The 71,218-nt window shown below is 51.7% G+C and overlaps 1 protein-coding gene across 1 annotated transcript; it reads right to left on the bottom strand.

Annotated features, from left to right (window-relative positions):
- Positions 1–35,848: 35,848 nt before the first annotated feature.
- LOC142596503 (AP-4 complex accessory subunit RUSC2-like) lies at positions 35,849–58,837 on the bottom strand. Its single transcript, XM_075725630.1, has 11 exons — positions 56,866–58,837; positions 48,454–49,242; positions 47,732–47,932; positions 46,351–46,494; positions 43,996–44,072; positions 41,800–41,974; positions 40,727–40,832; positions 39,639–39,685; positions 37,120–38,083; positions 36,324–36,485; positions 35,849–36,029 (listed from the first exon to the last, which is right to left on the bottom strand). Exons 1-11 carry the CDS (start codon positions 58,835–58,837, stop codon positions 35,849–35,851), a joined length of 4,818 nt encoding a protein of 1,605 aa, XP_075581745.1.
- Between the last annotated feature and the right edge of the window lie 12,381 nt (positions 58,838–71,218).

Raw genomic sequence — 71,218 nt, 5'->3', positions numbered from 1 at the left:
GGCAGGTCCTGCTTGACCAACCTGATCTCCTTCTATGACCTGGTGACCTGCCTGGTGGATGAGGGAAAGGCTGTGGATGTCATCTACCTGGACTTCAGTAAAGCCTTTGACATTGTCGCCCACAGCATTCTCCTAGGGAAGCTGGCGGCTCATGGCTTGGATGGGCGTAGTCTTCGCTGGGTAAAAAACTGGCTGGATGGCTGAGCCCAGAGAGTAGTGGTGAATGGAGTTAAGTCCAGTTGGCGGCCGGTCACGAGTGGTGTTCCCCAGGGCTCTGTTTTGGGGCCAGCCTTGTTCAATATCTTTATCGATGATCTGGATGAGGGGATTGAGTGCACCCTCAGTAAGTTTGCAGACGACACCAAACTGGGTGGGAGTGTCGATCTGCTGGAGGGTAGGATGGCCCTGCAGAGGGACCTGGACAGGCTGGACCGATGGGCCGAGGCCACCTGTATGAGGTTTAACAAGGCCAAGTGCCGGGTCCTGCACTTCGGGCACAACAACCCCATGCAGCGCTACAGGCTTGGGGAAGAGTGGCTGGAAAGTTGCCTGGCCAAAAAGGACCTGGGGGTGTTGGTAGACAGCCAGCTGAACATGAGCCAGCAGTGTGCCCAGGTGGCCAAGAAGGCCAACAGCATCCTGGCTTGTATCAGGAACAGTGTGGCCAGCAGGAGCAGGGAGGTGATTGTTCCCCTGTACTCGGCGCTGGTGAGGCTGCACCTGGAATACTATGTCCAGTTTTGGGCCCCTCAATACAAGAAAGACATTGAGGTGCTGGAGCGTGTTCAGAGCAGGGCAACGAAGCTGGTGAAGGGTCTGGAGCACAGGCCTTATGAGGAGCGGCTGAGGGAACTGGGGTTGTTTAGTTTGGAGAAGAGGAGGCTGAGGGGAGACCTTATCGCTCTCTACAACTACCTGAAAGGTTGTAGTGAGGTGGGTGTTGGTCTCTTCTCCCAAGTAGTTAGTGATAAGACGAGAGGAAATGGGCTCAAGCTGCGCCAGGGGAGGTTTAGGTTGGAAATTAGGAAAAATTTGTTACAGAAAGGGTGGTCAAGAATTGGAACAGGCTGCCCAGAGAGGTGGTGGAGTCACCATCCCTGGAAGTGTTCAAAAAACGGGTAGATGTGGCACTTGGGTACATGGTTTAGTCTAGTCTACCCTTAATTGGTTTAGTGTGGGCTTGGTAGTGTAGGTTAATGGTTGGACTGGATGATCTTAAAGGTCTTTTCCAACCTAAACGATTCTATGATTCTATGATTCTATGATTCTATAAAACAGCAGGGCCAACACGATGATTTTGGAAAATCCCTTTGGGTTTCAGTGGCCACAGGGGATGAGATGAGGATCTCAACATTGCTGAATAGCTGGAGGGATACCTACACCAGCCCAGCACCCTGCACTGCCCAACCACCTCCAAGTGCCTGTGCCAACCCCTGGAGGTCTCTGCTTACATGGGATAATGCTCTTTTAGCGGTTCTTGCTCTGATTACACAGCTCCTTCCTGGCATCGCAGGGATGCAACAAAGTGGAGCCCAGTTTCTGCAGAGGAAGAAGACAGGCGCATTCTGCATTAGCACATGTTCTGGGGCTGGCAAGGCCAACTGCATCGCACACCCAAGGAAGGGGTCAGGGCTGGGTGGACAGTGCAGCCAGACAGGAAAACAAAGCTAAAGCAGACCTCATACTCTCTCAGATGCCCAGCACCATGCCTGTTGACTGATTCATCCTCTGTCTATTCTGCCTCTATTTCTGCCCTCTTAAACCTCTTCAGAGCCTCCAGCAGTTCCTCCACCAGGATCTGTGTGTTCAGCTTGCACACACCTACAGGGATCACAAGGCCAGGAGTTTAGCATGCACTTGACGGCTGGCCCTGGAGCACTGCAGATGGGACTGAGCTGGCATTTCGGTGGGCAGGACCCCACCAAAGCCTAGATTGCCCCTCCCCATGCAGGTCCCTCTGTCCTGAGAGGTGTCCCTTTCCCCATGCCAGCCAGCTCTGATCCCCCTGTTCCTTTAAGGACCTTACGGAACCTGTAAGCAACCTGCCTGTGCTTTTAACAGACAGCTCGTCCAGACAAGGCATGCAAGACTTTTTTCATACTGCATCTCCTCGACATCTTCGCAGAGGGATAATGCTGTTGCTCTGCAATGTTTTTTTAACTGTTGTACTTTCGCTTGCAAAACAGCAAGTCAGGCCCATAGACCAGCAGAAGAGAGAGAGGAGAGGGTGTTGCCCATGTAACAGCCCTGCCTCCCACCTTGCTTTATCTCAGGGTCCACTTGGACACTCCCTGGCAGTGCAAGGAGCTGAATGCCCCATGGCAGCATAGAGAGCAGGAGAGGTGAGGCACATACTGACCCGAAGAGCAGGAAGAGCAGGAAAATCCCCAGTGCCAGGAGAGCCACGACCAGTGTTAGAGCCATAACCACAGACATCCTGCCCAGCAGAGGCACTGGCCCCTGCCCTGCAACCAGCACAACCCAGACTCAGGCTCTCGCACAGCCTGAGCCAGGCGGCAGGAAATCCCATAGGGGTGTGGGGTGAAAAGCAGCTTCCTTCATCTCCCACCACAGGCTTTGCATTGGAGAATAGCTAAGCTGGTGCAGAAAGAGTAGGTGCTTGCTTGGCGTGATACCCTTTAGCATGGGCCCTGTCTCCCTGACTGTCTCCATGCATGGCCAGAGCCTGGTGAGGTGTTTGCATTTCTGGGGTTGCACATGCACCAGGGGAGCACTAGGACTAAGATGCAATATGTGATGATGGCAGGGATGCTGAACAGTGTCCAGTTGCCAGCTGTGCCACACCTGCCCAAGTGGCCTGAGATTGCCCAAAGCTCATCTGCCATAGATAGCCTCAAGATCCGGAGAACTTCCAAGAAGATGGAAGTAGGAGTTGATTATAGCAGCACCCCCATGTATGGGAAACAAAAGGTTTCCTCTGCCCCCCCCCCAACAAGACCCTGCCACTCCTGTGCTCCGCCAGCTCCTCTCCGTGGGAAGCAGCCAGGCTGGGAAAAGGGAGGATGTGGGAGAGAGCCTCAGGCACAGGGAGTGAGCAGCCCACTTACCAACAGAGAAGCTGTAGCACACACAGGTGAACTTCTCTGCCTGTTGGAGGAGATGGGAGGGAGAGCTCAGGCCACTCCTGCCCTGCTGCCCACCCTGGGGGCAAAGGCCTCGCACCACAGCCACCAAATGCCCCATCTGTGGACAAGGACCCTGGGGACACTGTCCTGCCAAGGCACCCAGGCTCTCAGTACAGGGCGCTGGGAGCAGACCCCGTGCAGCACTGCCGCTTGCCTTTGGCCACTGGCCCAGACCCAGCCAAGGGGCCCAGCCCTGGCCCTGGCTGGCAGCATCCCCGGGGAGCAGGAGCCCCCTGTGATGGGTACCTGCTATGAGTAGTGGACAAGGCAGAGAAAGGGCCATGTAGTCCCAGACCAGCTGGAGGGCAACGTTGTGGTAACCCTGCTCGTGGATCCCATCGCCCAGCACAAAGTCCGTGGGGGTGGTGAAGTTGAGCACGGTGGCCATGTAGGCACTGGGCTGGCATTGAAGGGCTGCAGGTCCCCCGAGCAGGCGTCTTCCACCGCCATGCCATTGTGCGTTGCGGCCACAATGAGCTGGTCCTCCCTGCAAGGCAGGGCAGTGAGAGGGCTGGGGGAGATGGGGACCGGGAGAGCGGGACAGAGGCAGCTGCGGGCAAGTGCTGCCAGTGGGGAAACCCATCTTGGGGCTGTGGAGAGCAGAGCTGCCAGGGGCTGCACTCACCTCGCTGCCTTGGGCAGCCGGGCGATGGGGAGATGTCATGGACGCCGTGGCAGCCTGAGGCCAGGTCACTGGTATGGTAATGCAACACAGCAGGCACTGTGGTGACATCGCCCGCAAGAGGAGCCCTGAACTTCTCTTTCCTCCCACAACTCATCACAGCCTTCTCTTCCCCACTCTACCTAGACTGCCTGCACACAGCTCTAGGCAGAGAGGCACCTGGCAAGGTGAGGGGGATCGCAGGGAGTCCATGGTTCCCTGGTACTGGTATCCAATGATCTTCCCTTTGCAGGAGGGCAGTGCCTTCCACCTGAGGGACCCCATGAGGGCATCCAGCCACAGCTTCTCCAGTTTGTCCAGCACTGGAAGCACAGGAGGATGGGGTCATGCACAGAGCCAGCGAGGAGGGGCTGAGCCCAGAGCAGGGTACAGGCAGCTTCTGGCCCAGGAGACAGGCTGCAAAGGAACCCCCCAAGCAGGGTTTGTCCCCCACAAAAGGTGCATGTGCCACAGCAGCAGGAGCAGCAACAGTGTGGTGAGGAGGGTGAGGTGGGGATGTGGTGTGCTCCAGGCCCTTGCATAGCCCCTTCCCCAGAGCCCCACAGGACCATCACTGCAGGGAGCGGATGCTCGGTCTGAGCTGCCAGGCGAAGGGTACCTTTATATTTCATGTAGGTGGGCACATACCTATTTCCTTTGTCCTGAGCCCAGCCTCCCTGTCCTCACTGTCACAGAGTGCACCCACTACTTTCAGCATGCACAGTCTGCCTTCCCCTGCTCAGGAAGGGCAGAGCGGGGCAGCCAGGAGAGCTCCTGATACCTCCCTTACCAATGCACTCCATGCTGGACTGAATGCGGATGCAGCCACCTCTGCTGTCCCTTCCCAGACATGGGTCTGTGTATACAGGTTTCTCATGTGTAGTGAGAGACTAATTTGTGCCAGAGCTTAGCACTAGTGACTAAAGTAAATGAAGCCTTAGGCCGCATGAATTGTACTTTGACCTTTGTTTTTATCTATGGAAATGTAACCGTTAGGTAAGGAAGTATAAGTAAAACTTTAAGTATGGGATATTCTGTAACAAAAGATAAAGAAATGTCTCAAGACACAGACAAAAAGGGTGCCTGGAGGCTGCGAGAGAAAATCAGAAGAAAAGAAGACCCCAGACTCTGCAAACAGGATTGGATGAGCAGAAGTGCCATCAGGAAATCAAGCGACCTATAGAGATTATAAAATCTGGTAACAATCGACAGGCAGGGTCCCTCTTGAAAGGCACCCAGCTCGAGCTGTAGCTTGCATGCATTATGAATAAATATATACAAAAGAGTTGATCTGATCTGTTAAAAAGCGGAACCTAGGGGCAAGCCCTGTTGAGGTGGCTTCTGCATAATTCCTATCATGGTCTAGGTAGTGGCTGCATAATTCCTACCGTGGTCTAGGTGGTGGCTGTATAATTCCTATAGCACTGTGACTGACGGGCTGGACTTCGCTCACACATTTGACATAGGTGACGGATGGCTGGAAAACCTCAGGACAGCTCAGCATCACTTCTTTGTTCTTGTAATTCTCCTGGCTTGGTGCCAGCTGGTGTCTTGAGTCCCACCATGGTTTTTGGCATGTTTCTGGCAGAGGTTAAAGTGGGTGTTAGTTGGGGTGGTAGGTGACAAGGTTGGGCAGGAGTAGATGGTGGCATGTGAGCAATCATTCAGTTTGGGGTAGAGCAGGGCAGCCAGGAGAGCTCCTGATGCCTCCCTTACTGATGCACTCCATGCTGGACCAAATGCGGATCCAGTCACCTCCGCTGTCCCTTCCCAGCCCAAAACTCAGCTCCTGTGGTGGTGGCAGGGTAGACCAGCACATGAGGAGGAGGCCAGGCCTTTGCACTGTCTGCACAAGCAGAGTCCTGCGAAGCTCTTGCCTAAACCGTGATGCCATGCAGACCCCAAGCTCCACCACACATAGCTGCGCCATGCCCAGCACTTGAGCTTCTCTCCTTTGTGCACATGCTCTTGCCAGAAGCCCTCACGGAGCCCCATGTCACCCATACACCTCCACCAGGAACCTCCTACCCACCCATGAACTGCTGGGCACTCTGCCCTGGCCTGGCATGGGCAGCTCTGACCTCTGCCCCCCCACCCTGATCCCACAGCCCCTTCCTGCCAGGACCCTCAGGGACTGAGGCTGGCACCAGTCCCCTGCCCACCGAGGCTCCCCTGGAGCCCTAGGGGAAAGCACAGGGCAGGCTCAGGAGCTGCCTCAGCACTGTCTTCAGCAGCACTTACTGTTTCCCCAGGCAGGCAGAGAGCCTGAAATCTCCTGTGCACGCATAGCTTTCCTTCCCCTGTTCAGGAAGGGCAGAACAGGGCACCCAGGAGAAGTCCTGATGCCTCCCTTACCGACGCACTCCACGCAGGACTGAGTGTGGCTCCAGTCACCTCTGCTATTCCTTCCCAGCCATGGGTATGTGTATACAGGTTTCCCATTGCTGAATGGCTGGACTTCCCCTGAACGTTTCACGTGGGTGAAGGATGGCTGGAAAACCTCAGGACAGGTGAGCATCACTTATTAAATCTTCTTGTAATTCTCCTGGTCTGGTGCCAGCTGGAGTCTTGTGTCCCACTGGGGCCTTTGGCACGTTTCTGGCAGAGGAGAAACTGGGTGGTAGTTGGAGTGTGTCATGGTTTAACGCCAGCCAGCAACTAAGCACCATGCAGCAGCTCACTCCCCCTACCCTGGTGGGATGGGGAAGAGAATCGGAAGAGTGAGAAACACTCCTGGGTTGAGATAAGAACAGTTTAATAATTGAAATAAAATAAAATAAAATAGTAGTAGTAATAATAACAATATAATAATAATAGTAATAATAACATACAAAGCAAGTGATGCACAATGCAGTTGCTCACCACCTGCCGAACGATACCCAGACAGTTCCCAAGCAGCGATCGCTGCCCCCTGGCCAACTCCCCCCCAGTTTATATACTGAGCATGATGTCATATGGTATGGAATAGCCCTTTGGTCAGTTTGGATCAACTATTCTGGCTGTGCCCCCTCCCAGCTTCTTGTGCACCTGGCAGAGCATGGGAAGCTGAAAAGTCCTTGACTAGCATAAGCAGTACTCAGCAACAACTAAAACATCAGTGTGTTATCAACATTCTTCTCATCCTAAATCCAAAACAGAACTATGCCTGCTACTAGGAAGAAAATTAACTCTATCCCAGCCGAAACCAGGACAGTATCCACCCCTTATTCTATACCATCTACGTCATGCACAGGTCCTACCCCTTTCCAATGTGTTCTAATTAATCACCACCACTTTCCCTGTCTTGATATATACACACAGATATCATTCCCTTCATCTATGGGCCATCCCTCTAAAATGTCCACTGAGTTCATTTAGTCCATGACTTTGGGTTCCATCTGTCATCACAGTCTTTCAGAGCAGGACAGGTGGTGTGTGGTGTTGGATTGTTGCATGCTGAAGCCAGTTCTCGTTCCAACACTGCTGCACTTTGCTCAGTTTAATCAAAGTTCATTCTTCATTAAGCTGGGCAATTCTTAATGTAATACCATTGGTGTGGCATATAGCAACCATAGAAGAGATGACATACAGTATTATACAGCAATTAACATCATACCATTCAGTTCATTGACTATTTTCACCCAAAATCAAATCCCCTTGAGGTACACATTGGACTTCCCCATCCTTCCGCATCACACACCAAGTGCACCCAGGTCCTTGAGCAAAAGCAATCCCACGAATGGGTTTCCTTTGCCCAAGGGGGAAGTGACCCAGACTGTCTTCCCCAGCATATTTTTTATGTGCACTACAGGGACTTTATCTCCTTCTACAGTACGTAAAAGTTTTGATTAGGCAGGGCCAGCTCGATTGGCAGATCCCCTACTGTTGACTAACCAGGTGGCTTTTGCTAAATGTGTATCCCAATGTTTGAATGTCCTACCACCCATTGCTCTCAGGGTAGTCTTTAACAGTCCATTGTATCGCTCAATTTTCCCAGAGGCTGGTGCATGGTAAGGGATGTGATATACCCACTCAATGCCGTGCTCTTTGGCCCAGGTGTCTATGAGGTTGTTTCGGAAATGAGTCCCATTGTCTGACTCAATTCTTTCTGGGGTGCCATGTCGCCACAGGACTTGCTTTTCAAGGCCCAGGATGGTGTTCCAGTCGGTGGCATGGGGCACGGGATATGTTTCCAGCCATCCGGTGGTTGCTTCCACCATGGTGAGCACATAGCACTTGCCTTGGCGGGTTTGTGGGAGTGTGATATAATCAATCTGCCAGGCCTCCCCATATTTATATTTCAGCCATCGCCCACCATACCAGAGGGGCTTGAACTGCTTGGCTTGCTTGATTGCAGCGCATGTTTCACATTCATGGATAACCTGTGCAATACTGTCCATAGTTAAGTCCACCCCTCGGTCACGAGCCCATCTATATGTTGCATCTCTTCCTTGATGGCCTGAGGTGTCATGGGCCCACAGAGCTATAAATAATTCACCCTTATGTTGCCAGTCCAGATCCACCTGAGCCACTTCAATCTTAGCAGCCTGATCCACCTGCTGGTTGTTTGGATGTTCTTCAGTGGCCTGACTCTTGGGTACGTGAGCATCTACATGACATACTTTTACAACCAGGTTCTCTACCTGGGCAGCAATATCTTGCCACAATGCAGCAGCCCAGATGGGTTTGCCTCTGTGCTGCCAGTTGCTCTGCTTCCATTGCTGCAACCATCCCCACAGGGCACTTGCCACCATCCATGAGTCAGTATACAGATAAAGGAATGGCCACTTTTTTCGTTCAGCAATATCTAAAGCCAGATGGATGGCTTTCACTTCTGCAAACTGACTCGACTCCCCTTCTCCTTCAGCAGTTTCTGCAACTTGTCGTGTAGGACTCCAAACAGCAGCTTTCCACCTCCCATGTTTTCCAGCAAGACGACAGGACCCATCAGTGAACAGGGCATATTGCTTCTCATTTTCTGGCAATTGACTATACAGTGGGGCCTCCTCAGCACGTGTCACCTCCTCCTCTGGCGATATTCCAGAATTTTTGCCTTCTGGCCAGTCCATGATCGCTTCTAAGATTCCTGGGCGACTGGGGTTTCCTATTCAAGCCCGTTGTGTGATTAGTGCAACCCACTTACTCCACGTAGCATCAGTTGCATGATGTGTAGAGGGGACCTTCCCTTTGAACATCCAGCCCAGCACCGGCAGTCGGGGTGCCAGCAGGAGCTGTGCTTCAGTACCTATCACTTCTGAAGCAGCTCAAACCCTTTCATATCCTGCCAGTACCTCTTTCTCAGTTGGAGTATAGCGGGCTTCGGATCCTCTGTATCCCTGACTCCAAAAACCTAGGGGTCTACCTCGAGTTTCCCCTGGTGCTTTCTGGTAGAGGATCCAGGTAGGGCCATTCTTCCCGGCTGCAGTGTAGAGCACATTTTTAATATCCTGCCCTGCCCGGACTGGCCCAAGGGCTACTGCATGAACGATCTCCCGTTTAATTTGTCCAAAGGCTTGTTGTTGCTCAGGGCCCCATTTGAAATCGTTCTTCTTCCAGGTCACCTGGTAAAGAGGGCTTACGATCAGACTGTAATTTGGAATATGCATTCTCCAAAAACCCACAACGCCTAAGAAAGCTTGTGTTTCCTGTTTGCTAGTTGGTGGGGACATAGCTGTTATTTTGTTGATCACATCCATTGGGATCTGACGACGTCCATCTTGCCATTTTATTCCTAAAAACTGGATCTCCTGTGCAGGTCCCTTGACCTTACTCTGTTTTATGGCAAAACCAGCCTTCAGAAGGATTTGGACTATTTTCTTTCCCTTCTCAAAAACGTCTTCTGCTGTATTGCCCCACACAATGATGTCACCAATGTACTGCAGATGTTCTGGAGCTTCACCCTGTTCCAGTGCTGTCTGGATCAGTCCATGGCAAAAGGTGGGGCTGTGCTTCCACCCCTGGGGCAGTCGGTTCCAGGTGTACTGAACACCCCTCCAAGGGAAAGCAAACTGGGGCCTGTACTCTGCTGCCAAAGGGATTGAGAAAAAAGCATTAGCGATGTCACTTGTGGCATACCACTTGGCTGCCTTTGACTCCAGTTCATATTGAAGTTCTAGCATGTCTAGCACAGCAGCAGTGAGTGGCGGCGTGACTTTGTTCAGGCCACAATAATCTACTGTTAGTCTCCACTCCCCATTACACTTTTGCACTGGCCATATGGGACTGTTAAAGGGTGAGCGAGTCTTGCTGATCACTCCTTGGCTCTCCAGGCGACGGATCAGGTTATGGATGGGAATCAGGGAGTCTCGGTTGGTGCGATATTGCCGCCTGTGCACTGTTGTGGTAGCGATCGGCACCTGTTGTTCTTTGACCCTCAGCAACCCCACAACAGAAGGGTCCTCCGAGAGACCAGGCAAGGTGGACAGCTGTTTAATTTCCTGCGTCTCCAAGGCAGCTATACCAAAAGCCCACCAGTACCCTTTTGGGTCCTTGAAATACCCTCTCCTGAGGTAGTCTATGCCAAGGATGCACAGAGCGTCTGGGCCAGTCACAACGGGGTGCTTCTGCCACTCATTCCCGGTTAGGCTCACTTTGGCCTCCAATACAGTGAGCTGTTGGGATCCCCCTGTCACTCCAGAAATACAGATGGGTTCTGCCCCTCCATAGCTTGATGGCATTAGGGTACGCTGTGCACCAGTATCCACTAGAGCCTTGTACTCCTGTGGGTCTGATGTGCCAGGCCATCAAATCCCCACAGTCCAATAAACCCGGTTGTCCCTTTCCTCCACCTGGCTGGAGGCAGGGCCCCTCTAACACTGGTCATAGTATTCGTTGTTCACTCCTTGTAATTGTGAATCAAGAGTCCCTTGATTAATATTGGAAGTAAAATTAGCCCTCTTATTCTGTCTGAAAGTGTGAGAGTCCTCGGGGACAAAGGATGCTGAGGCAGGAGGGGGGACTCAGGCTTTGCCATGACTGACTGTGGTGTCAGCATGCAATACCATGAGGAAATGTAAGGGTGCACATCTGATCACAGGAAGGGGAGGAGTGTCCCATGTAAGGCAGCTCAGTGTCAGTTCTTCATCGAGCCTGTAAAACCTCTGCTTTGGTACAAATTTGAGCCTTGAGTCCCACTGGGTCTGCTGGCATCTCTCTGCACAGAGGAGAAGGAATGGGTGTAAGGTGGATGGGAAGGGGCCTGCTGTGGAGTCTATTGCCCTGATTTTGACACTGTCCAGCTCCTTTGGTTACCACAGTCATCTCTAAATCCCTCTCTTGCAGCCTAGAGCAGAGTTAAGGGTGGCAGCAGGCCACTCCAAGAGCAGTCCCATCCTTTCCTACAGATTCGTAGGCTTCCTCACTCAGGCTCAATTTGGGTAAGGCTGACCAGGGACTGGGCTCTTCCCCAGCCTTCACACAGAGGTCCTTCCACTCCTCCTACCTCAGACATATGCCCAGGAACTGTTTGAAGGCGCAGGGCTTACAGTAGCCCCCCGTGACAGGACCCTTGTTCCTGCTTTTGAACCCCTCCCCAGGAGCACAGACCCCTGGCAGCTGCCCACAGCAAAATGCTGAGACAAAATGTGCCCCGTCACTGCCAGGACAGGAGGAAAAGCCAAGGCATCCAGGTCCCCCATTCCTGGCCTGTCACCCAGGAGGGGCTGAGGCACAACCATGTAACAGAGGGTCTGGTGCCAGCTCAGGACCCCAGGGTCAGGGTGATGCGGGGCTGTGCTTACCCTTGCAGGTGGCAGTCCTGTTCCACAAGGTGTGGGTCCCCCTGTAAATGTATCTGGTCCGGGGGACCGATGGCAGATACTCCCCAGCACAGCTCAGCTGCACCAAATCATTCAAGGCATAGCTGTTCTGGTTCGGAGTAAACTGCAAATTGGGGTCCCAGTTGGAGGGAGCTTTACATCTTCCTGTGTGCAAAGGACATGAGGGAAAGCCCTGAGGATCGCTGGGCTCTGGCAGTGTCCTCAGGGGTGAGGAGGCCCTGTCCAGAGGGGTGCTGGTCCCCCTCACATCAGAGGGGTGGCAGAGATGAGCACCTCCCAGGATGAGGCCCCAGACCCCAGGTGCATTAACCCTCCTTGCACTGTCAGGTGCAGTGCCAGAGGGTTTCCTGCAGGCCCTCCTGCCCACCCACTCCCTGCAGAGGGATCCCAGCCAGGGGGATCCAGCAGCCCATTGGATCTGCGCTCTCTCCCCCAAAGACAGGGGCTGTGGGAGGGCACCAACCTCAGTGAGTCTCTGCCAGCACCACTCACCTGCATTCACGTCATCCTGCTGGGCAGCTCCTGCACTACCTGCTCACACCCACGTTCACACTTATTTGCAGCAAAAGCCCACTCAAGATGCCAATTTGCTTTTGCTCTGCAGGTTGCACTTGTTATTTTCTCATTTCCAACTCTTGCCCAAAATACCCACTGGCTCCTAGGACTGGGTACGTCCTGTCCCATTTCCCTCCCATCCTCACCCAGGAGGGGCAACACTCCCACATCTGGGTTGGCAGAAAGGACTCGACAGGGGCTGCAGGTACGTATTTAACCAGCTGCATGTTTAGTTGCATTTTGCAACATGTAGATTGGGCAACTGATGGAAGTAAATCTTCATATTCATTTTCCATTAGTTTCTAGACAGGAGTGCTGCTGTGTCTCTGCATGGCACTAATTTGGGTCTCTACCCTCTGACCAGATACCAATTTTCATGTAATAAGAAATGTACCTCTCTGTGAGCTCTCTTTATCCAACAAATTCAGCTGTAAGTACCCAAACGTCCAAAGTTACCGGGGTGCTGCCGGCAGGCACAGTGAGTTTGCACTGCCTCCCAGCACACCCAAATGGCATTAGGACTCACCATTAAACCATGCTCTGCACTCCTTGTGCAGCAGGCCAACAGACCACAACAGCTGTATCATCTCAACCAGTATAAAGCCCCTGCCAAATAAATGGAATAAAATCCCACCAGACTGGCAAACTGAGCAGCATTTTTTTCAGGCAGGTGACAGCTAATTGTGAAGGCATTTCCAATGTTTCATTTTGCATTTCAGGGCCCAAGATTGTGCCTGTACAAAGTTTATTCATTGATGGGGATCCTTCCAGCTTAGAGTCACAGCAGAAATGTGAACAATCTTTGCTTGAAAAGAGGTTTGCGGGGCCTGACCTCAAGCAAGAAGCAGTTTGAGGAAATGAAACCCCTCCATTGGAGACAGCCCCAGTTCAGCTCCAGGAGCCGAGGGGGCTGCAAGTGCTCATGGCATGGCTGGTGGTCTCCCAGACTGCCCCAGTCTTGACCTTCAGTTCAAATGGGGCTCGTTGCTTTTCCTTTTGTAAGTGCTTCCATACCTCCTGGTAGCTGTTACAGTCCCCGCAGTGATGCAAAACCCACCAGCAGCACAGGACATGTTAACCTTCTGGGCAGGAAACGAGGAGGGAAAGAGAAATTCTCCTTTGCGTGCAACCTGCTGACACAGGTGCAAATTTTGAGAGATATCTCAGACAGTGTCTTCCTACAAACACCGATGCTCTGCCAGCGGTTGCAACTGTATGCCAGAGCTCTGCCTTGCTCCCAGCCCTCCCTGAGCCTCACACCAAAGCTTTTAGTGCCCTTCATGTAGCAACCATGAATGAACCTCTCTAGAGCTTTTTGGCCTTGTATGGTGCTTCCTTATAGAAGCATGGGGTAACACTATGTTTAAAAAGGCCACATTTCATGGTTGCTGTTTTAGAGGTGTAATGCAGTGCAGACTTACTGTAGCACAAAGGAGAATGTCTTTGTTTAAAGCTTATGATTTTTTTTAATTAAAAGGTAAAGCTTCTGCACGCTGAAATTAGGCATATTCAGCATTATACTAATTATTGTTGACAGACACTTAGGATTGATTCAGCCTTTCCCTTAGTTATGGATGGTTCACTGAAGAACAAGTAAATAGATACTGTGTAAGGCTCCCTGGCTGGAAGCATGTGTGAAGGGATCCCTTGGACTGACCTGGCACAACCACCACACATTTCTGACTTGGCTGGCCACTTTCATCAGGAGACCAGTGAATCACTTCTCTTAAACCTGGGCATTTATCAGCCCTAATCCTTTGCCAGAGATGTCAGTATCTTTTCCCTTTTCTTTTTTTCACGTGAAAAGGGCCTGGCAGAGGTGCAGTTTTGCTCCAGAGCTTCCTCAGTCCTCCTGTCAGTGTCTGGTAGGTGGGGGGTGGCGGGATGCTGCTGCGATCTGGTGTGATTTCCAGTGCAGCATGAGGCAAGGGCAGAAGGCTGAAACATGCTTCTGCAAAGACTGCACGTGTGCCAGTGGTGTGTCAGTGGCCACGTCTGCCATTTGGGCACAAGGACTACACGGATGAGCAGTCCCGCAGGCAAACCCTCTTGCTCCTCCTTGGACCCAGCTGTGCCCACAGAGCCCCTTGCAAGCACCTGCGGGATGCCTGTCCTCTGCAACTTGTCCCTTCTTTTCCAAGCCCTCTAAGGTGTGGGGGTGAGCATTCAGCCCCTTTTTTTCTTCCCAGCAGGCTCCCCTGTGCACTTTGGCCTGCCAGATGTGGCCCTGTCATGCTCACATGTGGGGCAGACAGGGGTTGATGCAGCACCCAGGCTGGGCATGGATCACACTGGGCAAAGCCCGAGGGCTAGGTGGAGAGAGATTAGAAAAGACAGGCAGAGCCCACAGCTCATCCCCATCCTCAGAGGAGCCAGAGCCTGGAGAGCACTGCTGTGGGGGAGTGCACCAGCCTCAGAAATTAGCCTGGGAATTAACACTGTCTGACAGAGGGATGAGTATGACAAAATGAGCTTACTTGCCTTACAAAGGAATAGTGTACACCAGCAAGACAGCCTGGGAGGCTGCCCAAGCCTATTTACCTCCTGTATGCAAAACATCCTGCTAGCAGCACCTGTGCTGGCACAGCCCCTCCAGGGCTTGCCTCCTACCTGTGCCCCTGGTGCTGCAGAGGAACTGAAGACACGCAGGGTGTCACAGCACTGATACCATCTGTATTCAGGCATCTGCAGGTGCTCAGAGCCCTTCCTGGTGTCGTTTCTTATGACTGCTTGAGGGTTGAACCTGGAAGTCTCTGCTTCCCCACAGAAGGGGGAAGAGAAGACACTGTCAGACCATGTCTGTTTTTGTCTCAAGAACATCGCTGAATACAATCCAATTCAATCTCAGTTCTCCAATAAACCCAAGCCTGGCAGGCATGTGATTACCACTTGGGACTCACTGTGAGAAGCTAATCCATGACTGCTGGGTGCAGTCAGGATGCACAGGTTGGGGGGAGACACCTCTATCCTCATCCTCTTTCTTATGTTCCCTCCCCAACCACTCCTTAACATCTGCCGTTGATACAGAATGTAAGATCTATACATTCTTTGAAAGGTTCGGCCTGCGGCTTATAGCTGACATTTGTTATTTTTTTTAACTCACGGTGAAGAGAAAAATACTGACTTGTTTAGAGACTTTTTGAAATGATATCTCTTTGTTACAAGATTACAAACCTTGAACAAGTTCTTTAAATCACAGCCTGAAACCGGCAGACACCAAGGTCAGAAGAACTAGGAGCATCATCACCCAAGATAAGTGCAGAGAAACCAGTTAGGACTAGCACATATTGTAGCAAGCTGTGACAAGCTGCTCAGTGAGCCAACTCAAGTCTATACATGGGAAAAGGATCCAGAGTTCATGGAAAGGACACTGAAAGACCCCTCTACAAAGACCACTAGGGACCCCCAAGGACCACTGACCCAAATCACCGAGCATGCGCACTGGGGGAGAGAATATGTAAATAAGTTCCAGAGATTCATTATCCTAAGACCACCTTTTCCAATGAATATGATGAATATGTATATTTCTGTCCTACATAAATTGTATGTCTTTGGTTGTGCAGCATGCACGTTAGGTGGAAGTATCCCCCGTGCATCCAGCGCTGTAAATAAAGAATGCCTGCTTTCTAATGCTCCAAAATGAGTCTTAGAGAGTTTCTGTAAGCCGCAATTTTCGGTATCACCGTGGGAAAAGAGCTCCTTGGAGCAAAGGAGCCTTTGCTCTAACCTAGAGTGGCTGTTTGTGTGCTTTGGTGGTGGCCGTATGTTATGGTTTAGCCCCTGTCAGCAACCAAGCACCACACAGCCGCTCGCTCACCACCACCCCCCCCCGTCAGGGACTGAAAGAGTTAATGCCTCAAACATTGTGGTGAGGCAAGTTAAGGTCTGCAAAGAGACAAGTTAAGGTCTCCATAGTGATAAATTGGGGTCTGCATAGCACCACAGGTGAGAAGCCGATTGGTGCAGAGTTGGCACGGAGCCGGGAAGCCGGTAGGAGGACTCGCAGTTCCGCCCTCTGATAGCCAAAGGTCATGCAGAGTTCATTTGAGAAAGGGGCTCATGACCACCTGAAAGACCCCTCGTGACCACCACCCCCCCTCCAGTGGTGCCTGCGCAGAAGAGGGAGAACATTCTGGAATAAGCCTCAAGGAGGGCGATACTAGAGGCGGGGACTGGCCTATAAAAGACACAACTTCGAGGAGCTATGAGACGTACCCCCACCATCAGCGGACCCTAGGCTGCTGCCCCTGTCCCGGACCGGACCGGCCTCCCCCACCTGCTGCTGTCGGAGGCCCTGTGCTCCGGGAGCAGTGCGCTCACCGCTGGAGGACTGCCGTGTTTATCATCAACATCGCGGGATCCAAGGGTGGTGATATGTCTCTCTCTCCTCTTTCTTCCTTTTCCTTTCTTTTTATAAGTATTGGGATTAGAACCCACGTTGCTTATTGTGGTGTTTTCCTGGTTCGGGTTGCCTCCTTATTAACATAAACTGTTGACCAAGTCTAGGATTAGACCTAGCTGCACCTAGACTCCTTTAAGGAAAAGAGTTTAGAAAGCAAGGGGGTCTGTTCTGAACCTTGTGACTCAACGGGAGGGTCCCCCTTATCCCCCTTATCCCCTGCATATCGTGGTGCTTTCCAAGTTCAGGCTAGTGTTTGCTGTTAATAAAGGGTTTAATTTGTCGTTTGGTGTTGTTTCACCTTAATTTAGCCCAAGGGAATCGCAGAACCCCTATGATCCTCTCTGGACACTCCAATTCGGGTTGTGACACCCCCCTGGTGGGATGGGGGAGAGAATCGGAAGGGCAAAAGTAAGAAAACTCCTGGGTTCAGATAAGAACAGTTTAATAATTGAAATATAATAGCAGTAATAAAAATTATAATGAAAAGGAGAACAATGAGAGAGAAACAAAACCCAGGAAAAAAAAAAAGTGATGCAACCACTCACTACCTGCTGACTTATACCCAGCCAGTCCCCAAGCAGTGATTCCTGCCCCCAGCTGACTACCCCCCAGTTTATATACTGAGCACGATGTCATATGGTATGGAATAGCCCTTTGGTCAGTTTGGATCAACTATTCTGGCTGTGCCCCCTCCCAGTTTCTTGTGCACCTGGCAGAGCATGGGAAGCTGAAAAGTCCTTGACTAGCATAAGCAGTACTTAGCAACAACTAAAACATCAGTGTGTTATCAACATTCTTCTCCTACTAAATCCAAAACACAGCACTATGGCTGCTACTAGGAAGAAAACTAATTATCCTAGCCGAAACCAGGACACCATGGGAAGCTGCATGGCACATGTGAGTCAGAGGGTATTGGATCTACTCCAGTTTCACCAGGTTGGAGCTTACTACTTGTGCAAAGGAGATGGATGCACACAGCTGTGCATGGGGGGATAGGGCCCTGCTGGAGAAGGGAGGGTGCTCAGAGAGAAAGGGGAAAGAAATGCTCAGCTTCTAGCCTTGTAGGGACTAATAGCATCTGGGAGAGTAAAGAAACAGTCATCAGACACTGATTTTTAACCCTGTACTGTGGTATGCAGACAGCTGCCCACAGGCCCTCCAACCCCGAACTACAGGAAAGAGGCTAAGACAAATAAACTTTCAGCATGAAAAATATGGTGTAGATGTGACCAAACAGGCTTGTGTAATGTGTGCTCAGTGCAAAATGGAGAATGCTGAATGCCTAGGCAGGAGTGGTAACAAAAAGATAGTCTATTTGCCTCATATGGTCAGAGATTAACTGTTATGCTTTTTTTCATTTCCTGCTATTAAATTAATACTCTCCTTGTTAATATTGTTTAATATCCATGAATATAGTAAATATTTTACAGAAGTATCTGGACTGCCTGTCCCTATTGTAAAGGAGTTATGAGTCTGGCAGGCAAAATAAAGCCCCAGCGTGTCCCAGAAGCAGATGTTGGGAAGGATCAGGAGAAATAGCTGTGCTGGTAATTTGGGTCAGGCTCCTGGGTTCAGCCCTTGGCTTACCAGCAAAAGATGTACTTTCTTACATTGTATTATCCCATACATGAAGAATAAAAGACAAGGTGAAATCTAAGGAGCAGCAAGTAAAGTTTGTGCTGGTGCATTCCCCCCCCACCTTTTCTCAGGAATTCCTGCTAGACTGTGACCTTGTGTAGTGAGGTTGGTAGGTTAGGTGCCCCTTAATTGTACCAGAATCTCCTACATGGCTGAAACAGAGCAGCCTTGTCCTTATCAGAAGCTCCTACATGATTGACACAGGGAGTGAGAACAATCAGTTACCTGGCAGCCTTGAAACAGAGCAGTAATTACCAACCTGGACTGTGGCTCGGATGGATAACTAAAGCCAGTCATCTCACGATCCTATAAAACAGCAGTCCTACGTGAGGCCCTTTAAGCTCTCCTGGACTGCAGTGGGCTGCACCAGCATCTCCCTCTGAGCGGGATGCCTCTCAGAGCTAGCAAACTCTTTTAAAGTTTGCTAAAATCTGAGGTCCATTGCTGAAGACTGACAGTGGAGCCTGGGCTGAAACCCTTCACTCCTCGAGGCTCAACCCTTGCCCATTGAGAAATGCAAAGACTTTTGACGTGAATATTTCACTGAAATCAAGGGGAATTTTTAACAGGTATACCTTATATATATATATATGTATTCATGTCTGTGTGTATGTATGTGTAAATCAATTTAAGTAGTCTGTAGATGTATGATTTAATTTCAAAGTGAGTCTTATACTGCTGCATTATCCTTATTCCTATAAACTGTTGACCAAGTCTGAGACTAAGATTGGACCTAGCCGCACCTAGACTCCTCTCTGAAAAGGAGTTTAGAAAGCAAGGGGGTCTATTCTGAACCTCATGGCTCAACGGGAGGGTCCTCCTTATCCCCTGCATACACAGTCTCTCTGTGAATCATTCCAGCTCAGTGTAACTTAATTTCCTTTTTATGCACTTCCATGTAGTAATAGAGTGAACCTTTCCATCTTCGAATCTGTAACTAAGTCGCTGTTTTGATTGATTTTGTCTAATCACTTTGTTAATCACTGATGACTGAGTGCTATTAAAATTTCACAATCAAATCCTGCAATGTGCCACAAGTAACTTCTAAACTGCTACTAAATCAAACTCTGTCAAGTCACTCATTCATGATAAATTAACATAATCAGCAGGATTCACAAACCTGCATTTGTGACAAAGTTCAAGCCTTTTCCCGTGGCAGCTCAGCAGCTAACAGAGGTGACAGCAAAGTGTGCTGGAGTCTTGCTGCATTTGATGCCATGTGCTTTCTGAGAGGAGCTAAGAAAAGCAACCACCGTTTTCACTAGTGGATAGTGGTATTGCAAGCCACTGAGAAGACATGCATGGGTCTTCAAGCATCTCTGTACTCGTTGCTAGCAACCAAAGCTGCCAAGTGCGTCTTTAAGAACGATGGGCAGAGTGAGCGTGGGGAGGGGGCAGAGACCTTGGGGCTGCTCTGCTTGTGAGCGGTGCTAGGGAAAGGAGGCAGTGAAGCAGGTCACTGAACAAGGCATTGCAGGGAAATGGCAGCGCTTTAACTTGTATTGCTCTGCCATGCAAAAGGGCATCTGACAGAGTTTTAAGAACAGGAGGTGAAATACTTGTTTCCTGAATCTGTACTATGGTAATGGGAAGTGGAAGCATGGTAGAACACACAGCCCAAAGTGTGTCCAGCCCCAAGATGCTCCTCCATAGCATCTCTTAGTGTTTGCGTTCCCCACAGGATTTACTCTAGGCACTGTTTGAAATTAGAGTCCCACTAACATAAAACCTTTTGGTTTGAGGGTGGCCTTATTTTACCTAGCACCTGATATGGTCCTAGTTAAGGCTCCTTGTCAGCTGCTACTAAATGACTGCATAATGTTAAACAAGGCTGATGAGAAAGAGGCCAGGGCCAGCCTGGATCACAGACCCTGCCTCTGCAGGGAAAACATCCCCTAGAAGCTTCTCCACCTGTCTCCTAGGCGCACTGGGGCTGTAAAGGAATGAGGCTTTCGTATGCGTGGGGCATCTCAGGGGAGAGAAAAACCCTATGAGAAGAGCACAATAAGGGGACAATAGGACAATGAGACAATGCACCTTGCTCAGTGCGCAGTGCCCCCGTGACAAGGTGAGCAGAGCAGCAGTGCTGCACTGGCTCACCTTGTATCACACACACCGACCACATCCTCTGCCTGCAGCTGCTCTCCTCTTCCCCACTCTCCCAGTGGCACTGCCATGTGTGCTTACCTCCTACCCAGTGCTGGGACACAGCTCTGTCATCTGGCCTCATTTCCTTGGCAAGTGCCAGGCCCCGTGGCCTATGGCACTTCCCCAGAATTATTACCATGCCTGTGGCTTTTCAGGAACTGGTGCTGCTAGCGCTCAGAGCTGGGGGATGGGGTGACAGGGGGAAGCTGGCCCAGCAGATTTGGCATGCAGGACCCCTGCTGAATGAGGACAGCCCCATACTGCCCAGCACCCTGGTCCCCCCAGCGGGGGGGGGGGGACGGACGGACTTTGTGGGTGCTTGGAAGGAGACAGCAATATGCAGGGGGAGCAGCTTGTCCACTGTCCCTCCTGGGCTGTTCCCCCCTTCCCAATTGTACCCTACATCTGCCAGGGTCATGGGAGATGCTCAGGGAGCCCTGGAAAGGGGGACCCTTGGGTTGTGTCTGGTCCCCATGTCCCCCATCTCTGCCTAACAGCTTTACCCTGCCCCACTGACACTGTCTGCCCCACAGAGGCCCATTCCACCCTAATGGGGATGGGAAGGATCCTCCCGCCCCATTCTGGTCATCCCCCTTGTCCTGTCCCTCAGCGAGACCTCGGCACAGGTCCCAGGATGGGATGAGCCCATGTGCTGAGGACACAGGCAGTGCTGCCCACACTGCTGGGTGCGGCTGCCAAATGGTTTTGGTCCTCTTTTCACAAACACCAAGGTGAAAACTCGGTAATACCATCTCTGCCGCAGGCAGCCCCAGGGATGGCTGGGTGACCGAGATGTGCAGAGTGCACCAAGGTCTGCTGGCCACCAGGTCCCCACTGCATCCCACTGCACACGGCATGACCAGGTACTGGCCTTATTGTGCACCATGCAAACAAGCTGGAGAGCCACACAATGCTTGGGCGTGGTTGCACATGCTGGCCCCGGCAGGACAGCTTCAGTAGAGGATCTGGGCAAGGGGAAGCTACTGTGGGCAGGAGGATATCCTCTGTCGCAGGCTTAGCCCTTGGTTTTTGAGTGACAGTGTGCTGTGCTCACACTCCCTGCAACCACAGGGACACGTTTCCCCTAGGAATGGGCTCCTATGGCCCATATCACACAGCACAGATCCTGCCATCACTTCACATAAGCAACTAAAGATCCCAGTACCATTCCCGGGCCTCTATCATAGCCAGGGTCCTTAATCAGCGGGTTTCTCTAGCCCAGACACATCCCTGCAGTGGGTCGGGACAACATGAGTAGATGCTAGTTTAATGATTTTTATCACCTAGCTCTGGCAAGATTAGTTTAGAAAAATGCTCCAATTCAGACAGATGCAGAACAATGCAAGGTCACAGCCTCTGGACCCCAGCTCAAACCCCAGACAGTGCCGCATTAGAGTGATTCACTGGCCTCCTGGGAGGTCAGATAACATTTGAGCCTGCAGATGCCCATTAGGTGACTCTTCTGGGATGAAAGTGTGCAGACTGCGTAGGAAGAGCCCAGCAGAGCCCTTGGGGGGTGCCCTGGCCCTCCAGCACCAAGGAAGCCTGTTAAAGAACAGTCCCAGCACACTGTAACTCCTGCCCTCCCAGGGTCTCCTGGAGGCACAGGGGCTCAGCTCATGGCTCCCCAGGTCTTTGCTGGGCACCAGAACCCTCACTGTGGTGAGGACATGGCATCTGCACACCATGCAAAGACAGACGGCTACCTCCTGCTCCCAGGGACACTGCCCACTCCATGGAGGAATGTTACGGCCCCTGCGGAGGCTTTCCCAGCACACCGAGGTTTGCTGCCCTCCATCCCCAAACAGTGCTTCACCCCACCACAACCTGACTGATGCCCGAGTGTCTTGGGCCCTGGTATGGACATCAGCTCCAGTCCTCTCCGATACAGCTTCTGCATCCTGCATGCAGTAAAGATGCACAGCAAACATGCAGCAGGAGAACAGCGAAACCAAATCTTCTCTTGGGGGGAGAAGAGTGACCATGCAGGGAGAGGAGCGAGCACTTCTTACTTGTTTCCTGGGGTTCTCTGTGGACGCTGGGGTCCAGCTGCCCCTGTGCTGCCAGCAGAGGTGTGAGGACCAGGAGAAATGCCCATCACAGGGCCACGTTTGCTTATGCTCCCAGAGCAAGGCTGAGGTCTCACAGCACACCAGTCTGATTACAAAATGTGCAAGCGCAGAAAGGAAACAGCCACACAGAGAAATTGCATATGGTGCAAAAGGCTTCCTCATTGGAGAGGGAACCTCCGTCAGCGTCAACGCCGCTTTTCTCTTCTGTGCACCAGGGCAGCTTCGTGCCCCTTTTGCAATCTTGCTGCTCTCTGAGCGGTTTTCAGGCTTTCTGGCAGGAGCAGCTACTAACCACTTCACCTGGGTTGCCTCCTCTCCCAGCACAGATCTCAGCGGAGCTGTGAGCAGTGCTGGTTCATGGTCCTCTGGGACTGGGGTTTTGCAGGAAGATGTAGCTTCCATACGCAGTAGTCAAGCAGAGCCTACATCAGGACAACCCTCACCTTGTTACTGCCTGATAACTTAGGAAGGACTGTGATAAAAAGGACTTCTGAAGTGCACTGATGATCTTAATTACCTGGCAGTGCATGCCATGGGCAGGAAAGACAAGGTTTTGGCAGAAGTGGCTGGGTGCTCAAGACTGGGCTGAGAGCAGCTGCTCGGGAATAAGCTGGTGAGAGCCCTGGTGACCTGGAGCCCAAGCACTGTGGCTGGTTGTGCTGCCGACACGTGCTGGAAGCAGGAATGACCATGAAGGGGTGGGAAGGCGGCACAGGCACAGCACAGCACAGCAGCAGGCAGGGAAGGGGCTGCCGGTGAGTCTGTCTCTGCAGCTGGAGGCTGGTGGCACTGGCCACAGCAGCAGACCTGACCTGACTGTCAGATGAGTCTATGAATTTGTACTCCAGCTCTGGGGCCTTCTTTTACTTAACTAGGTAAAAGTTCAGCATATCTGGGTGCAAGTTCATAGCTTGTGGCCTAAGGCTTCAGCAAATTTAGCTACTAATGCTAAGCAAGTTATGCTAAGCAAGTTCTGTGTAAGTTATATACCAAATCGTACAACACACTCCCACACAACTCAGTGTCGTCTGCAAACTTACTGAGGGCACACTCAATCCCCTCATCCAGATCATGAATAAAGATATTAAACAAAACTGGCCCCAAAACAGAGCCCTGGGGAACACCGCTTGTGACTGGCTGCCAACTGGATTTAACTCCATTCATCACAACTCTTTGGGCCCAGCCATCCAGCCAGTTTTTTACCCAGCAAAGAGTACGCCCATCCAAGCCATGAGCAGCCAGTTTCTCCAGGAGAATGCTGTGGAAAACAGTGTCAAAGGCTTTATTAATTGTTTAAGATAACTTACTGCCGTGGTTTAACCCCAGACAAAAACTAAGCACCACACAGCTGCTCGCTCACCCTCCCCCCCTCAGTGGGATGGGGGAGAGAATCAGAAGGGCAAAAGTAAGAAAACACGTGGGTTGAGGTAAGAACAGTTTAATTATTGAAATAAGATATAATAATAATGATGATGAAAAAATGGTGAAAAGGTAAACAAAAAAAAAAGAGGAACAAAACCCAGGAAAAACAAGTGATGCAACCACTCACCACCCACCGACTGACACCCAGCCAGTCCCTGAGCAGCAATCACTGCCCCCTGGCCAGCTCCCCCCAGTTTATATACTGAGCATGACATCATATGGTATGGAATTTTCCTGTGGTGGGTTGACCCTGGCTGGATGCCAAGTGCCCACCAAAGCTGCTCTATCACTCCCCTTCTCAACTGGACAGGGGAGAGATAATATAACGAAAAAGCTCATGGGTCGAGATAAGGACAGGGAGATCACTCAGCAATTACTGTCACGGGCAAAACAGACTCGACTTGGGGAAAATCAGTTTAATTTATTACCAATCAAAACCGAGTAGGGTAATGAGAAATTAAAACCAAATCTTAAAACAACTTCCCCCCACCCCTCCCTTCTGCCCAGGCTCAACTTCAGTCCCAATTTTCTCTACCTCCCCCCCCCAAGCGGCGCAGGGGTACAGGGAATGGGGGTTGTGGTCAGTTCATCACATGTTGTCTCTGCTGCTCCTCAAGGGGAGGACTCCTCACACTCTTCCCCTGCTCCAGCATGGGGTTCATCCCAGAGGAGACAGTCCTCCATGAACTTCTCCAATGTGGGTCCTTCCTACGGGCTACAATTCTTCACAAACTGCTCCAGCGTGGGACCCTTCCATGGGTTGCAGTCCTTCAGAAGCAGACTGCTCCAGTGTAGGTCCCCCACGGGATCACAAGTGCTGCCAGCAAACCTGCTCCAGCGTGGGCTCCTCTCTCTCTCTCTCCATGGGTCCACAGGTCCTGCCAGGAGCCTGCTCCAGTACAGGTTTCCCACGGGTCACAGCCTTCTTCAGGCATATCCACCTGCTCTGGTGTGGGGTCCTCCACGGGCTGCAGGTGGATATCTGCTCCACCGTGGACCTCCATGGGCTGCAGGGGGACAGCCTGCCTCACCATGGTCTTCACCACACACTGCAGGGGAATCTCTGCTCTGGTGCCTGGAGCACCTCTTCCCCCTCCTTCTTCACTGACCTTGGTGTCTGCATAGTGGTTCCTCTCACATATTCTCACTCCTCACTCCAGCTGCAGTTTGTGTTCCGTTGGGTTTTTTTCCCCCCTTCTTAAATATGTTATCACAGAGGCGCTACTGCTAGCCACGATTGGCTCGGCCTTGGCTAGCAGCAGGTCTGTCTTGGAGCCGGCTGGCATTGGCTCTATCAGCCATAGGGGAAGCTTCTAGCATCTTCTCACAGAAGCCTCCCCTGTATCCCCCCCACTACCAAAACCTTGCCACACAAACCCAACACAGTCCCTTTGGCCAGTTTGGATCAAATGTCCTGGCTGTGCCCCCTCCCAGCTTCTTGTGCACCTGGCAGAGCATGGGACACTGAAAAGTCCTTGACTAGCATAAGCAGTACTTAGCTACAGCTAAAACATCAGTGTGTTATTAGCACTATTCTCATCCTAAATCCAAAACACAGCACTATGCCAGCTACTAGGAAGAAAATTAACTAGGACCAGTGTTGTCCCAAATAGGGCTCGTTTACCCGGTGTGCAATAAGCCAATCTTCACACACTGAGACCAGATATTGTTTATTCACAAAGTTGCACAAGTTTGGGTGCTAGGTGGCTTTCCACAAAGCTAGCACACCAAATCATAAACTCAGCCTCTATTTATACACATTCATGAGCAAAATGTGGTAGAAGTTTTGTTTTTGTTTTGGGGGGGGGGGGTTGGTGGTTTTTTTTTTTTCTTGCAATGATGGTGTTTGCGGACAGATACTCCAGCAGTCTTTCACGTCTCAGGAACAGAGCTGGAGTCTGCCCGGCCACCTTCCTTGTGCCCTCCTGTGCTCAGAAAGGCAGTCTCAGCCTCTTCTCCCTCATCTGTATTTCATCTCTTCCTGCAACAGAGCTGGCAGGGCCAGTTCCCCCAGGAACCTGCTTTTCCATTTCCTTCACTCAGATACGGATCTCACCCATAGAGAGTTTGCCATACCCAAATACACTTGCCCTGGCAGAAGTGCCCTGCAGCTGCAAGTGCATAGTCAGGACCCCGCATCACAGCAGGGCACAGCCTGGGAGGTAGCTGGGAAATAGCTGCGCTCCACCACCTTGGGTGGGAGGTTTGGGGGGGGGCAACTGCTGCTCTGTCTCCAGCAACAGCAGCAACTCAGACATCACCTCTCCCTGCTTGGTGGTGCTTCTGGGTCTTTCAAAAAAATAATTAAAGGGCTGCAAAAGCAAACCATATCAGTAGGAATAGGTTCCCCACTTGGAGGATCTTTGGAAAATGAGTAGGGAAATTCCATAAATTAAAAGAGACTGAAAAAAACCCCACATCCTCATTCCCTCTGTGTACCACTCCCAGCACAATGGTTGTCAGCTCCTGTGTTAACAGTATATGGCATCTCCAAAAGCCCTTCATTACCCCATCTGAAACCTCAAATGCCATGGAGGAAGTGTGGCCCAAGCAGTTGTCAGGAAGCCCTGTGCACTTCCTTGCTCGCTCGCTCTTCACACTTCCTCTTGTTCTGCATCAGAAAAAGTCCATCCTCGAGCATAACCCAGCATCTGCACAGAAGACAGAGGGGTGTTACAAGCTGGCACCACCTTCCCAAGCGTGGCCTGAATGCTCGGCCAGCAGCTACATGCTCTGGTCACACAAGGCAAAGCCAAAGCCACAAAGACAGCTTTGGTTTGTTTGCAACAAGACAGGATGCAGGTGTCCCCAGGCTTCTTGGTTTGGCAGGTTCCACTGCCTCCCCGGTGTCACCATGTTGCAGAGCGCACCCAGCAGATCTGGCACAGCTGGGAGGATGGGCAGGGTGTATTTCGGCAGGGTGTATTTCAGCAGGGTGTATTTCAGCAGGGTGTATCTCATCTTTCCCCCTTCCCTTGGTGGGGAGCGGTGTCCTGCTGCAATACCAGGGTCCAGGCACACTGCCACGCATGTGTCCCATTTTGCCATAAACCTCACAGTGCGCTGGCATTTGAGCCACGTTTCGCAGCAATCTTGCCACCCTGGAGGATGTCACTCCTCTGCTGTGAGGACATGCACTCCTATCGACCCTACAGACTTTGTGGTGGATTTGAAGCTCTTGTGCTTGCAAAAAGGACTGCTGGCTGCTTCTGCAGGCTGTTCTTCGCTCTCTTTTTTGTTTGTCTTATTGAGCTTTTACATCTTACCTGCCTGATACTATTTTTTGTCATCTAGACATGACTTCAGCTCTTTGAAGGGTGCCTCTCTGTTTTGAATAACCTCTGGCCCTGGCGGTTAGCCCTGCTGGTTCCCTTCTGCCTTTTGACACCAGGAGCCCTGAAAGGCTGCCTTAAATCTTTGCAGGCTTGCTGGACACTGTGTGACCATGCTGCTTCTTTTAGCTTCATTTTATCCAAATTTCCTCATTTCGTGCATTTCACCTTTCTGAAGCTGAACAAGATGCCACTGGACTTCTCAGTCTTTGGTGATTACGCAGGGTCATGGAAACAAAGCATGTTGTGGCTGTCACCAGCAGGCAGCCCTTTGCTGAGAATGTTCTCAGTTCAGTCCTGCACAGAGCTCAGTTTCCCATCTTACTCCCTGGACTTGTGGCACACATGGAGGAGCCACACACCGATGCCTTGCCTCTGCCTGGTTTTGCAAACCAGCCATCGGGGTGCTTGAAGACCAACAGCAGTAGTACTACACCCTGCCTCTTCCTTTTGTTTGGGATCCCTGTTCTGAAAAGTGTATCTGTGGTACAAAGGGGTCTGCATCCATCTTCTAAAGCAGGGACCCCATTGCTGGGGTCACACCTTGGAGAAAGGGGTTCTGCCCTCCTTCCTGTGGCTGGAAGTTGGTGCTTGCAACCACACTTGCTACTCCCCTGCACAATGCTCTCCAGGAATAGCACCTGGCTTACCAGTCCTCACCTAAAACTCCCCTGCGCTGTCATCCATGGACTGCATGCAGCTGCTGGTGCACAGAGACTGGCTCTTGCCCTGCAGCGAAGCATGTCCCCATGAGCACCACATCAAGGGGAAACAGGGGCTCTGGGCTGTGAAAGCCACTCGTAGGCAATGCTGCTACTAAAGTTTGTTCAGAGGAAACCTCCTGGGTTTTATTGTACAGATGGGGGCACTGAGGCAAGAGAGGGAGTCAGCGAAGGTGCCGAGGAAGGGAGTTTGCATGGCAGACACCGATTTCAGTGCTGAGTTCCAGGACGGTGCCGCAACCGCAGCGCTGTCCTTCCTCCGGCTGAAAGGGAACTGGGCTGTGCCACAGCATCTGGTCCTGCCTCAGCACTCCTGGGCTACTGCCACAAGCGGGGGTCACACCGACCAGGGTCCTGGGAAGCAGCTCCTGTGACCCCAGGCTGGGACAGCCACTGTGCAGGGAGCTGGCATGTCCCTGGGCTATGCTCCATCTGGGCTAGCCTGAAAGCTGGATGTTCAGCTCTATTCAGCATGCACAACGCTCTCAGGGGTTAATATGAGCTCATACACGGCTTGATGTTCCCAAAGCAGTGGTTGAAGAAGTTAGTCACCTGCATGCCCATTCCCAGCCTGGCAGCCCCTGCCCTGTATGGCATGGCTGCTGCATGGAGCCTCGTGGGATTTGGGGATGTGTCTCTGGATGCTGGCAGGATGAGCACTGGGTCTGGCTTCCAGGAGGGGCACAAGAGGGAAAGGCATCCCCCCCAACATGTGGGCCTTTCCTGCGGACACACATGTGCCTGCCTGAGCCCCATGCTCCCTTGAGCAGACATCCACCCCTCTGCTGCCCTCGAGCTTGGTGCTGTCTGCAGCCCTTGCAAGAGAAGGGTTGATCCCAGCAGAGCATGAGCCTGTGTTTCCCACCACACTGACACTTCCCCACTTGCTCAGGTTTTAGTGCCTTTAGTGCCTTGAAAAGCTGCCATGCTAATGGGGTACCTTCTTTGTTCTCCATCAGATGCCTCCCAGTCACGGTGAAGTGACAGTCACACTCCTTTGCCAGGCCTGATACTGGCTGCTACCAGCCCTGATGATGAGCCAGGTCCTGACAACCTGGGCAGAGAAGATCCAAGGGGACCTGCCAGGACCCCCTAGCACTTGGCACCAGCAGGTCTCTGCCTCTCAGCTGGTGCATGTCCTTCAGGTTGTCATGTGCATTTGGACTCCCACTGCACCCTTAATCCCCCCCAGCTACACTGTCACCCCATGCCTTTACCTCCCCCACTGCTGGGCTCCACAGACCCCCCCATCACCCCAGAGAAGACCCACCCACCCACCCCCCCCCATACCATGAAGCTGGGCTCCTCTTTGCTTCCTGCATGCCGGATGATCTTCTCTCAGGATTCATCTCCAGAGCCCAGCACTTCTTTGCTAAGACCTACTCCAAGATCTGCAAGGGGGCCAGGAGCAACTTCTCCGAGCAGCGTCTGAGAGCTGCCTGCAAGGAGTAGGAGTGGAGGACATGGCCACTGCTCCAGGACCCTGCACAGGAGAGTGATGGGGGATGGGCAGGACCAAGTGTGCATCTCACTGCTGGTCCAGAGCTGCCCCTGGCCTTGCTCTGTGCCTCAGGGCATGTGAGGTGGGCACTGGTGCTAGGGCTGGCAACTGCTCTGCCCTGTGCCCACAGAGGGCAGGGGGATGTGGGGCTGGCTCTGGCAGGCAGCCTGCCACTGGGAGGTTGGGAACGGACTTCGGCTGGTGCAGTAATGAGGCCAAGGACCTGTACTGTTTGCTAGAGTGAAAGGTTGCTGGGTCTGGGTTCAGGGAAGCGCCAAGGAGGGGTCGTGCACACAGCATGACCATCTTACCTGCTCCCATCTGCTCTGGAGGTGCTCACAAGGCTGTGGACCAGCACCCATCCCTCTCTCCATTGCCATCCACACCCCACAGCACCCACTTTTCTGCTGCCATGTCCCAGCCAAAGGGGTGTTGAGGGATGCTGAGCTCCCTGTGCTGGGGCCTGGCTGAGCTGCCCTCCCCAGACCAGGGTCAGTTCCAGGGCACAGCAGCACCTGGCAGCTCTTCTTCCTGCTCAGCTGGCCCCTGGCTGTACTCACAGCCCCATGCCCCCATCAGGATTCCACAGCTGACCCTCCGGAACCAGGCCACCACCAGGGCCACCCAAGCCACAGCAGCAGCTCTGGCAGCCACTGCCCCATAAACATTGCCACATGCCTTCCAGCCATGCAGGCTTCACGGGCTTCGTGCCCCATGCCCAGTTCCTGATTGGGACAGGCTATTTGATAACCACCAACTGGACCCTGCTTAAGTTTAGCCAGATGACCCTGAAGAAGCTCTTATAAGAACTGTTCTTATCTCAACCCAGGAGTTTTTCTCACTCTTACTCCTCTGATTCTCTCCCCCATCCCATCGGGGTAGGGGAATGAGCGAGCGGCTGCGTGGTGCTTAGTTGCTGGCTGGGGCTAAACCACAACAGAATTAGAACCCATGTTGCTTATCATTGTGCTTTCCTGGTTCAGGTTGCCTATTGTGCTTTCCAAGTTCAGGTTGGTGTTTACTGTCAATAAAGTGTTTAATTGATCGTTTGGTGTTGTTTCACCTTAATTTAGCCCAAGGGAATCACAGAACCTCCACAGTCCTCTCTGGACAGCCCAGTTCGGGTCGTGACAGGTGCTTTGCCTACCCCAATGAAAACTAGCAGCTTCTAGCACTGTACTGGGGCTTGGCCTGTGCCTACTGAGCCACAATTCAGTACTATCTGACGACTGTGGTTAAGGCAGGGACCCAAAACACCTTTGAGAATGCCATACAAACTGCATCTGAGGACATGATAGTAGAGACAAGGACCCAAACTGCATCTGAGGACACCATGGTTGAGATAGGCACCCAAACAATAACTACAGTAATTGCCCCAGTAGTGAAAAAGAAACAGTGGACAAGGAGAAAAATGGGTCCATATCACTGATTAGTAAGGGAGGAGGAAGAAGAGGAAGGGTTTGATCAGGAAGCCAGTCCTTCAGCAAAGAAACAGGAGGAAGAAGTGAGAGAAATCAGGCAAGAGGCAGAAACTATCTGCTCCCTGACCTCAGAAAAACTTCAAGACGTACGGAAAGATTACAGCCATCAGCCAGGTGAGCAGATTGCTGCCTGGCTTCTCCGATGCTGGGATAGCAGGGCCAACAGTCAGCAATTGGAAGGTAAGGAAGCCCAACAGCTGGGATCCCTTGCTAGAAACTAGGGAATTGAGAGAGGAATTGGAAAAGAGGCAGCAATTTGCAGTCTCTGGAGATGGCCCCTCTCAAGTGTGAGGGCAAGATATCCATTCAAAGAAGATCTTGTGAACTTCCCAGGAAAGTGGACTACTGCTGAGGAAGGCATCCAGTACCTGAGAGAATTAGTGGTGCTGGAAGTCATCTACAGTGATCTAGACAATGACAAGGTCTCCAAAGATCCAGAGGATGTCCTGTGCACACGGGCCATGTGGAGGAAGGTGATTCAAAGTGCCCCAGCATCATATTCTAACAGCTTGGCAACAATGTATTGCCTGGATAGGGATACGCCAGCTGTGGAGAGAGTGTCTTCTTGGCTCCAAAACTTTGAAGAAAATCTCTGTACCTCCTCATCCCCACAGGCTAGCACCTTGGCTGTCTGGGGCGCCCCAAGGAGTCAGTCCCCTCCTGTCCTGGTCAGGGGGGAAGGGAGACCCAGGTGCATGCTGCGTGGCACGCTCTGGTTCTTCCTGTGTGACCAGGGGGAGGACATGAGGAAATGGGATGGTGAACCCACCTTTAAGCTGGAAGCCTGTGTATGCAAACTGAGAGGGAAGACAGCTACAAAGCAAGGACCACCCAAGAAGGCTGTCAGCTTACTTGCTGTAGAGACATAAGAAGGCAATCAGCAATCTCCCAGACATAGAAGAAGGACTGAGATCACCTCCCTTGATCCTGGTGAGGGGACTTCTGGTCTGGCACGGCAAGGGTCAGACAGTGAATACTCCAACCAGGAACAGGAATGGAGGGTCCCTGCCTTCGGCCAGGAGAAGGAAAGGGATGACTGGATACACTGGACTGTGTGGATTTGATGGCCTGGCACATCAGACCCACAGAAGTATAAGGCTTTGGTAGATACTGGTGCACAGCGTACGCTGGAGCCATCAGGGTACAGGGGGCACAGAACCCATCTGGATCTCTGGAGTGACAGGGGGATGCCAACAGTGGTCTGTATTGGAGGCTGAGGTGAGCTTAACAGGGGACAAGTGGGAAAAGCACCCCATTGTGATTGGCCTTGAGGCCCCTTGTATCCTTGGCATAGACTACCTCAGGAGAGGATACTTCAAGGACCCAAAGGGGTACTGATGGGCTTTTGGTGTAGCCACCGTGAACACAGAGAAGATCAAACAGCTATCTATCTACCCTGCCTGGCCTCTCAGAAGATCCCTTCATTGTGGGATTGCTGCGAGTTGAAGAACAGCAGGTGACGATTGTTACCAGGGCAGTGCACTGGTGGCAATATTGCACAAACTGAGACTCCCTGGCTCCCATCCATGAGCCGATTCATCAACCGGAGAGCCAAGGAGTCATCAGCAAGACTCGCTCACCTTTTAATAGTCCCATATGGCCAGTGCAAAAGTCTGATGGAGGGTGGAGGTTAACAGTAGACTATTATGGCCTGAACGAAGTGATGCCACCACTGAGAGCTACCATACCAGACATGTTAGAGCTCCAAGATGAACTGGAGTCAAAGGCAGCCAAGTGGTATGCTACAGTTGACATTGCCAATGCATTTTTTTCCAATCCCTTTGGCAGCAGAATGCAGGCCACAGTTTGCTTTCACATGGAGGGGTGTCCAATACACCTGGAATCGACCACCCCAGGGGTGGAAGCACAGTCCTACTATTTGTCATGGACTGATCCAAACTGCACTGGAACAGGTGATGTCCCTGAACATCTACAATACATTGACAACATCATCATGTGGGGAACGAAGCAGAAGTGTTTGAGAAGGGAAAAAGAGTAATTCAGATTCTTCTGAAAGCTGGTTTCGCCATAAAAAGAAGCAAGGACAAGGGACCTGCACAGAAGATTCAGTTCTTGGGAATAAAATGGCAGGACAGATGTCATCATGTCCCTATGGATGCAATTAACAAGATAGCAACTATGTCTCCACCAGCTAACAAGAAAGAAACACAAACTTCCCTAGGCCTTGTGGGATTCTGGAGAATGCATATTCCAGGTTACATTCAGCTTGTGAGCCCTCTCTATCGAGTAACCCGAAAGAAGAACTATTTTGAGTGGGGCCCTGAGCAACAACAAGCCTTTGAGCATATCAAAAAGGAGATAGCTCGTGTAGTAGCTCTTGGGCCTGTCTGGACAGGACCAGCTGTGCAATATGTGCTCTACACTGCAGCTGGGGAGCATGGTCTCACCTGGAGCCTCTGGCAGAAAACATCAGGAGAAACCTGAGGTCAACCACCAGGGTTTTGGAGCTGGGGGTATCAAGGATCAGAAGCCCACTACATCCTGACTGAAAAATTGATACTAGCAGCATATGAGGGGGTTTGAGATGCTTCAGAAGTTGTTGGTACAGAAGTGTTGTCTCCTCTTGGCACTGCGATTGCCTGTGCTACACTGGATGTTCAAAGGAAACATTGCCTCTACGCATCATGCAACCAACGCTACATGGAGTAAGTGTGTAGCATTGATCATGCAACAGGCTCGACTGGGGAAACCCAACCACCCGGGAATCCTGGAAGAGATCATGGAGTGGACAGAAGGCAGAGATTTTGGAGCATCACCTGAGGAGGTGGCTCGTGCCCAAGAGGCACCACCATATAATGAGTTATCAGAAGATGAAAGGTGTTATGTTTTGTTTCCTGATGGATCCTGTCGCACCTATGGACACCTTACAACATGCTGAGCACCCTGGAGAAGCAGATGCCAGACTGAAATGGTGTGAACTTCTGTCTGAAACATGCTTTGGCCCTCACGAGCATGCACAAGGAATGAAGACAAGGAACCCCGAACAATGCTGCCTTCCTGAGACATACCATCATCTGATGATGTGATGTAGCCCCCCCCAATCTGAACTGACAGGTCAAAGCAACCCATTTTCAGCAAGAACAAAAGATGGGACAGGTTTATGAGATGCTCGGGAGTGGTACCCCTAATGGCCAGCTCCTTCTTCCCTGCCCCAAGTCTTGGCAGAGCCTCTGAGCCTGTGTGGCACCACTGGCCAAGTACTGCTAGAGCTGGAAAGGGTCAAAACAACATGGGCTCACACAGGACAGCAGAGAAAAGAAATACCCAGGCAGGGGCAGCCACATCCAGCCTGGGTCTGGGAATACACCAGAGGGGTGAGGAAAGGACCTCTGGTCCTGCACTTTGACTGGACAATACAGGGACTGAATCAACTACTCTTGGCCAGGTAGGGTCTTTCTCCTGCCATGAGCCAAGGATAGTTAGGGACAACCTATCTCCTTCTGAAGGTCTGGTGTTGGCTGTGGCCGGAGGCAGGACAAAGCCTGCAGTGCAGTGTCCCAGCACAGATACCCCTCAGGCCCTTCCCAGGGATGGGCTGAAATCACAAGGCTGTGTAGCAGGGAGCTCAATCAGCACCTTTTTTATTAATATGCATCATAAATAAAGAAATAAATAAAGGTAAGACACCTTGTTCTAATGGGGAAATACAAATTAAATATGGTGCAACGTCTGCTAAGTGATGTACAAGCAGAAGGTAACCTTGCAAGACCAGGGCCCCTTGCCATGGGGAAGCCAGCCGAGGCACAATGCTGCGAGCAGTGTCAACCTGTCCAAGGCACCAAATACTGGCATGGCCTTTCATTAACACTGTTCCCCACCTGATGCGCAGAGGGCAGCATAAACATGGCAAGGAAGGGGTTGACTGGCATTGCCTCTACCGAGGACCCCAGGACCCCCAGCAGCCTCTTGTGCTCATACACAACACTTGCCACCTCCCCACCCCACAACACTGCTCAGCAAGACCAGAAACCCTATGCCAAGAGGGGCACCATCCCTCCTTCCCCATCTCCCTGGCTTCCTCTGGGAGCACCCCCCTGCTCTACCTGGCCAGGAGCACTGCCCCCAACTCCAAAGAGCATCCCTAGCTCAGTCAGGGACTCTGCCCTCACCGCCTCCCCTCCTACCCCCTCTCCACTGAGCATCCCAGGGCATCCTAGGCACTGGCTCCCTGCTCAGTGTGGAGGGCATGGGGCCACCCCCCAAAGCACCCATCTCCACACAGGGTGGCTCTACACATCCTGGACCTATGTAACACTGAACATCCACACTCCTTCCTCATGATTCCATGCACCCCTTTGCTCCGCGCGCACACATGTACCCTGTCCCCCTCCCCTGGCTGTGGCCAGGCACAGCCCTAGGCCCTGCAGCGTGGCAGTGCCAGGCCACTTGGCCCGGTACAACCCACCAGGCACCGCTATTACACGTTAGGACAGGGCTGCTCCATTGTGGGGGAGCCTACCTTGCAGTCTCCCTTCAAGATGCAATGCAACCCATCAGCCCAGCCTTGCAGAGACCTTGCCAACACACAGTGCTCCCACCCCTGTGGCTGATGATGCCAGGGATGTTGAAGGCTGCAGACTGCACTGCCACCCCTGGGGAGGGGACAGCCAGCATCCTGCACCCTCCAGTGTGAAACTGAGCCATGCAGCGGGGCAGCACTGCCCTGGCAGGGACTGCTTGGGTTCCTGCTATGTACGAGTCCATGGACTATGGGTGCTGGAGATGGCATGGGGTGCAGGGGGCTCAGATAGTCCCTGGTGTGGTTGCATGCATGGCGATGCCTGGCAATATGAGGTGCAGCTTGCAGAAGGCCCCAGGGGCCAAGTCAGCCTTTGGCAGCTGCAGGAGGAGCAAGAAGGAACCACCTATGGTTACTGTATTCTGTAATGGTAAGAAACTAGCAAGAAGCTGTGTCTGTTCTTCTGGCAGGGTGGGCTTCCCCAGACAAGCCTCAGCAGCCCATGGTACTGTGCTTGGCCTCCCAGCCATGTCAATAGTCCTTGTCTTCCGGGTGGGTGACATACACGATGGGCACCAGTCCCTTCTCAGAGCCAAGGCTGCACTGCAGCCAGTCACCGTCCATCTTGGAGATGACCTGCAGGATGTCCCCCTTGTTGAAGCTCAGCTGTCCTGCCTCGGTGGCAATGTGATGGCAAAGAGCTTTCACCTCACTGCAGGCAGAGGGAGGGGAGGAAGGGTTAACTTGCCACAGCACACTCACCCCACTGAAGCCCAGGGACCACCTCGGGCACAGAGGATCGAGGAAAACACCCTCTGCCTCCCTCCCCAGCCAGGCTCTCAGCTGCCCCCCAGCTCCCCATTGCCTGCAGATTGCAGAGTTGGGGTGGAAGGATGTACAAGCTGTGTCACTGCCCTGAACCGTCCCCTGGTCCATGAGTACAAAGGGGGCCAGGTGAACTGCAACAGGCAGCACCGTGCCAAACCCAACCCACCACACCGCTCACCAGGGAGGGTGGGCAGACAGCCCTGAGGCTGGCCACGCCTCAGGAGGCACTTCAGGTGGCTCTGGCCGGAGGGGCTCTGCTTCTTGCCACATGCTTGCCCCGACCGTCTGGGCCACCAGCTGGAACATGGACTTGTCCAAGCTCAGCCAGCCGGAGGGCAACCTGCAAGAAGGAGATAGAAGCAGGTAGTGGCAGGAAAGCATACCTGGGGGCAAGGAGCAGCTGCTCTCATGGCAAGGTCATGTCTTAGAGGTCTGGCTCCATGCACAAAGTGCACTGTGGTCCCCAGGCTGTCTCCTGGCGGGGAGAGCTCAGCATCCTCCAGACACACCATGGCCTAGACTGGGAAGGACATTTCCAGTGGCCATAGAAGAAGGGTGCAGATGGAGAGGCAATGTGGGGAGGGCCCAGTTACATGGGGCAACTTCATGTCTCCTCCTCACTCGTTGTGAGCAACAGGGATGGCTCCATGTTTTGCTCTCACTTACGTGTTTTTGGGAGGGATGAGGTGATGATGGAGGCGGTGCAGCAGGGGCCCTTCCTGCAGAGAGGGGGCTTAGGAGAGGAGGCAGCAACAGAGCTCAGGCAGAAGACTGAGCAAGGGTACGAGCTGAGGAGGGAAATAGTGGTGTGGGCGGGCAGGCAGGCAGGGCTGGGCAGGGGTGACAGACCTCTCCGTTCACACACTGCCTCTGATGTACCATCATGGTGTAGCCCAGTGGTTGGCTATTGACCTGACTTTCACCTGCACTGCTGCAACCCCAGGTTAACTAGCCCTCCCCAGCCCCATCCCTACCTGTTAGGCTGCCTGGGTTCTTTTTGCACCTTCCTGGACCCAAAAAAGTGTCCCCACTTGATGGGCTGGCTGCCCTTTGATGCACTGATGCTGCTCTCCTCTTGGGGGGCTGCTGCTGCTACTCCCACTCTTTGCTGAGTCCCAATCTCCTTTTCCTTGCTGCGCTTCAGCTCTGTAAGCACTGAGTCTGGGGGGCTGCCCATCCAGAAGGGCCAGCTCCATTCCTTCACCTCTTCGCCAACCGGTACCTGCTGGGGCTTTTCCAAGGGCTCTTCCACAGCTTCAGGACTTGGCTTGCTGGCAGTCTTGGGCCTCTCCTCCAAGGTACCCTCAGCCTCTGCACCCTCCACCACCCCTTCACGGGGGGGTGGTGCCTTGCAGGTCTCCACTGACCTGGGCACAGCATTCAAAGCTGCCGCCTTCTCATAGCGGATGAACTTCGAGCCTTCGGCCGAGCCCTCAATGTAAATCTGAGAGCTCTGCATGAGCTGGTACCACCAGCCCGCCTGCTTGTCCTTCTTCCCCTCCCACATACTTTCGCGCACCTTCCTTCGCTCTTCCTCCCTGCTGCCATCTCCGCAGGAGGCCCCCACCCCCTTGACCCTCTCACTCGCAGCTTGCTGGGTGCTGTGGCCTGGTGAGATGTCATCATCTCTGGCACCCACTTTGCATGCTTCAGGGGCAGTGCTGCAGCCGTAAGGATCCTCACTGCTGCCCCGCATCCGCATCAGCTGCAAGGTGGAGTGTGTGGAAAGCAGCAGGTCCTGCTTCACACGCAGCAGCTCCTTTTGCTGCTGCTGCTCTTTGCCCATCTGCATCAGGTGGTGCTCAAAAAGGAGGTCTAGGTTGAAGGGTAGCAAGGAGAGAGGCTGGAGCAGGAGCAGGAGCTCCTCGAAAAGAGGTTGGCACACACTATGAGAAAGGCACAAAAAGCCTACTGGCTGGTAGTGTGCCAGGATGATATCTGTAGGGCAAGAGACATTTAATTAGATGAGAGGCCCTTGCCACCTTTGTCAAACCACCAAGAAGCTGCTGAAGCTATGGGGAAAGGAGTTGGACACTAGTTTTTGGTCACAGCTGTGGCTGCAGTGTGAGGCTCAGCACTGGGTCAGGGAGCACCAGATGTTCTGTGAGCTCTGGGCAAACTGGCCCAGGTCTTGCTTCCAGTCACGCCTGCAGCCAGGACCTGCTTGTCAGACTATCCACCAGGATGACCTCTGCTACAAATGCCATGGGAGTAGGGTGCAAATAAAGAGCATCAAAGAGGGTTGGCACACATTAAGATTCTCTTCCCCACCTCCTGGAGATGAACAAGGAGCTGCAGATCTGGCCAGTACCAGTCCCCTGGAGAGAGAGAGGTGTTGGGGACAGCTGAATACAGTCTTTCCAGGGATCTGGCTGGGCTGAACTGTGGATCCTAACTAAATGAACTAACATTTCTACCTACGGCATTCATCCTTCACTTAATTTGACCACATCTGCAGTGCCCCCCCCGCCCCAGGGAGAGAGTTGGGAACAGGATTTGTGGCCGTTTGGCCCCAGTGAGATAACAAACTTACACCATAGACAGGACTTGGACCTTATCTCCAACCCCTTTGCCTAGCCTTCTGCATCCTGACAGCCCTAGCTATTGCTCACACTTCCAGCTCTTAATGATGGCTTGAAACAGATGGTTGTCTTCTGCTCCAGAAAAACAGGGTGCTTTCTCTTGCCACACTGCTCAGTACAAAGGCAAGTCTATTTTCCTGTCTGCTCCAGAGAGAAGTGCTGACTGCACACACAGACCCAAGAAATGTCTGCTGTCAGCCCCCAAACCTGCCAGAAGATACTGGGCTGGACTTCTTGGAGTGCATGGGGCCCTGGGCCGAGCACAGGCTGAGCCAGCAGCACTCTCAGGGGATCCAGCAGGTCAAGGGTGTCTGTCTCACTGTGCACTTAGCACTTAGTCATGCTGTTTCTAAGCATCTGGCAGCTTGGTCATTGCTGCTGGGTTATCTGTACACTCCAGAAACATTTCTGGTTGAAAAAACAGATACACCCAGTAAAATCTGCTTTTAATTTGTCAGGAGGTTTTCCTTTCCATTTCCCATGCCTGTAGGGTTTCAGCTAAGTATTCACACCTCCAGCCATATGAAGATCTCAGGCACTGGGCAGGGAATGCAGAAATTTGGGGAGGGTTAGATCTGGTCTCCTGCAGGTAGATTGAGGGATCTGCATTGGAGGTGATAACCTTGAGTACTAGCTGCAGCTGGGAAGGACATGGCTGGCCAGGCTCTCCACAGCTCAGGTGGAGGGAGCTGCATGGAGCTTTGACTTCCACCTCGCTCCCTTTAGCTGAGCAGCCCTCCAGCAACACATACACTGGGACTGTGTATAGTCTAGTCCTTCAGCTCAGAGCAGAGGGGAGCAGCCTAGGCTGAGAGACCAACAAGAGACACACGTGCCTCAAAGCTTAGATCTGCGCTCTACATTGTGCAGAATTTGGCCCCCACTGCAGCCCACATCCCTCAGGCTCTTACCTTCATGGTTGTAGAGGTGGTTGAACCAGAACTCCAAGGACTGGATACTGCAGGAAGGGAAAGCAAGCAGGGAAAGAAAGAAAAAGTGAAAATCAATTCACCCCCTTCATCCTAGCTGTTCTACAAGAAGTGTGGCTGGAAAAGGGCATTTACACAGCATAGCCCTGTGAACCTCAAGACCTAGCTCACTCCCATCAGCATGCACTGACCACAGCCACCCAGCCTGTCACAGAGCCAGTTTACTTTACATGAGGCATTGTGCAACTGTAACCCCTAACAACCATGTTTCCAGCAAGTTTCCTCACCATTTAGCTCCTATGTCCTTGGCAGAGCTTAGCTTTGCTGAGAAGGGCTCATGTGAAAGAGGTAAATCATCTACAAACATGAGACCATTGCTGCAGGCTTGGCCCAAAATATGCTGGCATCCTGTGCCAGCAGGGGAGAGCTGGGCCATCCTGGGTGGGGAGAGCAGTCTTGCTCCTGCTTGTAAGGGTCCCCCAACATTTGGAGATCTTGGGGACTCTGTTGCCACTGTCAGAGCTCTTGCTGACCACTGGAGAGGAGCAGTGAAATACTATCCTAACAGCACTCATCCCTTTACCGTGGCTGCCTTCTGTTTAACACAGAGTGTAGTGTGCACACTCCTTATCCAATCTGGAAGGGTCAGCCTTGAGTCCTGAACCAGGGCAATTTCTCCTTCAGAGCCTCATGCACTGGGATTCACTGCAGCTCCAATGATTTAAGCAGGGATTTTCAGGAGTAATTTATGCATATGTTATGTCTGTCCCTATATGAACCCTGACAGACAGACTCTTCCCACCTAATGTTTTGGGGCTAAAACAAGCTGACAATGTTCTTCAGTGGGCTACAGCCAGCCCTTCTCAGTTCTGGCCTGGTAGGGGTAGGTTTTGATCCTTCTGGAGTTCCCTGAGGCTCACAGCTTCTTCCTTCCCTCACCTACAGCTGGGGAGTGGCTTCCCAGGTTTCTTAAGTCTTTCATTGGCAACTGTGCCTGTCTGCAGTCAAGGTCCGGCACCTGCTGCCAGCCCTGGACAGTGACATGCAGTCAGCCCAGGGAGCCTGCTTACTTGAGGAGGCCAAAGATGAATGCATTGAACCTCATGGTGTGGTTGGTGAGCTCTGTGTACTGGCTGATCTTGCTATAGAGGCTGTGCAGCAACTTGGTAGAGGGGCCTATGGAAAGAAGCGAAATATTGAGATTAGTTGTGGTCAGCAAAGCCAAAACGGCATCACGGGAAGGAGCAACAAGGCAAAGACAGAAGTTGGCTGGGTGCCCATGCCCGTACGTGCATTGCCCCTCCGCCAATCATCAAGATGAGCTCACTCCATCCCAACAGTTAGACTTCACAAGGGGTGAAGTTGTGGTCTGTCCCAGACTGCCACTCCAAAACTTTGGGAGAGTTTCAATGGATGGAAAGTACCCCAGGGACCTGTCTCCCACACTTCAGGGACAATCATGGCCCTCAGCTCAGAATCAGCAGGTAAACAGAATATTATGGTGGGTGGTTATAATTTGGGGTGTCTGCAATCACAGAGATAACCCCAGAGCTGGAGATTTGCCACGAACAGGCTAGGAGGCTTCCCAGCCCTGGATGTAAGCTCTTCATGATGCAGAAATCAGTGTGGCCCTGCCATCTGTAACCTCAGAAAGGAGTTCTCCTGGATGGTAGCCACTGCCACAATCCAGGGTGCAGACTGGTGCTAGCAGAGGGTGTAGGTGATGTGGGCATGCTTGAGCCAAGTGAGCTGTGTGTGCAAATTTTCTTACAGACCAGGCTAGAGCACAGCTCTGCCTTATACAGTAGCTATGCAGGGCTAAAGATGAAGGTCTAGAGACACCCTGGAAACTTAGAGGAGGGAAAAGGGAATTCTTTTAGGGCTTTTTTCTTTCTTTTTTTTTATTGCTAGGGGCTGTTATAGAAGAATTTAGAAATTGCAGGGAAAATGAGAATAAATATTTGGACAGAATAGAGCAGTGGCTCTCCCACCTTGCAAGAGAAGGTCAAAGTGCACCTTGTTCTGTGCAGGGAGCCAGGTATTATTCTGCATCCCCATACTTATAGTCAACCTTCCCCAGCACCTCCCAGCCACAACACAGGAGTACCGCAGAGCAATGGGCATCACTGTAAACCCTCCATACCTAGCTGGGTGGATGCCTCCACCATGCTCCAGGGGACATTCCTCCTCTGGCCAATGATCATGTCCAGGACATAAGCCTTGAGCCCATCACTCAGGATGTCCCGGACAGCAGGGCACAGGTATTTCAGGATGAGATGCCCCACGTTGGGGCTCACGGAGCTATTCCCAAGTTTGGCCTAAGGGAGAACAGGCAACAGGGAGAGGGTTGCTCTACAAGGTACAGATGCATGTGAACAGTCCAGTCCCACTTGCCTACTACAAACACCCAGCAGGCAATATCCAGGCTACGATGATGCTCAGCAGCTCCTTGAACAGGCAGGCTCTTCCCCTTTACCCCTGCTGCCTCATACACCAATTCTGGGTTGCTCCCTGCAAGGTCTGCCCCAGGCTGGGATGAGGCAACAGCTTGGGAAGAGAATATCCCAGCTTGAGAAGAGGATATCCCAGTTAGAAGGGATGCCCAGTTCTCCCTATGGGTATAACAAGGCTGTCCTGCTTGAGGAAGAGAGTAAGGGCTTTTTCTGCTGCTGTAGATTTTCTTGTTGCTATTTTTGAAGTAGGAAGCAGCAAGCGACATAAGAACTTCCAGTACCGAGGGGTTAAGGAACACTTAACTCAGTGACATGCCGAGCTATAATTCCTAGGGATTACTATAAATAAACAGGGCGAGGGCAAAATGGATGGACAGAGTCCAGGTTGAGGTAAGGAAGCATGTAAGAGCCCAGCATCAGCAGAGCAGGGACATATTCTGCTGCATACAGTCCTTGAGTTGCCAAGGGGTCTATCCAAAGGGGTCAGCCTTGCACATCATGTCGGTGGTCCCAGGCAGTTGTATCCAGGGCACAGATTTTACCAGCTGAGCTGGAATTACACTGGCCAGTTGGCATGGGTCCACAAAGGTCCTGAACTGAGACTGAACTTCTGGGTCAGGAATAATCCCACCAGATCCATTGAGCATGGGAGCATCAGGGACAGGTGCTGCCTTTTGACAGGTGAATGCTCAGCCCTTGGCACACTGATGCATAATGAAACCCCAGATCAAAACCACAGTGTTGTCTGGCAAGTAAAGTAATGGGGGAATGTTGCGATTATTCCCCAAACCAACACTGCAAGAACAGGAAATTCACAGCGAAGCTTTCAAAAGCTGTGGAAATCCAAACAGCTCTGGTTATGCTGCACAGCAATCTCTGCATCAGCAACAATTGTAATTAGGGGCAAATTACCCTGGGCTCTGAGATAAGATTGAATGGGCTTGGAATCTGTCCCAGTCAGGTTTCATCTTGGGGATGGCACTCCAGGGCAGTTGTCATGTCCAAACAGTGTCACATTGCTGCCCCAGAGTCCCTGTGACTGAAGCAGAGCATTCAGCTCTGAGGCGGCACCACAAAGATGCTGAGTGTCATAGGACTGCAAACACTGGCTGGTACAAACAGAAGTGAGTTTGCTCTGCCTGTGTTATTCCAGAAATGGGAGATGAGGGCAGCACAGGCCAAAGACATCCAGCCCCATGGGCAACCTAGATGAACTCTGAAGCTAGTGGGTTCATGGTAAGGGCTATAGGGGAAGCCCAACTGCCCCAGATGGGCAATGACTGATGCACTTTTTTATCATTACAGAGCCCTGTGAGACATCAAGGGACTGGGGACACTGCACTGTGCCCTGGCGTCAGTACCAGAACAGAATCACTGGATGGGTGGAGGAGGGAAACACAGCTCTCCACTATATGAGAAAAAAGAGCTGGTGTACTGCATCAGACCAGGAGTCCAGTTAGCCTGATATTCTTTCTTATAAAGAGCCATGAGTAAGTACACAAGAAAGAGTCAAACCAGAGCAAACATATAATACTTCCCCTTAATACTCTCCCAGCCTACAACTACTTTCAACGCAGAGACTACCTAAGCTGGACATGATTCCTATGTGTTTGGTAGACTCAATGAATTTCCCTGTATTTTTCTGATCTTCCCTTAAATCCACATAACCTTTTAGCACCCCCAGCATCATACAGCAAGAATTGTCACAGATTTACTCTCATCTGCTGCATGATGTATCATCGCCTTTGTTTCTTTTGTTCTTGGTACTACTAGCTTCATTGGATACCCTGTAGCTTTTTAACTGGAAGAGAATGGAGAGGCAATCTTTCTCCATCCTCTCCATGTCACTCATGATGTTGAGAAGCCATACTGAAAGCAAGACTTACCTTCACACCTGGATCCCTGCTGGTTCCAAAGTGAGCCACAATCAGGTCAACAGCAATGTTGATTGCCTTCACCAGACCTAGAGGGAAAGACAGAGACAGAGAGCTGCCTGAGGGGCTTCTAGGAAAGACCCTGACCAAACACTTCATGACTAAATCAGGCAGGGGCATTTCAAGCCCATGTTAACACACATGCCCTCTCTGGTGTGGTGGGTTGACCCTGGCTGGATGCCAAGTGCCCACCAAAGCTGCTCTATCACTCCCCTTCTCAACTGGACAGGGGAGAGAAAATATAATGAAAAAGCTCATGGGTCGAGATAAGGACAGGGAGATCACTCAGCAATTACTGTCACGGGCAAAACAGACTCGACTTGGGGAAAATCAGTTTAATTTATTGCCAATCAAAACTGAGTAGGATAATGAGAAATAAAAAACAAATCTTAAAACACCTTCCCCCCACCCCTCCCTTCTGCCCAGGCTCAACTTCAGTCCCAATTTTCTCTACCTCCTCCCCCCAAGCGGCGCAGGGGTACAGGGAATAGGGGTTGTGGTCAGTTCATCACATGTTGTCTCTGCTGCTCCTTCCTCCTCAGAGGAGGGCTCCTCACAGTCTTCCCCTGCTCCAGCATGGGGTCCCTCCCATGGGAGACAGTCCTCCATGACCTTCTCCAACATGGGTCCTTCCCATGGGCTGCAGTTCTTCACAAACTGCTCCAGCGTGGGACCCTTCCATGGGGTGCAGTCCTTCAGAAGCAGACTGCTCCAGCGTGGGTCCCAAGTCCTGCCAGCAAACCTGCTCCAGCGTGGGCTCCTCTCTCTCTCCATGGGTCCACAGGCCCTGCCGGGAGCCTGCTCCAGCACGGGCTTCCCACAGGGTCACAGCCTCCTTTGGGCGCATCCACCTGCTCTGGCGCGGGGTCCTCCATGGGCTGCAGGTGGATATCTGCTCCACCGTGGACCTCCATGGGCTGCAGGGGGACAGCCTGCCTCACCATGGTCTTCACCACACACTGCAGGGGAATCTCTGCTCTGGTGCCTGGAGGACCTCTTCCCCCTCCTTCTTCACTGACCTTGGTGTCTGCATAGTGGTTCCTCTCACATATTCTCACTCCTCACTCCAGCTGCAGTTTGTGTTCCGTTGGGTTTTTTTTCCCCCTTCTTAAATATGTTATCACAGAGGCGCTACTGCTAGCCACGATTGGCTCGGCCTTGGCTAGCAGCAGGTCTGTCTTGGAGCCGGCTGGCATTGGCTCTATCAGCCATAGGGGAAGCTTCTAGCATCTTCTCACAGAAGCCACCCCTGTATCCCCCCCACTACCAAAACCTTGCCACGCAAACCCAATACATCTGGTGACATGATCAGCTCATGTCAGCTCTCTGTCAAAATCATGCAGAACCCCCCCTAACTCCTCACCAAATCTGTCCCTGCTGGCTCCAACACTCATGTATCAGCCCAACAGTATGACAACCTTTAGAAGTGGCTGAAGCATAAGACACCCTGTCAATGTTCCCAAGGGTCATGGACCATCACCTCCATGCACCATTCCTTGAGGGAGCAGAGGCGGGGTCTGAGACAATGAGTCTTTTGCTGCTTTTATCTTACAGGGTGGCAGGGCTTCTGCCCTGCATTTGGCAAGCTATGTAATGACTTTCAGTAACAAGCTAGTGGTGGGTAATCTGACATCTGCATCAGTATGATGCAAGAACAGAAGTGGAATAGAGGGGAAGGCTGCCATCTGGTAATCACCAACACATAGTTGGCAAAGGCATAGGAACCTTTCTGCACATCCCTTGCCTCTGACATGATTACCGAGGCAGCTGTCAACAACCCAGTCCCCAAGCTTGCCTCTACCATGGGTCTCAGCCATATCTTGTCCTGCTTGGAATCCTTTCTCCCGCCCTTTTACATAAATGCTTTACCATGTAGGACCCAACAGACCTTTTACCTAAATTACAAAATCTCAGGCTAGCACATCTGCAACATCACACAGATTCACAGGTCCACCCTTGTATACTGAGACAGGGGTGGCAGCATGACCTGCCTTAGGGTCATACTCGTGTGCCTGCCTGCTCTCTCTGCCCTTTCTTGTGGACTTAAGATCCTTTCTAATCATACTTCCTGGGACAAGCAGCTCAAACATACTCCATAGCATGTGGCATGGTGCAGAGAACACAAGAACCTGCCATGGAAACAGCCATCAGTCCAGGGGGACGTGTAGTTATGATGCTACAGTAGAGAAGGGCAGGGAAAGAAACCGTTATGTCTACAGAGATGAGAAGAGACAGAGAGAAGCACTATTTGTCTTATGCTGCGCTATGCCACACCCTCCTCCACTGTCACGAGACACACAGACTCACCCTTCTTCTGCAGCAGGTCAATGGAGATGGACTCTGTGTTGCCATCTGGGGAGAGGCAGAACTCAGCGGGGGGTTTCTCTGCTAGTGAGAAGTAGTCAGGGAAGAAGTCAGTGTAGGTAAGCTGGAGTTGCCTCATAGACTGCCCTGCAGGGCCAAGACAGGGAGGAGAAGGATCAGCCCCAAGCCCTTATACCAAAGCCTCTCCCACATTGTTTGCTTTTCCCAGAAGCAACCTGCACCAGCAGGGGTCTTCACACCAGCCTGTCCAAGACAGCAAGGCTACAGGCTTGTTACTCTTCCAGCAATGGTTTGCAACATGAGCCTGTAGAGTTCAACCCCACAGCCCACCCAACATCTAGCTCCAGCTTGACTGGGGGCCCATGGGCACTGGAAGATGCTGTGGGAGGTTCACCCTCGTGAGCTGGTGCTAAGGAAAACCTCACTGCACCAGACTCCCAGAGCTGCTGTGTGGATAGGCCCAGCAAGTGGGGTCAAAAATAGAGCACAGAGAGAATCCCTACTTGTCACTCGCAGGCATCCACAGGGAACAAACTACATGCCTTCTGCTTGTCCCCTGGGATGGTCTCTATTTTCAAGGGGTGACTTTTGCAGGAGCAATTTCATGTGCTCCATTTCTATCTGGTTGATTCCCCAGCTCTGGGCTAGGCATCTTCCCATGAAGGAGGGATGAAGAAACTGTTTGGGTTGGCAGTGAGGTGTAGAGCTTTGGGGAATTCACTCCATGACTTGAGGCTGGCCTCAAGAATGCTCTCCCTCCCACAGACAGACCCCTCTGCTCCTCCTGGAGGACTCAAAGGTTCAGCCAAAAGCAGCCTGCCACTCTCAGCCCTTCCTACATAGGTTCTGGAGCACAGAGAAGACCTTAAGGGCAGAGAATGGAGAAGACAGAGCTCCATGGAGCCCTACAGTGTTGCCAGCTACCCCATGAGAGCTACAGCCCAGCACCTAGCATGCTCCCAGGGTTGGGGCAGATGGGCAGACACCGTGGGACACAGACATGAGATTTCCAAGGGGCACAACTCCTGTATGAGACATGAACTACAAGCTGGACACAGTCCAGGAGCACTTACTGAGGTCTGAACCAGCTCTCGGGCCATTCACTTTCCCCTTCAATCCAGCCCAGAGCTGGACTTGACTGCTCTCACCTTGTGGAGAAGAAGGGAGGCTCCACACAGAGTGTACCCATCAGTGAGGCAATTTTCACCTTTGTCTTGTACCCCTCAGTTCCACTGTGAGCAAATGCATCATCCCTTGCGCTCAGAGCAGGAAGAGCAGTGATGAGGCTAGGCGTAGCTGGGATACTGAACCTGAGCCCCAAGGTCAACTCCCAAGACCCCCCCAGCAGAAAGGTGGTGCGCACCATTCAGCTTGCAGTGGAAATGGCTGGTGTTGAGAGTGCCAGGGAGCTCAACGATGGGGTTCCCCTGGTTCAGCCGGGGCTCTTGCTGCCTCCTGTCTAGGCTGCCTGCTAAGCCGGGCAGCCCCGAAATGTGGTCCAGACCCAGGGGGTTCCTCCGCCTGTACTCCCACCACTTCAGTGCTTGCAGGGAGAGGTGGTTTGCTAGAACGGTGCAGGCAGTGAGCACCAGACGGGAGGATGTGAGCAGAAGGGAGAACATGGAGGGGAAATGGGGAGAGAGAGGATGAGAAAGAGGAAGGACAAAGAGAGACAGCAAGTTAGTTAAAAGTCCAGCAGCGTTTCAGGATGTTAGCATACATACATGAAGGGAGGTGGAGGCCACAGCCTGGCAGAGCAGGGCAGGAGCCTGGGTGGCCTCATGGCTGTGGGCAAAGAGGGAGCAGGTTTGGGGTGCAAGCACCTGGTGTGGGGTGCTGTAATATCAGCAGCCCCATGCTGCCCTCTCCAGAGACACAGTGTAGAAGTCAGGACTGGATGGACATGCTCTTAGCATACGACTTTCTTTTGCAGGCAGAGTGATGATGGGGGCTGTTGGGTGCTGCAGTACCCAGATGCAATTTTGCCCCAGGCTGCAGCTATAAGTGAGGGTGGTACTGTAGGGAGCAGTAGCCAGAGAGCTGAAGATGTTCCAGACTAGCACGTCCTGGCAGATGGGAACCTACCATTGAGGGGCTGTATTCCCATGCTGCTCAGGGGACCAGAGCTGCTGGTCTCATTGCCACTCCTCCAGTGGGGATCTGCATGGCCTCCCACTCTGCTCACGGGCATACTGTCCACCAAGAGGGGCAGGAAGGACCCACTGTGGAGTCGGTACTCAGAGAGCGGTGGGCTTGGCTCCAGCAATGCCTCCTTCTTGGGAACAGGCTTGGGGTTCTCCTTTTGCCTCAGGGCATCAGCTTTGGTGGCTTGGGAGGGCTGCATGGCACTGACAGCAGGGGAAGACCTCATGGGAAGCAGGCTGGCAGAGATGGGGCAGGATCTGCTCCTGGGAGGCTGACTCTCTCCAGCCCTCTCTGCAGTGGGTGAGGAAGAGGAGTCCATGCTTTGAAAGGAAGGCACGTTGCATCGCACAGGAGAGTAACTCCCCAGGGGGGACGGACGGGTTGTCTCGGGGGCAGGCTTCTTCATGCAGCCATCATTGCAGGAGGCAGATCCATCCACTGAGCATTGGGTCAGGAGCATGCTGTGGGCTTGGCTCCCCGCTGCTGCTGACTGCTCTGCCGAGGTGGCTGAGGCTGAGGACTGGGAACTGAAGGAGATCTGCTGGCTGGCAGGCCAGTTGCTGGACAAGCTGTAGAGTTGGGAAAGGCTGGAGGCAAAATGGCTGTGCAGAGCACGGGCCTTGGGTGGCTTGCTGAAAAGGTGCTGGAAAACAAAGGGCTGGATGGGCAGAGTCGTGGGACGCTGGTCCTTGCTGTAGCGTACCACAGGTTTGCTGTCTGTGCCACCACCTTCGGGGAGAGAAAGGGGGACAGAGCGTGAGGATGGGCAGAGGGACAATCATCGTCAGCCTGGCAGATCACAGGCTCTGAGGGCAGGGACCCTGCTCTCATCTGCAGGAAGAGGATGAGCTAGAGGCCAGTGACACAAGCAGAGTGGTTCAGTCTGAACCAGTTACACACATCATGAGCTGGCAGGGTAAAGACATGTAGAATCATAGAATCACAGAATCGTTTAGGTTGGAAAAGACCTTTAAGATCATCCAGTCCAACCATTAACCTAACATTACCAAGTCCACAGTAAACCAATTAAGGGTAGACTAGACTAAACCATGTCCCAAAGTGCCACGTCTACCCGTTTTTTGAACGCTTCCAGGGATGATGACTCCACCACCTCTCTGGGCAGCCAGTGTTGCATGGGGTTGTTGTGAACGAAGTGCAGGACCCGGCACTTGGCCTTGTTAAACCTCATACAGTTGGCCTCGGCCCATCGGTCCAGCCTGTCCAGGTCCCTCTGCAAGGCCATCCTACCCTCCAGCAGATCGACACTCCCACCCAGTTTGGTGTCGTCTGCAAACTTACTGAGGGTGCACTCAATCCCCTCATCCAGATCATCAATAAAGATATTAAACAAGGCTGGCCCCAAAACTGAGCCCTGGGGAATACCGCTCGTGACTGGCCGCCAGCTGGACTTAACTCCATTCACCACTACTCTCTGGGCTCGGCCACCCAACCAGTTTTTTACCCAGCGAAGAGTACGCCCATCCAAGCCATGAGCCGCCAGCTTCCTTAGGAGAATATTATGGGAGACTGTGTCAAAGGCTTTAATGAAGTCCAGGTAAATGACGTCCACAGCCTTTCCTTCATCCACCAGGTGGGTCACCAGGTCATAGAAGGAGATCAGGTTGGTCAAGCAGGACGTGCCTTTCATGAAGGCATGCTGGCTGGGCCCGATCCCCTGGCTGATCTGCACTTGCCTGTTGAGTTCACTCAAGATGAACCACTCCATAATCTTCCCTGGCACCAAGGTCAGGCTGACAGGCCTGTAGTTCCCCGGGTCCTCCTTCCAGCCCTTCTTGTAGATGGGCATCACGTTGGCAAGCCTCCAGTCATCAGGGACCTCCCCTGTTAACCAGGACTGCTGATAGATGATGGAAAGTGGCTTGGAAAGCTCCTCTGCCAGTTCCCTCAGTACTCTCGGGTGGATCCCATCTGGCCCCATAGACTTGTGAGCATCCAGGTGGCGTAGCAGGTCATTAACTGCTTCCTCCTGGATTATGGGGGATCCATTCTGCTCCCTGTCCCTGTCTCCCAGCTCAGGGGGCTGAATACCCTGGGGATGACTCTTCTGGCTATTAAACACAGAGGCAAAGAAGGCATTAAGTACCTCAGCCTTTTCCTCATCCTCGGTGACAATGTTCCCCCCCACATCCAGCAAAGGATGGAGATTCTCCTTGGCTCTCTTTTTGTTGTTGATATACTTATAAAAGCATTTTTTATTATCTCTTACAACAGTGGCCAGATTGAGTTCTAGCTGGGCTTTTGTCTTTCTAATTTCCTCCCTGCATGACCTACACAAGATCCCTGTACTCCTCCTGAGTTGCCTGCCCCTTCTTCCAAAGGCGGTAGACTCTCCTTTTTTCCCCCGAGTCCCAGCAAAAGCTCCCTATTCAGCCAGGCCGGTCGTCTTCCCCGCTGGTTCGTCTTACGGCACATGGGGACAGCCCACTCCTGCACCCTTAAGACTTCCTTCTTGAAGAACACCCAGCCTTCCTGGACCCCTTTGCCTTTCAGGACTGCCTCCCAAGGGACTTTCCCAACTAGCGTCCTGAACAGGCCAAAGTCTGCCCTCCGGAAGTCCATGGTAACAGTTTTGCTGCCCCTCGTCCTTACTTCGCCAAGAATCAAGAACTCTATCATATCATGGCCTCCGACCACGACATCTCCCACCAGTCCTTCTCTGTTTGTAAACAGCAGGTCAAGCGAGGCACCTCCCCTGGTAGGCTCGCTTACCAGCTGCGTCAGGAATTTATCCTCCACACACTCTAGGAACTTCCGAGACTGTTGCCTCTCTGCTGTGTTGTATTTCCAGCAGATGTCCGGCAAGTTGAAGTCCCCCACAAGAACAAGGGCTGGCGATTGCGAGACTTCTGCCAGCCGCTTGTAGAACGCTTCATCTATCTCTACATCCTGGTTGGGTGGTCTATAGCAGACTACCAACAGGACATCTGCCTTGCTGGCCTTGCCCCTCAACCTTACCCATAAGCACTCGACCTTATCATTACCGCTGTCGAGCTCTATACACTCCCTAACATACAGAGCCACCCCACCTCCTCTCTTTCCCTGCCTATCCCTTCTGAAGAGCTTATAGCCATCCAGTGCAGCACTCCAGTCATGAGAGTCGTCCCACCACGTCTCTGTGATGGCGACTATGTCATAGCCATCCTGCTGCACAAGGGCTTCCAGCTCCTCCTGTTTGTTGCCCATGCTGCGTGCATTGGTGTACATGCACTTGAGATGGGCTATCGATTTCACCCCGAACGTTTCCATGCCACCCCTGGGCTCCTCTCTAGTGAGCCTGTTTATATCCCCTTCCCCCTTCAAACCTAGTTTAAAGCCCTCTCAATGAGCCCTGCCAACTCATGAGCGAGAATCCTTTTCCCCTTTGGAGACAGCTGATCTCCATCAGCCACCAGCAGGCCCAGTGCCTTGTAAACCTCCCCATGATCAAAAAAACCCAAATTCCACCGATGGCACCAGTCTCTGAGCCACCTGTTAATCAGGTGAGTTTTCCCATTCCTTTCAGCATTCTTCCCTGCCATTGACGGGATAGAGGAAAACACTACCTGCACTCCCGATCCTGCGACCAATCGCCCCAGTGCCCTGAAGTCCCTCTTGATCGCTTTAGGACTTCTTTCTGTAATGTCATCACTGCCAACCTGTACAACCAGCAACGGGTAATAATCGGAGGGCCTTATGAAATCAGGGAGTTTCATAGTAACATCCCTAACACGGGCCCCAGGGAGGCAGCAGACTTCCCTGTGGGATGGGTCCGGGCGGCAGATTGGGCCCTCAGTTCCCCGCAGGAGGGAATCGCCCACCACAATTACCCTCCTTTTTTTCTTAACAGGGGCAGTCACAATCCATGGGGGTGACTGACTGGCCCTCAGCAACCCCCTGGCTGGACCTTCACCTTCCTCCCCACTTGCCTGGCCCTCAACTTCCAGAGCCCCATATCTGTCATGTAAGGGCAGCTGGGAAGGTGAGGGAGGCCGGGAGGGGATTCGCCTGCCTCCCCGGGCAGGGACCTGTTTCCATTCCCCGCCGTCTCTTGGATCCCCTCCTTCTGCTTGCTGGCAAGAGGGTAGGGGATCCTCCACTCCTTGTGGGGCCTCCGCCTGCTGCCTTGGCCCCAGGGACGGTAGGGTGTTGCTCCACCAGTCTATTTCCCTCTCGCACTCCCTGATACTCCTCAGCCTTTGCACCTCCTCCTTCAGCTCTGCCACCAGGCTGAGGAGATCATCTACCTGGTCACACCGAAGAAAGGTAATTAATAATTAATTTCATGTTTCCTGGCTTGGTGGCTGGATTATTTTTTAATGAAAGTAAAAACTAGGAATCATTAAGGTTGGAAAGGACCTCTAACATCATCAGTCCAACCATCAACCCAACACCACCATGCCCACTAAACCATGTCCCTAAGTGCCACGTCTACCCATTTTTTGAACACTTCCAGGGATGGTGACTCCACCACCTCTCTGGGCAGCCTGTTCCAATGCTTGACTACCCTTTCCGTGAAGAAATTTTTCCTGATATCCAATCTAAACCTCGCCCGGCACAGCTTGAGGCCATTTCCTCTCGTCCTATTGCTACTTACTTGGGAGAAGAGACCAACACCCACCTCGCTACAACCTCCTTTCAGGTAGTTGTAGAGAGCGATAAGGTCACCCCTCAGCCTCCTCTTCTCTAGGCTAAACAATCCCAGTTCCCTCAGCCGCTCCTCATAAGACTTGTGCTTATGAGGACTTGTTCTCCAGACCCTTCACCAGCTTTGTTGCCCCTGTCTGGACAGGATCCAGCAACTCAGTGTCCTAAGAGATTCGATGGGAAGAGGTTATAATAACCAAAGTGAAAGTTAGGAGGGTTCTCAGCTGTGGTCAAGGATCATCTTCAGCAAGACTGAATTCATGAGAAAAAGTCTCTTCACTGTGGTGGATGAAAGGAGGATGAATCCACTGGCTGAAAGCTGGTACTAAGCATATTCCACTTAGAAACCCCGCCCCTTGACTATGTTTTTAACAGCCAGGTGGATTAGCTACTGGATCATAGAATCACAGAACCATAGAATCATGGAATTATAGAAACCCGCCCTGGTTTCGGCTCGGATAGAGTTAAGTTTCTTCCTAGTAGCAAGCACAGTGTTGTGTTTTGGATTTAACATGAGAAGAATGTTGATAACACACTGATGTTTTAGTTGTTGCTAAGTACTGCTTATGCTAGTCAAGGACTTTTCAGCTTCCCATGCTCTGCCATGCTTTGTATATTATTATTATTATTATTATATTATTATTATCATTACTATTTTACTTTATTTCAATTATTAAACTGTTCTTATCTCAACCCAGGAGTGTTTCTCACTCTTACTCTTCCGATTCTCTCCCCCATCCCACTGGGGCAGGGGGAGTGAGCGAGTGGCTGCCTGGTGCTTAGTTGCTGGCTGGGGCTAAACTACGACACACCCACAGGTCCTTTTCTGCCCGGCAGCTTTCCAGCCACTCTACCCCAAGCCTGTAGCGTTGCATGGGGTTCTTGTGACCCAAGTGCAGGACCCGGCACTTGGCCTTGTTAAGCCTCATACAGTTGGCCGCGGCCCATCGGTCCAGCCTGTCCAGGTCCCTCTGCAGGGCCATCCTACCCTCGAGCAGATTGACACTCCCACCCAGTTTGGTGTCATCTACAAACTTAGTGAGGGTGCACTCAATCCCCTCATCCAGATCATTGATAAAGATATTAAACAGTACTGGCCCCAAAACTGAGCCTTGGGGAACGCCACTCGTGACTGGTCACCAACTGGATTTAACTCCATTCACCACAAGTCTCTGGGCTCGGCCACCCAGCCAGGTTGATCAGGGCATGATCCCCTGGTTGACCTGCACATGCCTGTTGAGCGCACTCAAGATGAACCGCTCCATAATCTTCCCCGGCACCGAGGTCAGGCTGACAGGCCTGTAGTTCCCTGGGTCCTCCTTCCGGCCCTTCTTGTGGATGGGTGTCACATTGGCAAGCCTCCAGTCATCAGGGACCTCCCCTGTTAACCAGGACTGCTGATAGATGATGGAAAGTGGCTTGGCAAGCTCCTCTGCCAGCTCCCTCAGTACTCTCAGGTGGATCCCATCCACCCCCATAGTCTTGTGGCCCCAAATGCAGAGTTTCCAGCTGTTGACAGCTGTCTGGAAGAGTAGGGCGCTGCACTGGGGGCTTTTCTCTCCTGGTAGGGTCACCAGATTCCCATCCCTTCCCCATCTCTTGTTCCCAGGATAGCACAAGCCATGGCCCATGGCCCCAAGCGCCTGCCCTCAGCCTGCCTCCATCCAGGCAGTGCCACAAAGACACGGCCCAATGCACTGTGGTATGGCAAGATTTCTTATCCCAACTCACCCAGCTGAGCACAAGCATTACATGCAATAGCACCACAGCTCTGCATCCCACATCGCACTCAGTGCTGTCAGAAAGGCTGCTTGCTTCCCCTTCTCCCTCCCTCCTCTTTCTCTTGTAACTGTTTCCCCCTCTGAGCACACAGCTCCCTTCCTCCCCCTGCCTGTACCAGACCCAAGCAGGATGTTCCTGAACTGAATCAGGCCCACAGCAGAAGAGCTTCCAACCCTGGAAAAGGCAGGTCCACTTCAGCAAATGACTAACAGGGATTTCCTAAGGGTATGTGCTGGGCTGATCTCCTATGCGTGCATGCCTGCAGCTCCTGGTGGGGCCACAGTATCCTGAGGGACACAGATGAAGCATGACACGCTGTGCACACAGTGCACAACACACATAGCATTGGATGCACACATGGGGCTGGCTGGGATCCCTGATCACCACTCCACATCCCAGCGTGGCGTGGCAGCTTCTGGCTTGCCTTCCCCACCACTCCTCCAGCCCACAGCATATCCTGGGACAAAGGACCCATCCTAAGCAGAGCCCCGGTGTTACTTGCTGCCTGTGGGGTGTGCCAGGCCTCACTCCCTATAGCTAGCCTTTAGCAGGGCTTGCTTTCCCTCTAGTCCCTTCTCAGACCCTCTAGGCTTGCATGCTGCTCTCAGCTAGCACGAGGCAGCTCTGCCTCTATCTCCAGCTGCAGGCAGGAGCTTTCCACACAGCGCTAATGCCTGCCTTGCTGTCACAGTGCAGAGGAAGGGACCACAGCAGGGGGTGCAGGAACTGCTGGGATATATTGCCCTGAGAGCTCCTGTCTGCCCCCTCCTCCCACTCCCTGAGCAGCTCTTGCTCCTTCCAAACAATCCCTCTTCAAACCAAGAGGGCTGCTCCCACGGCTGCCTTCTCCCAGCAGACCTGCCTTCCCTGCCATCCCACACCCAGTGCACATTCAAGGCTCAATAAACAAACAGGACAATACACAAAAAACTCTTGCTCCAAAGGCCAAAATCTCTCCCACACCTGCCATGGCAATGAATTACATGTTCTTCCTATCTCCTGCCAGAAATTTTCAGGACATTAAATGGAGACAGTCAGGTCCTTGGCATGTTAGGGGCTATCTACCACAGCAGTCTGGTCAGAGCCCCATTTTAGACAGGCTCTTACTTTTGAAACAGGTACAAGAACTGTCTAGGGCAGAGATGGAGGTCTCCTGCCATGCTGGAGAAATGGCCGTACCTCTGATGAGGCTGTCACACAGCTTCCTCACCAGGACATGTAACAGCAATATCAAGGTGGAAAGCAATTCATGTATTCCTGCAGAGGGAGCTGGGACAATTACCCTCCAGAGGAACATTTGCTGCAATCCAATGCACTGTGGAGGATATGGCCAGGATATTCCAGCAGAGACACACAGCTTCTCTAATCTCTGCAGGACTCATGTTGTAAGTCCTGGCAGAGACTGTGTGAGTTCCCTGATCCTGCACTGAGAGGAGACTGCTGGCTATGCCTCTTCCTGCCCCACCTCTGCCCCATGTAGCTCCAAAGAAGAAAGGCTAAAAACTCCTCAATGGTTCCCTTCCCTTCGTCTGTTGGGAACATGGCTCTGCTGAGCATCTTCAAATCTCTGTCTTGGGAGCTAAAGGCAGGTGGTTCTCATGGACTAGGGGAGTACAGTGCCCTGGAAGGGAGACAGTCCTCCAAGCTGCACAGACTCTAAGTGCTAATGCCATGTCCTCCCTTACACGATATGAGAGGTTTGCACAAAACCTCAAAAGGCTTTAGAAATACAAGGACAAGACACTTGCACTGATCTGGGTCTGAAATAAGCACAGCAGGGCTTTGTCCCAAGGAGTGGTATACCAGGAAACAAACTACACAGGCACTGGTCTCCCATTGCCATGCAGGTTCCTCTGCTGCTCCCCTCATGTCCCAAAAAGCAGCCTTTCTTTTTACTTCTCCATTCTGCCTAGTTTGGCTCCTTACCGTCTGCTCGGGCTCTAACATCTCTTTGTCTGTGGCCACTGGCAGAGCTACCTGAGAAGCTGGCATCTGCCTCCATCAGCAGGGAGAGAGAGGCTTGCTCACCTGCCCCATGCCCACTGGGGATGGTCTCACTGGAGCCTGAGTCTTTGGTGGAACACAAAGCCTGGCTGTCCCCAAAAGTGTGATTCAAACAGAAGCCCTTGCAGCTCCGGTTCAGGCTGTGGATAAAGGGCATGGGTGGAAGACTCTGGCTGCAGCAAGCTCTTTCTTCAAGGAAAGTTGGGCAATCTCGCTGTGTCTCAGGGACAGGGGAGAACTCCAAGGAGGAATCGCCACTGGACCGGAGTGGTGGGGAGGTGCCGTTCTTTTTCCTGCCTTTAGCCAGTTCAGCAAAAGATGTCACTCGCTTTGGGGGGCAACTCTGGATAGGTATTGCTGGACTTTCACTCAGCTTGACCGGACAGCTCACCATACGCTCCAAAGAGCCCAGCCTGCTGCTAGGACTCCTGTCCAGGTTCTGATCATAGCTCCTGGAGCGCTGCCGGCTTGTGTTGAGGTTAGGTGGTGACACATTCACATAGACCTGACCCTCAATCATGTTCTGGGTGGCTTCTCCCTTTGCCTCCTCTTCACTGCACTCCACATTGCTTTCTTCTTGTCTCAGGTCAGGCCTTCTAAACAGATAGTATTCAGTGGGCTGGGCTGGGCTACCTTTGGTATGGTCTTCTGAGCAGCTAGTTATGGAAGATCCTGCCGGGCTGGGGGATGACTGGGAAGACAAGTCACACGTGACTAACTTATAATAATTCTGAGTAGCCACAACAAGCCGCGCTTGGCTCTGGAAGCAGGCAGTGAGATCTGAGCTCTCTGAAGTGCAAGGCTCACGGTGGAGGTGGTAGGAGTTACAGTTAGCATCAAGGACAGGTGAGGAGGAGTGCTGACACCCACACATCTTCCCTGAACTCTCTGGGTGATGTGACTCACAAGACATCTTGGATTCTGTGGGTGATGAATGCAAATCCAGGTAAAAAGCTCCTGTGTCTGAGTGGCTGCAGAAGGAAGAGTCATAGGACAGGTTGGCTGAATTCAGGTTAGATTGAGAATGGCCATTCATTTTGTTGTAGAGAGCACTGAAGTTCACCAGCACCCCATCAGAGCTGTTGCAGGAAGAGTCACTTATGTAGCCCATCTGTTGGTCAGTCACTTCAGACTGACTTGATGAACTGTAGCAGTGACAGTGCTGGAGCTCTGAGCTGGAACAGCTGCATGTCCGTCTCGGCAGGGCATCCTGATTCCTCAGCGATTCACCTGTGTTCTGGTTCCACTCCTGGTTGCCACCATCGAAAGAGAATCTGGAGGAGCTGCCACAATGGCAGCTGCATTCATCCAGCTCCATGCGTTCTGAGGCCTGGTGGCACTGGTTCGCATTGTTCCTCTTCTGGACATTGTCACTGCTGATTTTGTCCTCTTGCCCGTCTACCACACCGGACCGGCTGGCCATGTTCCAGGATTTCACAATGTGGTTGGAGTCATGGAGGTGGAAAGGGGGCAAGGCCAGCTCGTGCAGATGAAAGGGAGATTTTCCAGCCACAACGGAGTTGTGAAGGTGGAAAGATTTTTGACCCAAGTCATCCCCAAAGATGCTGAGGTCTTTACCCTCATTCAGCAGGAAAGGGTTGTGTTGCTTACTGACACTATGGACAATCAAGTCCCTCGCTTTGTCGCCTTTGTTGTCTGAGGCCTCTGCTGAGGTTTCGGAGGCCTGGAGAAAGCTGCTGTACACCAAGGAGTCAGTTTGTGAAAGGCCTCTGTCCGTAAGGGCAGAGGTCTGTGTAATGCCTAGCTCTGGCTGGCAGAAGGGGTTGGTCTTTTTGCTCACGGAGCAGCACTGTCTATCAGGGACCTGGCAATGCACCAGGGGAATGTGATGGACAATCAGTGTCTCGCCAGTCAGTTTGGGTGAACTATCCATGGTGAGGAATGCTCTTCAGGACATCAGTTAAGCTGGTGCTACCCATGGACAGGTAGGGGTGCGCATGAGAGGCTGGGAGGACACTTCTCATGGGGGAATTCAGATACCTAGAGAGAGACAAAAACACAAAGGAAGTCACCTCTCAGGAAAGGCAGTGACTATTTAAAGCATCCTTTGTTTGACTGAAGACTTCATGACCTAAGCAGACTGGTCCTTGTCAGCACAAGTACCTGAGCACAAGGTCCCGAGTTCTCCTTCTTCAGGAAAAGCACCACAATATAAGACAAACACATCCCCCCTCCCTGCAGACTCCTGGGACAACACTTGTGCTTCCAACTGACCCCTCTCAAACTTATCTGAAGTGAGTAATTGATTTCACTCAAGTGGCCAAAGGGCTGCACAAGCTTTGGGCCAAATGAAGACCTCACTGCTGATGGCACTGTACTCTCACAGGAAAACATATAGACAGCACAGGGTCTGAAATGAAGCGCTGCACTCTGATGAGAGCAGTCCATCTTCTCACACTGGATTCAATATCTTTGCCTGCCTTTAGGTACCTTGAACTTTCCTTTAAGAACCAAACACTTAACTGCACTGCTAGACCTTGCAACATTGGAGAGACACAAGTCCAGGCAGAGACTGGAAAGCAGGAACAGACTGGAACAGAAAAGCAGCAACAACCATTCTTCTCCAAAATCCAGGAGTCCCTATGAGGTCCTGAGCTCTTTTAATGGTGCCAGGGGAGCAAACCAAAGTATGCAACTACTTTTGCACACAAGTGCCTCTCGTGAAAAGAAGCAGATGACTTCAGTGAGGCCATGGGGAGCTACTGCTGACAGTTAAATAGGTCCCATATAGCACAGAACTCTCATAGATCATTCCCTCATTCTGAAAACCCTGGCCCAAACACCCTTGATCAGCAATCCACATCCCATATCTCATCCAGGCATCCTCAGTGCTCACAGCACCCTGACACTGCAATCTGTGATCCTGCTCTGGACTCCAGGACCCCTGGTCTGTTGCCACCACTGACCTTCAGACTCCAGAAAGTAGCATTCACAATATCTGAGTCTTTGCCTACCTTATTCCTGCATTTGTGACTGTGGAATGATAATGGATTTGGAGCAGAGCTGCAAAGGCACATGGGAGCCCAGAAGGGAAATTAAGAAATGTGGGATAAATGAAGTCAGAACAACAGTGTAAGCAATGAGACAGCTCCACAGAAAGACCAGGAACTTCCAGCAGAACAGTTCTTCCAGAACAGTTCTTCCAGCTTCATGGCATAAGAATAGCAATTAAAAGATGCTAAAAAAAAAAGATCAGAAGTACTTTCCTCCCACACATAATAGTGCTTCTCAGAGACACAGGATAATGCTGGCAGGAAAAAAAATTAGAAAGATGGAAATGGACCTGGTGTTTACAGTAAACACCCAATGATGTAAAAGTTAATGCTAACACCAGCGTTAGCAAGCAGACAAGCCTTGTGGTAGACTCTACCAGAGATCATCATGAGACCTACATGGGGGGGCACACACACCCTCATGCCTGCTCCTACTAGGATGTTTCACCCAGGATTAGGCTCTGAAGTAGAGAGGTCACCTGGTCCACTTGGACCACATCCAGCAGGACTATCAGGTGACCCTAAACTCCCCTCCAACCTATAGTTTCCCTAATGCCTATATCACCTTTCACTCCCCTTTCAGTGACTCCTCTGTCTTACAAGCCTCTGGCTCTTTTCCCATAGCCTCTGCTGCAGAGGCTGAAAGGAATGAGTCTGTCCTCAGCCCTGTTCCTGGGACATCTTTTATATCAGGGATTCCCAAGATAACATTCTTCAAGAACCACTGTGGGTAACAGCAGCTCCTGGCTCTGTGCCTAGCACACACACATGCTGAAAGTGGTGTTCAACAGCTGGGGCAGTGTTCATGTCCCATTTTGAACCTTGTGCACCACTGATGGTACACATAGCAGTAGGAGCTCCTATTTATCTTGTCACCCCCCCAGCACTATGGGAAAAAAACCCTGGCCCTGGTCCCCCAGTGCCTATCTACTCATTCAGACTTCCCCTGCCCTTGTTACTGCCTTTGTAGCTGATTGTAACACTTAGATCACGTCTCTCCAGAAGGCTTTGCTATATTTTGAGTGTTGCCACAATATAACCACTTGAAAAGCATCATTTTGAGGATACAGACCGTGATGACAGCACACTTCACTGCTGAAGCACTGGGTCTCCGCTGCCTCTGGGAAATGGCTGCTTGGAGCTGGCTTCCAGCACCAGCACCGATATGCTGGCAAGCCCTGATGAGCAACATGCACTTCATGTTGGTGCAGATGCTGCTGTGGGAGGACAAGCTTTGCACAGGCACTCTTTGATATTTGACAGCAAAATGTCAAGAGAGATGACACACAGCCATTTCCCAGCTGTCTCTCCAGAGCTATGGCTGCAACATGCAACTCTGACCGGCTATTTGGTTTCAGTGGCAGCACAGGCTCCCCAGGTGGACTGTGATTCACTGGCTATCACAGATGCTGCAGCAGACAGATGCCTACTCTGCCTGCACCCACAGCCTGCTCCCAGCACAAGACTCTGAGGTCCAATATCATAGGAGGCACACAGCCAGCTCCTGCCAGGAGCCATTCTGATAGCTTCCCTAGGGATATGCATGACACTTTTTCTGCCTTAGATACCTCTTTCTCCCTTGGGACATCTCTCCTGGTTTCCTCCTGGCTCAGGGATTCTCCTGGTTTCAGCTGGGATGGAGTTCATTTTCTTCCTAGTAGCAGGCATAGTGCTGTGTTTTGGATTTAGTATGAGAAGAATGTTGATAACACACTGATGTTTTAGTTGTTGCTAAGTACTGCTTATGCTAGTCAAGGACTTTTCAGCTTCCCATGCTCTGCCAGGTGCACAAGAAACTGGGAGGGGGCACAGCCAGAATAGTTGCTCCAAACTGACCAAAGGGCTATTCCATACCATATGACGTCATGCTCAGTATATAAGCTGCGGGGAGTTGGCCGGGGGGCAGCAATCACTGCTCGGGAACTGTCTGGGTATCGGTCAGCAGGTGGTGAGTGGTTGCATTATGCATCACTTATTTTGTGTATTATTATTTTCCCTTCCTTTTCTGTCCTATTAGACTGTCTTTATCTCAACCCACGAATTTTACTGGGTTTTTTTCTGATTCTCTGGGGGTGGGTGGGGAGTAAGCGAACGGCTGTGTCATGTTTAACTGCCTACCAGGTTAAACCACAATTGTCCTTTTTGGTGCCCAACGTGGGGCATGAAGGGTTCGAGATAACGACAGATCTGACCAGAGCGTGTTAAAACAAATTTTTGATAAGCATTCATTATATTAGTTTAATAGTCACTGGTCACAATGTTGATTCATTTGCTCTCAGAGTTGTGCTTGTTCTCAGAGTTGTGCTATGTAACACCTTACTTGCCGTATGCACTCCCTGTGGTGCTGTTTATCACCTCTGGGAGCTGGATTAAAATTCTCGCTTTGCTGTACTGTGTAACACTGGTTTATGGTATGATAAAATTATTCATCATGAGACTGTACTCAGCACTGCCATCATCCCTGTACTTCGGGAGCTTTGGGAGCCATTCCTTGGAAACTATTAATAATTATACTTCTTACCTCTTCTCCTCGGAGAACTGATCTATGGGGGAGACAGAGGGGGACACTTTCTCCTGCTCCTTCACCTTCCCTTTCTCCTTCAGGCTAGTTAGAACAGCTTTTGAGAATTATGAATATCCTTGGGATGTTCAAACCAGCATGGTCCTTGTCCTGGTTTCGGCTGGGATAGAGTTAATTTTCTTCCTAGTAGCAGGCATAGTGCTGTGGTTTGGATTTAGGATGAGAAGAATGCTGATAACACGCTGATGTTTTAGTTGTTGCTAAGTACTGCTTAGGCTAGTCAAGGACTTTTCAGCTTCCCATGCTCTGCCAGGTGCACAAGAAACTGGGAGGGGGCACAGCCAGAATAGTTGATCCAAACTGACCAAAGGGGTATTCCATACCATAGGACGTCATGCTCAGTATATAAACTGGGGGGGGTTGGCCGAGGGGCAGCGATTGCTGCTCGAGAACTGTCTGGGTATCAGTCAGCGGGTGGTGAGCAATTGCTTTGTGCATCACTTGCTTTGTATATTGTTATTATTATTATCATTACTCTTTTACTTTATTTCAATTATTAAACTGTTCTTATCTCAACCCAGGAGTGTTTCTCACTCTTACTCCTCCGATTCTTTCCCCCATCCCATCGGGGTAGGGGGAGTGAGCGAGCAGCTGCGTGGTGCTTAGTTGCTGGCTGGGGCTAAACCACGACAGTCCTACTGCTATGTCTCCTGAATGTGGTTCAGGTCTTGTTTAGGGTTAAATGACTATTTAAGAATATCATCCAGAGATCAAACCCCACAATGGGCATTGCGGCAACTCCAAGCTCTGAGACAAGCACTGTGACTACTCCAACACCCACAATACGCACTGCAGCTAAACCAACCCCCGCAACACATACTGCAGCTACTCCAACCACCGCAATATGCAATGCAGCGACTCAAACCTCAGTGACAGGCACTGCAGTGACTCTAACCCTAGTGACAAACACTGCAGCTACTCAAACTCCAGCAACAGGCACTGCGGCTGAACTACAGAACCAACCAGTGCTGGTATAAGTCACCCCTATACACAAGAACAAATACACAAGATCGGCTCATTTAGTAACTGATGAAGATGAACCAAGGCCATGACGAGAACAGGAGGAGAAAGAGGCACAACCCATAAATGAGACGGTAACCACCTGATCCCTATCCCTGAGTGAGCTACGAGATATGCGAAAAGATTTCAGTTGTCATCCAGGCGAGCACATTGTCACCTGGCTGCTCCGATGCTGGGATAACAGGGCCAGTAGCCTGGATTTAGAGGGTAGAGAAGCCAAGCAGCTGGGATCCTTTTCTAGGGAAGGGGACATTGACAAAGCAATTGGAAAAGGGGCACAAACCCTCAGCCTCTGCAGGCAACTCCTGTCAGGCATGAAGGAAAGGTATCCCTTCAAGGAGGATGTTATATATTGCCCAGGCAAATGGACAACCATGGAGAAAGGGATCCAGTACCTGAGGGAATTAGCCATGCTGGAGGTGATTTATGGTGACCTGAACAATGAGCAGTTACCCAAAGATGAAGTCAGGTGCACACGATGCATGTGGTGGAAGGTGGCACAGAGCGCACCAGCATCATATGCCAACTCGTTGGCAGTGCTGGCCTGGAAAGCTGACGAGGCACCAAAGGTGGATGAAGTGGCTGGCCAACTCCGGGAAAACAAAGAAAGTCTCTCTTGCTCCCTATGGGCCTGTGTCTCTGCTGTGGAAAAACTGTCTGAAAAACTGTCCTGAGAGTTCCAGCAACTCAGAGAGGATCTGTCCTACACCCCACCTGTACAGACCAGTATCTCAGCCATTAGGAGTCAACGTCCTTCTGCTCAAGAGAGAGGATATAGAGGATACACACCATGGGGCACCCTGTGGTTTTACCTGTGTGACCATGGAGAGGACATGAGGAAGTGGGATGGGAAATCTACCTCGACCCTAGAGGCACGGGTGCGTGAGTTGCAAGGAAAAACTATTAGAAAAGGCGGTTCTCCCAGGAAAACTGCAACTCCAGTTTCCAGTAAGCAGTTCCCCAGACAGAGTAAGAGGGCTAATTTTACTTCCAGTCTTAATCAAGGGACTCTTGATTCACATTTACAAGGAGTGAACAACGAATACTGTGACCAGTGTTAGAGGGGCCCTGCCTCCAGCCAGGTGGAGGAAAGGGACAACCGGGTTTACTGGACTGTGGGGATTCGATGGCCTGGAACATCAGACCGACAGGAGTACAAGGCTCTAGTGGACACCGGTGCACAGTGTACCCTAATGCCATCAAACTATAGAGGGGCAGAACCCATTTGTATTTCTGGAGTGACAGGGGAATCCCAACAGCTCACTGTACTGGAAGCTGAAGTGAGCCTAACCGGGAATGAGTGGCAGAAGTACCCCATTGTGACTGGCCCAGATTCTTCGTGCATCCTTGGCATAGACTACCTCAGGAGAGGGTATTTCAAGGACCCAAAAGGGTACTGGTGGGCTTTTGGTATAGCTGCCTTGGAGACGCAGGAAATTAAACAGCTGTCCACCTTGCCCGGTCTCTCGGAGGACCCTTCTGTTGTGGGGTGCTGAGGGTCGAAGAACAACAGGTGCCGATCGCTACCACAACTGTGCACAGGCGGCAATATCGCACCAACCGAGACTCCCTGATTCCCATCCATAACCTGATCCGTCGACTGGAGAGCCAGGGAGTGATCAGCAAGACTTGCTCACCCTTTAACAGTCCCATATGGCCAGTGCGAAAGTCTAATGGGGAGTGGAGACTGACAGTGGACTATCGTGGCCTGAACGAAGTTACACCGCCACTGAGGGCTGCCGTGCCAGACATGCTAGAACTTCAATACGAGCTGGAGTCAAAGGCAGCCAAGTGGTATGCCAAAACTGACATTGCTAATGCATTTTTCTCCATCCCTTTGGCAGCAGAGTGCAGGCCCCAGTGTGCTTTTACCTGGAGGGGTATTCAGTACACCTGGAACCGACAGCCCAGGGGTGGAAGCACAGCCCCACCATTTGCCATGGACTGATCCAGACTGCAGCGGAACAGGGTGAAGCTCCAGAATACCTGCAGTACATTGGTGACATCACCGTGTGGGGCAATACAGCAGAAGTTTTTCAAAAGGGGAAGGAAATAGTCCACTGATCACAAAATAGCTTGAATAGGAAACCCCGGTCGCCCAGGAATCTTGGAAGTGATCATGGACTGGCCAGAAGGCAAAAGTTTTGGAATAGCGCCAGAGTAGGAGGTGGCACATGCTGAGGAGGCCCCACTGTATAATCAACTGCCAGAAAATGAGAAGCAATATGCCCTGTTCACTGATGGGTCGTGTAGTCTTGTGGGAAAGCATCGGAGGTGGAAAGCTGCTGTATGGAGTCCTATACGACAAGTCGCAGAAACTGCTGAAGGAGAAGGGGAGTCGAGTCAGTTTGCAGAGGTGAAAGCCATCCAGCTGGCTTTAGATATTGCTGAACCAGAAAAGTGGCCAGTACTTTATCTCCGTACTGACTCATGGATGGTGGCAAATGCCCTGTGGGGATGGTTGCAGCAATGGAAGCAGAGCAACTGGCAGCGCAGAGGCAAACCCATCTGGGCTGCCGCAATGTGCCAAGATATTGCTGCCCGGGTAGAGAACCTGGTTGTAAAAGTATGTCACGTAGATGCTCACGTACCCGAGAGTCGGGCCACTGAAGAACATCAAAACATCATTTCTCGCCCATGAGTTGGCGGGACTCATTGAGAAGGCTTTAAACTAGGTTTGAAGGGGGAAGGGGACATACACGGGCCCGCTAATGAGGGGCCCAGGGGCAGCACGACAACGTTGGGGGCGAAATCGATAGCCCAGCTTAAGTGCATCTACACCAATGCACGCAGCATGGGCAACAAACAGGAGGAGCTGGAAGCCCTTGTGCAGCAGGATAGCTATGATTTAGTTGCCATCACAGAAACGTGGTGGGATGACTCTCATGACTGGAGTGCTGCATTGGATGGCTATAAGCTCTTCAGAAGGGATAGGCAGGGAAGAAGAGGCAGTGGGGTGGCTCTTTATGTTAGGGAGGGTTTTGACTGTATAGAGCTCAACAGTGGTGATGATAAGGTCGAGTGCTTATAGGTAAGGATGAGGGGCAAGGCCAACAAGGCAGACGTCCTTCTGGGAGTCTCTTATAGAACACCCAACCAGGATAAAGAGATAGATGAAGCATTCTATAAGCAGCTGGCAGAAGTCTCGCAATCGCCAGCCATTGTTCTTGTGGGGGACTTCAACTTGCCGAACATCTGCTGGAAATACAACACAGCAGAGAGGCAACAGTCTCGGAGGTTCCTAGAGTGTGTGGAGGATAAATTCCTGATGCAGCTGGTAAGCGAGCCTACCAGGGGAGGTGCCTCACTTGGCCTGCTGTTTACCAACAGAGAAGGACTCGTGGGAAATGTCGAGGTCGGAGGCCGTCTCGGGGTTAGCGACCACGACATGATAAAGTTCTCAATTTTGGGTGATGCTAAGCGGAGGGGCAGCAAAACTATTACCATGGACTTCCGGAGGGCAGACTTTGGCCTCTTCAGGACCCTGGTTGGGAAAGTCCCTTGGGAGGCGGTCCTGAAGGGCAAAGGGGTCCAGGAAGGCTGGGCCCTCTTCAAGAAGGAAGTCTTAAGGGCGCAGGAGCGGGCTGTCCCCGTGTGTCGTAAGACCAACCGGCGGGGAAATCGACCGGCCTGGCTGAATAGGGAGCTTTTGCGGGGACTCAGGGAAAAAAGGAGAGTCTACCATCTTTGGAAGAAGGGGCGGGCAACTCAGGAGGTGTACAGGGATCTTGTTAGGTCCTGCAGGGAGGAAATTAGAAAAGCAAAAGCCCAGCTAGAACTCAATCTGGCCAGTGCTGTAAAAGACAATAAAAAATGCTTTTATAAGTACATCAGCAATAAAAGGAGAGCCAAGGAGGATCTCCATTCTTTGCTGCATGTGGGGGGGAACATTGTCACCGAGGACAAGGAAAAGGCTTAAGTACTTAACGCCTTTTTTGCCTCTGTGTTCAACAGCCAGACCGGTCATCCCCAGGGTATTCAGCCCCCTGAGCTAGAGGATAGGGATGGGGACCAGAATGGAGCCCTCATAGTCCAGGAGGAAGCAGTTAATGACCTGCTACGCCACCTGGATGCTCACAAGTCTATGGGGCCGGATGGGATCCACCCGAGAGTACTGAGGGAGCTGGCGGAGGAGCTCGCCAAGCCACTCTCCATCATCTATCAGCAGTCCTGGTTAACAGGGGAGGTCCCTGATGACTGGAGGCTTGCCAATGTGACACCCATCTACAAGAAGGGCCGGAAGGAGGACCCGGGGAACTACAGGCCTGTCAGCCTGACCTCGGTGCCGGGGAAGATTATGGAGAGGTTCATATTGAGCGAACTCCACAGGCAAATACAGGTCAACCAGGGGATCAGACCCAGCCAGCATGGGTTCATGAAAGGCAGGTCCTGCTTGACCAACCTGATCTCCTTCTATGACCTGGTGACCCACCTGGTAGATGAAGGAAAGGCTGTGGATGTCATCTACCTCGACTTTAGCAAAGCTTTTGACACCGCCTCGCATAATATCCTCCTCGGGAAGCTGGCAGCTCACGGCTTGGACAGGCATACTCTTCGCTGGGTAAAGAACTGTCTGGGTGGCCGAGCCCAGAGAGTTGTGGTAAATGGTGTTAAGTCCAGTTGGCAGCCGGTCACGAGCGGTGTTCCCCAGGGCTCTGTTTTGGGGCCAGTCTTGTTCAATATCTTTATCAATGATCTGGATGAGGGGATTGAGTGTGCCCTCACTAAGTTTGCAGACGACACCAAACTGGGTGGGAGTGTCGATCTGCTCAAGGGTAGGATGGCCCTGCAGAGGGACCTGGACAGGATGGATCGATGGGCCGTGGCCAACTGTATGAGGTTCAACAAGGCCAAGTGCCGGGTCCTGCACTTCGTTCACAACAACCCCATGCAACGCTACAGGCTTGGGGAGGAATGGCTGGAAAGCTGCCTGGCCGAAAAGGATCTGGGGGTGTTGGCTGACAGCCGGCTGAACATGAGCCAGCAGTGTGCCCAGGTGGCCAAGAAGGCCAACAGCATCCTGGCTTGTATCAGGAATAGTGTGGCCAGCAGGAGCAGGGAGGTGATGGTCCCCCTGTACTCGGCGCTGGTGAGGCCGCACCTGGAATACTGTGTCCAGTTTTGGGCCCCTCAATACAAGAAAGACATTGAGGTGCTGGAGGGCGTTCAGAGAAGGGCAATGAAGCTGGTGAAGGGTCTGGAGCACAGGCCTTATGAGGAGCAGCTGAAGGAACTGGGGTTGTTTAGTCAGGAGAAGAGGAGGCTGAGGGGTGACCTTATCGCTCTCTACAACTACCTGAAAGGAGGTAGTAGTGAGGTGGGTGTTGGTCTCTTCTCCCAAGTAGCTAGCGATAGGACGAGAGGAAATGGGCTCAAGCTGCGCCAGGGGAGGTTTAGGCTGGAAATTAGGAAAAAATTCTTTACGGAAAGGGTGGTCAAGCATTGGAACAGGCTGCCCAGAGAGGTGGTAGAGTCACCATCCCTGGAAGCGTTCAAAAAACGGGTAGATGTGGCACTTCGGGACATGGTTTAGTCTAGTCTACCCTTGATTGGTTTAGGTGGGCTTGGTAGTGTAGGTTAATGGTTGGACTGGATGATCTTAAAGGTCTTTTCCAACCTAGACGATTCTATGATTCTATGATTCTATGATTCTATCAAACCAATCAGCAGGTGGATCAGGCTGCTAAGATTGAAGGGGCTCAGGTAGATCTGGACTGGCTACATAAGGGTGAATTATTTATAGCTTGGTGGGCCCATGACACCTCAGGCCATCAAGGAAGAGATGCAACATATAGATGGGCTCGTGATCGAGGGGTGGACTTAACTATGGACACTATTGCACAGGTTATTCATGAGTGTGAAACATGCGCTGCAATCAAGCAAGCCAAGCGGTTCAAGCCCCTCTGGTATGGTGGGCGATGGCTAAAATATGAATATGGGGAGGCCTGGCAGATTGATTATATCACACTCCCACAAAACCACCAAGGCAAGCGTTATGTGCTCACCATGGTGGAAGCAACCACCGGATGGCTGGAAACATATCCTGTGCCCGATGCCACCACCTGGAACACCATCCTGGGCCTTGAAAAGCAAGGCCTGTGGCGACATGGCACCCCAGAAAGAATAGAGTCAGACAATGGGACTCATTTCCAAAAACAACCTCATAGACACCTGGGCCAAAGAACATGGCATTGAGTGGGTATATCACATCCCTTACCATGCACCAGCCTCTGGGAAAATCGAATGATACAATGGACTGTTAAAGCCTACCCTGAGAGCAATGGGTGGTGGGACATTCAGACATTGGGATACACATTTAGCAAAAGCCACCTGGTTAGTCAACACTAGGGGATCTGCCATTTGAGCAGGCCCTGCCCAATCAAAACTTCTACGTACTGTAGAAGGAGATAAAGTCCCTGTAGTGCACATGAAAAATATGCTGGGGAAGACAGTCTGGGTTACTTCCCCCTCTGGCAAAGGCAAACCCATTCGTGGGATTGCTTTTGCTCAAGGACCTGGGTGCACTTGGTGGGTGATGCGAAAGAATGGGGAAGTCCAATGTTACCTCAAGGGAATTTGATTTTGGGTGAAAATAGACAATGAACTGAATGGTATGAATGTAATAGCTATATAATACTGTATGGCATCTCTTTTATGGTTGCTATATGCCACATCAATGGTATTACATTAAGAATCGCCCAGCTTAATGAAGATGATCTTTGATGAAACCAAGCAAATTGCAGTAGTGTTGGAACGAGAACTGGCTTCAGCATGCAACAATCCAACACCGCACACCATCTCTCCTGCTCTGAAAGACTGTGATGACGGATGGAACCCAAAGTCATGGACTAAATGAACTCAGTGGACATTTTAGAGGGATGGTCCATAGATAAAGGGAATGATATCTGTGTGTATATATCAAGACAGGGAAAGTGGTGGTGATTAATCGCAATGTATTGGGAAGGGTAGGATCTGTGTATGACGTATATGATATAGAATAAGGGGTGGATACTGTCCTGGTTTCGGCTGGGATAGAGTTAATTTTCTTCCTAGTAGCTGACATAGGGCGGTGTTTTGGATTTAGGATGAGAATAATGCTGATAACACACTGATGTTTTAGTTGTTGCTAAGTACTGCTTATGCTAGTCAAGGACTTTTCAGCTTCCCATGCTCTGCCAGGTGCACAAGAAACTGGGAGGGGCCACAGCCAGGATAGTTGATCCAAACTGCCCAAAGGGCTATTCCATACCATATGACGTCATGCTCAGTATATAAACTGGGCTGGGGGTTGTCTGGGGGGCAGCGATTGCTGCTCGGGAACTGTCTGGGTATCGGTCAGCGGGTGGTGAGCAATTGCATTGTGCATCACTTGCTTTGTATATTATTATTACTATTATTATTATATCATTATTATTATCATTATTATTTTACTTTATTTCAATTATTAAACTGTTCTTATCTCAACCCAGGAGTGTTTCTCACTCTTATCCTCTGATTCTCTCCCCCATCCCCTCCAGGCAGGGGGAGTGAGCGAGCGGCTGCGTGGTGCTTAGTTACTGGCTGGAGTTAAACCACGACGGTACCTCAAGGGGATTTGATTTTGGGTGAAAATAGCCAATGAACTTATTGTATGATGTTAATGGCTATATGCTATATCAAC

The sequence above is a fragment of the Pelecanus crispus genome, chromosome W (genome assembly GCF_030463565.1).
Source record: "Pelecanus crispus isolate bPelCri1 chromosome W, bPelCri1.pri, whole genome shotgun sequence".
NCBI classification, from domain to species: Eukaryota; Metazoa; Chordata; class Aves; order Pelecaniformes; family Pelecanidae; genus Pelecanus; species Pelecanus crispus.
This window is presented reverse-complemented; position numbering and strand designations above follow the sequence as displayed.

Bases quoted from the DNA above. Each gene is read 5' to 3' on its own strand.
- LOC142596503 (XM_075725630.1), bottom strand. From the start codon at position 58,837: ATGGATAGTTCACCCAAACTGACTGGCGAGACACTGATTGTCCATCAC. The intron at 44,073-46,350 runs GTGAGTCTGTGT...CTTTCCCTCTAG, and splicing joins TGACCTGCTGCAGAAGAAGG to GTCTGGTGAAGGCAATCAAC. The intron at 38,084-39,638 runs GTAAGAGCCTGA...CTTGCCCTACAG, and splicing joins CCACCTCTACAACCATGAAG to ATATCATCCTGGCACACTAC.